Genomic DNA, 72,089 nt, shown 5'->3' with positions numbered 1-72,089 from the left:
TAGAAGCAGTTCAAAGAATCAGTCTCTCTATCCCCCTCCTTTCCATGAGCCTACACTTCTCTGATTGGTCAGATGGCCCAATCCTTTTATGATTGGTCTACTGCATGCACCGCACGCCCATTGCCATACCTGAATGACAGCTATCGATTCGCAAGACATTGTGAAATGATAATATAACACATCGAATTAAAACATTGAAATAGCACGGCCAGGAACGCAGTACTCGTTCCGTATCTAAGGGAACCAAGGTTGCGTTAGTAACCGAGTAGCTAGAATCTGTGGGGAACCAGTACAATCACGCCATGCTATGGTAGAGGAATGACTGATAAGAAACCTTAAACACTTAAGGGCCAAGTACAGAAGTAAGGCCAAGCCAGCGACCAGACCTTCATCGGGAGTCTTATAGATGGCTGAACAATCAATCGTTCTATAACTTTGCACAGCCTAGGTACTCCGAGGACAGAGAGCATACAGGAGATATGGCAATGCCTATAATCGACGACCCGGACATAATCGGAGGCATGCAAAATTCGAGAGAGCTCAAACTATGGTCGAACTCAACTAAGAACAAGTCGGTTCCCAGCAGACCGAGCACTGAGGGGTAATTAAGCAGAAAGAACCTGAGCAGGAATGTGGTGAAAGTGGACGGAGAGGCTCACAGGTTTCGGTGCACAGGTTTCTGCAATAGACTTTTGTTACAAGATCTCAATGATTGCCCGCTTTGTTTTGTTATGAGATTTCAATGACAGTCGATTTTGTTCCTTTAGGCTCGCCACACACTTGAAAAGATTTTAAACCCAATTTGTACCCCCAGGGGTGATTATGGGAGGGCATTCAAGGCTTTTCACAAACGATTTTTTACACAAAAATCCTCTATTGTGTGGTGTCATTATGATTATTTAATGTTCCCGATCTCAAATCATAAATATCAAACATGTATGATATTTGCGACTCTTGATTGGGCTGCTTCGGACGTTATACCCCGCTAGAAATTTGATGTTCCTAGAACATTCTCAGAAAGTCAACACTGGTGTTAAGGACATGCCTAGTAACATTCCCAGTACATTCAGAGATGGTCACGATGTGGAGTTCTTTTAAGGTTTGGGGGACGTTATTTGGCGGACCTTAACAGAACATTCAAAACGTTCTCTGAATGTTTAAGGAACCATATTTTATTTGGAAATGTTCTCAGAATGTCCCTGCTGCTGCCCTTGTCAAAAAATGGAATTGAAAATTAGAGCTAAATTGAATAACAAAAGTGGCTGTTCAAACAAAAACTCATTTTTCTTAAATGTTTTACAAAAAAAAAAGCTCTTTACAGGTATTTCCAGTATTATTATTATGAAGCCCTTTCTATTAATATGAAATGTATAATTATAGAAACTGACTGAAGCACAGGCTCTACTCTCCAGCACAATGGTAACCTCAAACTCAGATACCACTAACAGGGGCCCGTTTCAATAAGGAGGTTCAACAATCTCTGAGTTAAAACTTGAAGTTGACTGAGTTGACTTACTCTGAGATGAGAAACTCTTGAGTTTTCTGTTTCAGTCGACTCTGAGCGCGTGCACCACGACTATGAAAAGCCATCTTCAATGGAGCTCCGATATTACGATTCACTATGGCAACAGCACATGACAAAATTTTTAAATAAGTTTAATTCTTATCACTGTTATACAATCAAAGGTGAAAACTGGTAGAGTGTTATTGTCGTAAATTATTGAACTAATATTCATTTTGGTATCCCACATGCAAAAAAAGAAGAAAAAAATAATAATTTAACTGGATGCAATAATAAGAGTGTAAATGATTTTATCATTATTAAACACTCGTTAGGCAATTTTCTTCCACTTTTAGAACATTTTCTTCATTTTTCTTGAAAATAAATGCCTTTCTTATGTGATAGGAAAAGGGAGAAATAGCAAGCTCAGCAGAAGGGGGGTTCGAACCACATCAACCGCATCACAAGTTAATTTTCCGCACTCAACGCACTACTGCCTACACCACTGCAGCCACGAAAAAACAAGATAATTTTAACCTGTTCTAACATTGGGGGGTAGAGTTACTGTAAATTTGCACTTAGTAATAGACACTCCGAATAATCTTGTTTTCCGTTTTGCATTAAGATTATTTTTATTAGCACACTGGCAGATATTGATAATTTTACTTAAGTAAAATGCACTTAATTTAGATCCCCCCAGGAAACAAGACTATATCTTATATAATTTTCTTATATGCAAAATCCATCTTGATTTAAGAATTTTTAGATATTTGTACTTGAAATAGGACAAAAAATACTCAGTAAGAAAAGCATTTTTGCAGTGTGAATGAATGAGTGAACTATTTAAACATCACTCGCACTTAAAAAAGGGGAGGAGACCAAAGGAAACTCTGGATTTACAGAAGAAAACCTGCTCCAGACCAGGTTAGGTTCACAGAGTAAGTTATGGTACCTGACTCTGAGTAGAAGTTACTTCTCTTTCAGAAACGGGCTTGACTTAACCTGCTGTCTCAGGTTTGACATACCTCCCATTCTGAAACAGAAAAGTTTCCCTCATGTTCATGTAAAAGTAGCAGTTCTTTGCAATAAGGATAAATAGTAATTAGATCCTATTTTATACTAGATACATAGGTACTATTTGCACCTCAGTATTGTACATTAGCCTAACATAATTCAATAATAACTTAGAGTGTAAATGATTGTAGGCTATTTATTACAATTATAAATAATTTTATCATTATTAAACAATCGTTTGGCACTTCGACTTCTTAATTTTTGTAGAAAAGAAATGCCTTTCTGATGTGATATGTGATGGGAAAATGAAGAAGAGTGAGATCGGCAAAAGGCAGGCGCGAACCCGTGTCAATCGCGTCATAAGCCGTCATAATGAGCTGGAGCACCCACGGAAATAGTCGAGCACCCACGGAAAAATACGAGATATTATCCACTGATTTTAACCAATATAAAAAATAGACTGGATCTTTTAGACACGATCCCTGTTTTATAGTTTATATAAGGCCGTTTCTACGGCGATATTTTAATGGCAAACATCGAGAGAGCATCCAAGTGATGCGCGAGCACAATCAGATACTCTCGATCAGATACATGCGCGCGCTCAAAACTCAAACTCTTTTTGCAACAGATATCAGCGAGAGCATGACTCGCGACAACACTCGTAAAAAGAATGTGCTTTTGGGTCGAAATTGTCATCTTGCTGCACGGATATAATGCAAATAAAACATCCAGTTTATGTTGATTTGAGTTAAATAAGAAAGCGAACTGGCGCTGAAAAATAGTTGTTTTTGGAATCATGCCGAGGAATGTTATGGCTCGTATAATAGGGTTAGGGTTATGGTATGTCTTCAGACATCGCTTGACTCTTCTTTCTAGAGAAATCACTAGCAAAATGCACACAAACATTTTGATATAAAAACATTAATGAACTTCTTTTAACTTAAAGAGGAAAAAAAACTAAAGAGAGCAGATTCGAACCACTGATAATTAAAACACGACTGGATGTTTGACCCTAGTGACAAGAATTCTACCACGAGACCATTAAGAAGTACAAAATATAAGCGCGGATTTACCTGGAATATAATATAGATGTAATGGAGGGGGGTGGGGGGGTACTGGGCACCCACCGGCAGAAACATAAATCGGCACCTATGGTTATAAGAACTAAATAAAGTATAGGCTATAATTTTTGATGATGTGAAACTAACTAACTACCTACAGGGATTTTTTTTTGCCCCAGGGTTACACCCCTTATTTCTGAGGTTTATTTTAACCCTTTATTCAGTACAGCTTATTGCGACTGTACTGGGGCGTTGGGCGGTATGTGAATGTGCTGTAGGGACTAGATTTCACCAGGGTTACACCCCTTATATTCTGGGGTTTATGTTAACCCTTTATACAGTACAGCTTATTGCGACTGTACTGGGGCATTAGGACCCACGTAGGCCACAGGCTGATCAGACCTGGCCTCTCTAACACCTCTTCCTGCAGCTACCCAGTCTCCCAGGAGGTCTCCCATCCAGATGGAAACCGGGTTCAACCCTGCTTAGCTTCAGTGGGTGTGCAGGTGAAAGCTTCAGGTTGACTGCTGCAGGCCAGAGCTTTCTTAAGCATCTTTCCAACTATATAGACCCTCTTACTTAGCAAGAATATATGGGAATATACCGCAAAATATAATGTAATATATTACATAATACATTTGCATATATAGGAAACTAGTGCATATATGTTGTGTCCCCTTAGAATTAAAAGGTTCTATCTGACAGATTGAGTTATTCACATATTCTTATTCTGTGACAATTATTTACATTATGTGATGTTTCTTTTTTAAGTTGTGTAAATTTTGGGACTTTTTTTTTTTTTTTTTTTTTAGAAAAAAAAAAGATTTGACCTCTAACTTGGTTCTATAAGGTTCTATCTGTGAGCCAATCAGCACTTTGAATGCACACATGAGGACCAATCAGCTTTCTTTGTCATGTCACCGGACTGCTCTGTGACAGCAGAAATAAGCACAGAAAATGCTAAATCAGTGAAGACTAAACAATTTCACGCAACAAAATATTTGTTAGAAAACTCATGAACGACTATTTTATTTATGATCCTGTCTATGGCAGTTATTTCATGTGTTTTGCTCAATATTAATATAGGGGGAGATCTGTTAGTGTTTAATGTTCTATTATTAAGGAATTTAAAATGGTTTCTGGTACATCTGCGTTTTTGGGGTTACCATTGTGCTGAAGAGTAGAGCCTGTGGTTAGGCTGAAGTACTTACAATTTGCTGCATGCACATGCTGTTATTAACTAGATATGTAAAAAATAATGTTAAAATTCACATGTTAAACAATAGTGCCTTATAAACTGTTATGTGTTTTTTATATCACTCAGCCCAGTTTTGTTACAATCCTAATCAAACACACCTGAGTTCATCTAGGTTTTCAGGATTATTAGAAACTTCCAAAAAGGTGTGAGTTGGAGCTAAACTCTGCAGGGATTTGGTCCTCCAGGAACTGAGTTTGGGACCACTGGCTTATATGAAGTAAGTCTTTAAAGATCTCAGCAGAGGAGGATTAAACAACTCCACAAACGTTACCACTTTTGACTTCACTTTTGACTCAACAGATTGACTTAATTTCAGTTACCATTATGGTGGTCAGTATTTGCTTTAGTTGTGTAGTTTGACACTTTTAATTTGGTTGTTGTGGAAAAGAAAAAGCTGATGGTGTTGTCTACATCAGTGGTTTTCAAACCTGTACTGGAGACACCCCAGCCCTGCACATTTTGTATGTCTCTCTTATCAGACACACCCAATTTAGTTTAGTGCAGTTTTTACTGATGAGTTGAATCAGGTGTGATAAATGAGGGAGTCACACAAAATGCGTACATGAAGTTTTCAGGCCACCAAAACACTGTCGTCATGTAAATCAAAGGTGGGGAATGTTGATCCTGGAGGACTGTTGTCCTGAGGAGTTTAACCCCAAAAGTTCTCTGTTTTTAGCAGAGGTGGGTAGTCCAGGGGTCAGAAAGTAAAAGTCCTGTCATATTTTTATTCCACCCACTGAAGCATTAATGAGATAAATAAGTGATTAATTGAGAGATGACTGAGCATTATTGAAGACACCTGATGATAACAAGCAGAATCACCAATGGAGAAAATCACAATTTTTAAGTTATCATCATCGAGGTCAGGGTTTGTTTTAGTTGAGCTCTTGATCCATGACTTTTTAATATTAGATTTTGTTTGGGCAGATTAAACTGCATTAAAACCAACCAGACAAACGAAGTTAAAAGATGATCAGGTGGTGTTGGTTATGTTTTCACATAATCATTATTTGATCTGAATCACTGAACTCATTTAGAGCCCAATCTCTGAGTTAGATTGACGTTATTGATTACAGTAGCACTGTGATTCTACAACACAAGATCAACTTTATCAATACAAAAAAAAAACAAATTAAAGTTGTGTTTATATATATATTTAAACACACAGACATCAAGAATCAGTCTGTGAATCTCGACAATGGTGAGAATAATAAAGCATGTTGCAGTGCATTCTGGGTGCCATCAATCAAAATTCATCCATGCTTCCCATCGTGCATTGCTGCATGAATAAATTATGAGCTGAATTGTCTTATTTTTTTTTTATTTTAACTTTTAAAGTAATTTTCTTTATTCTCACTATTTAAATTTTGCTGTTTTTCTGTGACTTTTTAGTAGCTTGCTTTCTAATGTTCAGAGTTGATTTGTTGATCAGAATATGTTGCATGTCACCATTGTTGAGAATCATACTTTGATTCTTGATGTCTGTGTGTGCCTGAAATAAGTTTTTTTTTTTTTTGTGAGAACAACTTTTAAGAAAAAATTTTGTATTGATAAAGTTGATCTTGTGCTGTAGAATCACAGTGCTGCTGTAATCAATAATGTCAATCTAACTCAGAGATTGGGCTCTAAATGAGTTCAGACAAATAATGATTATGTGAAAACATAACCAACACCACCTGATCATCTTTTAACTTTGCTTGTCTGGTTAGTTTAAATGCAGTATTAAAAAGTCAAGGGTCAAGAGCTCAACTAAAACAAACCCTGACCTTGATGATGGTAACTTAAAGGGTCATGAAACCCCCCTCTTTCAGCTCAAGTCTAGCTCACAATCTTTTTGAAAAATGCAACTTAAATGGGCGTGGTGGCTGTGAGAAGAGGGGAGAGGAGAGGGGGGAAACTCTCATCGCCAGTAGCCCATGCATATCGACTGTCACTAAAAATCAGTGGTAAAACGTGAGGAAATACTACATTTTTTAAAAAAAAAAACTGGAAAAGTTAAAATCTAATGAAATACACTGACACTTTATTTTTGTCTTTTCAAGAGTTACTGAATGCCCTGCTACATATATCCAGTAATCGTAATTCTATTTAAAACATATTAATGTACATGTGTAATTACAGTCATTATAAAATAGTTGTTTATATACACACTATACATGCATATATTTGAAAAAAAAAAAAACGCTTAAAAAAAAACCTTGCGTAACGTTACATAGCATAGATCTACGCACCGAACCTGCAACACGCTCAGTCAGTCAGGCTGCGTGTCGAAGCGACCAGAGCATTTTTAGATTCATTCCTATGGAAGTTGAGCGTCACATTTAACTTACGCGCGGCTCAACTTCCATAGAAATGAACCGAAAACACTCGCGCTTACCCGCTCGCTCCGCGCCAACGGACACGCACCGTCATTCAGTCAGTCTCTCTCGCTGTTTAGTGCCGTTAACCGTCCTCGTCACTGGAAAGATCCACGTGGTGTCATGAATAATTAAGAGAGTGTCTTCTCATTGGATAAAAAACTCAGTCTCGTTAATAATTATGAAACACCGATGAGTCATCAAAGTACTATCGTGCTCTGCCACGTCACAGCCTGTGACGTGGACAGGATGAAGATTTTAAACCCGGAAGACGAAAATAGCGTATAAAAACTAAAATTTAACCATTTTCCCCCTACTATTAAATCTAACAGATGCTAACATTGTCTTCAATGGTGTTCAACACACATTCCTCTGTTAAAATCTCAGAAATTTTGGTTTAGGGTTTCATGACCCTTTAAAGGTGCTCTAAGCGATGTCACACTTTTTAGGCCAAAACATTTTTTGTCACATACATCAAACATCTCCTCAATATCCGCTAGGTGCCTGTCCCCTGAACACACTGTAAAAAAAAAAAAACGTGGTCTCTGTAGTCGCCACAAGCTCCAAAAACGGCAACAAAAACTACCTGGTGCAGCCTGGACCACGAATCATAATAAACATGCTCCAGCCAATAACCGACAAGAATGATTTTAAATGCGCGTTCATGACGGGAGGGGGAGGAGGAGGGAGGGTCTAGCTAGCCTCTGTTTTGTTTGACAACACTTCGAACGTCAACAGGAAGTTACATCCACCTAGGATCGCTTAGAGAACCTTTAAAAATTGTGATTTTCTCCATTGGTGATTCTGCTTGTTATCATCAGGTGTCTTCAATAATGATCAATCATCGCTCAGTTAATCACTCATTTATTGGTTTATTCCAACCAAAATTCAACTTCTGCCCAATGTTGGACCTTAAAATCAAACAAACGTTGAGTTTTTTTTTAAAAAAATGTTTCAACCAAAATCCAATGTCTAATCGATGTTGGAGTCTATATCCTGTGCCTGCTGGGTAAAGGAGGAGATGGAGTGATGCTGGAGAAATATTCTCACTGCAGTGACTTAAGCAGTTATGATTGACAGGTGATGAACATGCACAGCCCAACTTCTGTTTACAGCTAAATTTTAACAAATTTATATATTTTTTATTTATTTATATCTAAAATATATTTATTATCTTAAGAAAGCTTTCAGAGAATCTCTTTATATTTGTTGTATGAGTGTCTGTTGTTGAGTGTATGTTATATAGTAATTTTTGAGCAGCTGCAGTATCTGTCAGTGTATCCCCAGAAATCAACTTTCAACTGACAAACAGAAACACAAGAGCTAAAACTGACTTCTGGCCACAGCCTTAGATGAAATGAACTGAAGATAGAAGACATTAAATCTCTCAAGATCTGATTAAACAACTCCACAACGAGCATTAGCAGCTTAACTTATCACTAACCAATGACTTCATTTCTATAAGAAATCAACAGAAGTTCTTATTGAGAATGAACAGTTTAAATTTTTAAGTCACCATAATAGTGATTGGTGTTTCCATTAGTTGGGCTCTTAACTCTTATTATAAGTTTGTCTCTTTTGCAAGTGTTTTTCTCAAACACATTTGCAATAGCAAAATAAAAGCATGTGATAATAGTTATTGGCTATTGTATAACCATTGTGAACTGATGCCATTTAATACATTTACTAACAAAAGAACACTCAAATTTTTTTTTTAAGATAACACAAAAAGACATCAAGAATCAGCACATGAATCTCAACAATGGTGCCAATCAAAAGTGTCATGCCACAATGCATGCTGGGAACAATAGTACAAAACTCCCAGCATGCATCCCCACATGAATAAATGATGTGGCTGGATTGTCCTATTATTTTCTTTAATTCTAACTTTTTGCTTTTATTTTTTTGCTGTGGTTTTTGTTCTCTTCTAGTAGCTTTTTGTGATGTCCAGAGTTGATCTGATTGTCTGAATAATTTGTTACCATTGTTGAGATTCCTACGCTGATTGCTCATATCTGTGTTTGTCATTGCAGTTCATGGTTTGTTTAATCTTCAATTTTCAAACTGGTTTCTGCAATGCGGTGTGATCTTAAATTGCAGTAATACAGGATTTGCAATTTAATGTGTTAATTACACAATGCAATTATTGCATTAAATTGATATTAATGATACAAGTGATTTTGCAATGAGTATAAAACCGTCAATCGTTAAGGTCTGGTACCTACTAGATGGTTTTCAAATCATAACCATTTTTAAAACTCTGGAAAACCACAGATATAATGACAGTTTCAACCGATTTTTGCAATAAAATCCTCCGAACGCACACACTACATGAGTCGATCGGACTGCGAGACCAAATACCAGAGTAGTAAATATCAAACATTTGATATTTACGATTTGAGATCGGGGACACGTCGTCTCAATAGGGAGCAGTTAAATAATCGTAATGACCCCACACAATAGAGGATTTTTTGGAGAAAGATTTGTTGTGACAAGCCTCGAATCCACTTCGAGATTTCAATGATGGTCGGTTTTGTTCCTTTATGAGACTTCGACGATGGTCGGTTTTGTTCGGTTACGGGATCTCAGTTGGTTTTGTTCGATCTCGCAAAGGAACAAAACCGACCATCACTGAAATCTCGTAATGAAACAAAACTGACAGTCATTGAGATCTCGTAAAGGAATAAAACTGACTTTACGAGATTTCAGTGACGGTCTGTTTTGTTCCATTACGACATAATGGTGGTTTTGTTTCACTACGAGAATTCAGTGACATTCGGTTTTGTTTAGTTTTTTTCTGATTGCAGGAATGATTTCACAGTGAGACGAAATGTCATGGAGACCCGCGAGATCAAACATGACAAAACAAATGGAGGACAGTCGATGTTGTCAGCAGGTTCTCCTTCCACGCGTTCTGCTTTACAGTGAAAAACAAAACAGAAAAAAAAAGAATATGGGTGATCGCTCTCAATACTCATTTTATTGGCATGCTTGTGGTTGTTTCAGCTAAAGAAACACACAACATCCAGTAGGTGACAAATCATAAATATCACACAAACTTGTAATTTGAGAAGCAATTAAATAATCAATGACGCCACACAATAAATGAAAAAAGCATTTGCCACACTGTCACAACAGCTAGAAAAAAACAAACTTATTAAGAGCCCAAGTCACCATTATGGTGACTTTGAAAATGAAACCTTCATCACACCGCGTGGCAGATGTGGGCTGGATCTGGGCTGTCTGGGAAACTTCTGCTGAAGAACGAAGTAAGCCTTGATTTGGTAATTCCATAACCCTTCATTTCTTCATTTTGAACTGTTCATTTGTGGCTTTTCTTGAGTGTTTCAGGTCATTGTCTTGTTATTGCAATGTCCACTTGTGGTTCAGCCCCAGCTTTTAGACAGATGGTCTCACTTTCCCTTCAAGTACTCTCTGGTTCAGTGTGGAATTCATGGTTGACTGTGATGCAAGCCCGCCAGACCCTGAGGCACAACAGCAGCTCAAAACCATAATGCTTCCATCACCAAACATTACAGATGGTCTGAGGAGCTTTTAGCCAAAGGCAATCATTGTTTTTTGCCAAACATGTCAGGTTTTGCTGCCACTCAGCTCTAACTTTGTCTCATCTGTACACACTGATCCAACATTCTTTACATGTTGCCTGGAAAACATGCCTGATGAATCTGCAGTATGTTTATGAAAACATAAATTCTAAAATCTCATAGGTCACTTCTAGCTGCTGTTATAAATCAGCTCTTGTGGTGGAATCACCTGGCCTGGACAGATAACTTTGGGGTCAGTAAGATTATTATTTTTTTAAATAAATTATTACTTTTATTTAGCAAGCACACATCAAATCGATCAAAATGACAAAAATGTTACCAAATGGTTTTGTTTCAAATAAATGCTGTTCTTTTGAACTTTATATTAATCAAAGAATTCAGAAAAAAAATGTATCTGTTTCCACAAAAAATATAAGAATGATTATAAAAATAAATGTTTCTTGAGCAAATCCGCTTATTAGAATGATTTGTGAAGGATCTGAAGACTTTAATACTGGCTGCTGAAAATTCAAATTGAAAATAGTTATTTTAAATTGTAATAATATTTAACAGTTTTACTGTTTTGACAGTATTAATGACTTTTGAACACTAGTGGATAAAATTTTCAGTGTTGTGGTTTGAATAATAAAATGCAAAGTTTTATTATCTTGTACATAATTTCCCCACACCCCTGTAGTTTGTCCTTAAGTGAGCAATTTTCATCACTTGTAGAGAATATTCCGTGACTGGTAGTGAGGAAGGGTCAGGTGTTCCCTGCATATCATATCCTGCTGTCAAGAACATGACGAGATGAGAATCCACCCTGTGCTTGCGTTTCCTAGGACATACGGTACATGATGCAACAAACAGGAAGCCATCACTCACGTAGACGGCCCTGTTAATGCAGATCTGCGGAAAACATTATGTGCTGTCTCCATCGGGAGTTCCTGTGTTTAGCATGATTACTAATATTCCTTCAGTTTTCCCAAAATATTTCAAGTCTGTCTCTGTCTTTTTAGTGTAATTTTGTTTAGTGAATTAACACTGTGAATTCATAATAAAATAAAAATATATATAAAACAGACTGTTTTTGCCATTGATTTTGTTTAAAAGTGCCCCTCGAATATTACCTTTCATGTTTGTGAAAGTAAAATGTCTGCAAAGTTATTGTCTCAGTTCCTGTTACATACATAAAAATGTAACAGGTTTGCATAATGCAAGCTTACGGTTTTCATTGGCTGCTCGCAAACAATGTCTACTTAGACCTGCCCTCAAACACTGTTGTATCTGGGGCCTGGAAGACTTAGCTTCTTCTTGACATGCCGACAACAAGAACCAATTTTCAGCGCTGAAATCCAGATATGGTAATGTGTTTTGTTTCCAAAACAAGCTGTAAGCGGTAGACCAATCACAACAGGCTGGGCCATCTGGCCAATCAGAGCAGAGCAGGCTCATAGAAAGGCGGGGTTTACAGAGACTGAATTTTTGAACGAACCGTTTTCAGACTGTTTAAGAAATTAGGTGATGTGCAATGTATGTTATGAGAAAATTGTTTTTTGACCTTAGATGCATATAAACCTATTGTAGGAGACCTCCAAAACAAAATTAGGAAACATTAAAATAGTATAATAGGGGCACTTTAAAATCACCAATGAAGCCAGATGCCAAAAATACATTCATTTTTTCCATATGAATCAGACAAGGATGTAAAGAGTAAGTTAATTGTTTTAATCTGGAATAAGTTATGTTGACAAACAAAAAAACTGAACACAAAAGACCTTTAAATTAGTTATATCTTTATTTAGTTGAATAATGTCCACCTCCCTGAACAGTAGTGTCTCACATAGTTTGTCCGCACTGGTTAAAACACAATGAGCAACAGAGCATCTGTGCTTCGCGTAAGCACACGTACACAAACTACTTCACAATACATCTGCAAACCATATTGCACCCATATACATGTACATACTTGGTCAAACACACAAATACACAACCCTACATTATGGCCCAAAAAAATCTGATGTGCAAAACTTCTGGAATTTTTTCATTTGAGACTCACATCAAACTGTAAATGGAGCATTAATGAAAGTCTTTGAAGAATGTCAGTTTATTTTATTAGCGTGTAATGGTATTGTAGAATATGACAATGTGCTTTATACATCTCTAGTGTCACAAATCTGATTGAGGCGGGTGTGTCTCAAGGCACCGAGGCAGATTATAGGTTTAATTCATCAAAATAAATGGGCTTTAGAGGTTTAGTTTGGATCAGTGGAAATATTTCAAATAAGCAAATCAAATCAGATCAGATTTAAAGGAATAGTACACAACATAAAAATCCTATCATTATTGAGTCATGTACATCAAAATGTGTATGATTTTTGTCTTCAATTAAAAAGGTATAGCCCACCAAAAAAAGTGAAAATTCTGTAATTTACAACTTTTATGCATTTCTTTCTTCTGCTGAACCCAAAAAACGATATTTTGAAGAACGTTGATAACCAAACAGTTTTAGTTCCCATTGACTTGCATTGTATTTTCATCCATATACAATGGAAGACAACAAAGCATCTTTTGGTTAATAAACCAAAACTGTTTATTTACCAACATCCTTCAAAATATCTTCTTCTATGTTCCACAGAAGAAAGTAAGTCATAGAGGTGTGAAACGACATGAGGGTGAGTAAATAATGACAGAATTTCTGGGAGGACTATCCCTTTAATGTCAGTATTGCCAAACATCAGTGTGTCTCATAACTGATCATGACATGCCAAATTACATTACGTACATAATATGGCAATTTTCAGTAAATAATCACTTCAATTTGCCTCAAATTGTGGCTTAAGAAGACATGGAATATAGTGTATAAGTTTTATCAAACTACTTTCATGACTCTTTATGGTGCTTTTTTTGAGCAGTGTGACTATTCTGCAAAACATCGCCTTTTGTTGTCATCCGCAGTATTTAAATTACACAAGTAAATGATGACACAATTGTCCTTTTCTGGGTGAACTATCCCTTTGAAGACCATTTAGTTCAGTGCACAAAACCTTATTAATTCATCTTCAGATCCTAAATTCTGCATGAGAAAATGTGACAGCTCAAGATAAACTGCTTCCAAGGGGTGGATAGAGAGGTAAAGAGTTCATTAAATCATTAAATGCTGATATAATTAAGTAATAAGACTTGATACATATTTAGATCCAAAGCCGCTGCTCTTTCCATGAGCATATGAACGTAGAAACGCTCAGCAAGAGAAGTTTCACATCATTTGAATAAAGTGTAACAGCTGTTTTGCAGCGTCATTTTTTTTCCCTTTGGAAATCAGACCGGAATTATATAAACACTCCTATAACCCAAGTTAGTTTAGATATGTTAAGCATTAACATATACAGTACACTATTGACAAGGATACTAGCTCTACGGGTCCATCAAAACACTAAACATTGAGTCTTCTGACATGACGACTATACAGTTTTAACAGTCTCTTGGTCAGGCTAGAAAGGACTCGCATTCATTAAGATGCCGCCTTAACAAGAAGAGAATAACAAATACACCTAGTTATAAAAGGAATTTTGCTTTTCTCATTAGATTTCACCAGTTGTGCACGCAAAACAACAACTGATACAAAGATTCAGAATAAAATTCACATTTGTCTGCAGTAATTGATGTCTCACACCCCACTTGAGACACAGATCAGTCTAATCTACACCAAAAGTTCACAAATTTGAGGTCAGTTTTTAAAGAAATTACTTTTATTCAGCAAGGACGTTTTAAATCGATTAAAAGTGACAGTAAGTACATTTATAATGTCACAAAAGGTTTCAATTTTAAATAAATGCTGTTCTTCTGAACTTTGTTTTTCAAAGAATCCTGAAATATGTATTTTGCTTTCCCCCAAAATATTATGCAGTTCAGCTGTTTTCAAGCTTTGATAATAATAAGAAATGTTTCTTGAGCAGCAAATCAGCATATTAGAATGATTTCTGAAGGATCATGTGACACTAAAGACTGGAGTAATGATGCTGAAAATTCAGCTTTGCCATCACGGAAATCAATTATATTTCACAGTATTTTTTTTTACTATATTTATGGTGAGCATAATACACTTTCAAAAACAAATGACTGACCCCAAACTTTTGAACAAAAGTGTAAATTGAATGTGAAAGTGAAATATACTGATAAAGCATCTTAGCACATCCTAACCAGGTGCAATGCGACTGAATGCAAAACAGCTATGCAACATGACACAATGACAACCAATCAGAAGAATGTAGTTACGTCAAGTGTGACCAATGAGATTTCACTGTGAGCGAAGCTAGCAAGCACTGTAGCAGAAATGGAACCAAGTGATCGGCAAAATGTGCTGTTTTACATATAATATCTTTTATCGCAACACATCTGGTTAGGACACAGTGTTAGAGTGTGTATGACTATAAAATCTGAAAGCACACATAAAATGATTTTAAACACTGCAGACAGTATGACTTGTTGACTTGTTCATAAAAAAACAAAACTAAACTAAAAAAAAAAAAAAAAAAAACATACACAGGTCAAAAAAAGGTGGATCATTTTCGAATCCATTCTTGCTAGTGAAGCATAAACCACACATTTCAAAGGAGTCTGTTTTTTTCCTATAATAATAGTTGTCCAGCCATCAATAATTCAACTGCAACCTAAATTTGCACTATTCGCTTTTCCAAAATCCATTCCGATTCCATCAATCTTACTCTGTAACTTTTCTCTTGGATGGCGGCAAAAGATGAGCAGGCAGTTCGCTTGGAAGCTCGTGACCTTCTAGTTTGACCTTGATCAAATGGTTGGCCAAAGCAAACTCCTCATCATCGAGCATCCCATCTTTATCAATGTCAGCCAGCTTCCAGATCTTACCCAGCACAGTGTTTGGCAGCTTGGACTTCACCATCTCCCTCTTGGCATTGGCCCCAGTCACTTTGCCATTGACGGGCGAGAGAGTGTAGAAGATTTCATCATACATGGGTTTGTCACGTGCTACCACCCATTCGACTTCATCGATGCCCTCGCCGGCTCCCTCGCCATATCCATGTCCGAACGGTCCGTTCATGGTGCCCTCGAAGGCACCGCCCTTCACCACCTGATTGGGCCGCTGCGTCTCCTCTTGGCGCACCAGAACCATAAGCTGGGCGATGTCGTGGGCCAGCATGTCATCCACGGTGTCCAATAGCTTCATTTTCAGAGGCTGGAACTTGTTCAGATCATGTGCCTGAAGCTGTTCCTATTCAGCGGGAAAGAAAGCAAGAAGAAACACTTGCAGGATGTAACAAAAGATCCTGTCAACATCTGTTGATATTTCTAGGGTAAAACAGCTCCACTCCCCTCACATACTCATTGTCAAGCAGCAACAGCCTGTCTGGAATAATAAAAATCTTGATGCTTTGGCTTCTTTTAGAAATAGTTTTGTGTTGGCAGAGAAAAACATACAAACCAACTGGCCAAATTTTGTCTGAAACATGCATTACTCAATATTCATTTGTTTGTAGAGCTGTTCCATAAAGGCAACAATTATATAAACAGCATTCTTACTCAAGTGATCATTTTTTTTAAACTATAATAGAGACTAATAATCAGGTATGCGGTCCACCCAAAGATGAAGTATTTCTACAGCTTTTGTTGATTAAAAAAGGTCATATGGACCTGAATGAAATAATGAGGAAAAATAAATGCTGCTTTTCAATGTGCAATAAATAGTGCCCACTAATACTAGAGAGTAACCTTTTAAAGGTTCCAGTGAAGCATTCTTGAATCATTCTGTGTTGTTTAAATTGACCTTACCTGCATTTTCTTAAGATTAGGGAAGTCTCCCGGGGAAATCTGGTGTTCCCTCTCAATGCGGCTGTAGATCTCGCCCAAGCTGTTAATCAGCTCCTTCTTTTTGTTGTCCTTCCCAAAGACCGAAGGCATTTCTTTCTTCAAGGAGCTAATTATGTATGCATGGACCTGTGAAAGCACAAAAACAAAGCTCCTTCTAAATTTATAAAGCAAGCATCAGTAGACTACAGTTACAAAGAGCATGTCTGGTTTGTATTTCACACTAATAATAAAAAAAAAAAAATCTGACAAACTTTTGAGTCACTCAAAATAACCTACTGTATAATAAAACAAATCCTTATTTCATAAATAAATAAATAGCAGTATGAAACTGAAACCTGTTTTAAAACTATTAAGGTTTTTTATTGTGACATTTTCATGGTAATTAACATTTTTACACAATACTTGTTCCCTGGAATACAATTTAATTGGATTTGCATTCTGTAATTATTTTGTATGTGTATGTGGTTAATTATCATGGAAAAATCTTAATATTAAAACATTAATTATTCTGAATACATTTTTTTTTCTTCTTTATTTTTTATAGTAACAAAAACAGACCTTAAATACAGCTGAATCAAGCTCGGATTCAAAATGAATGTAAATTTTCAATCCAATTTGCATTCTGTAACTTATTATTTTTGTATGGGCATTGGGGGATAAGGTTAATTATCATGAGAAAAAAAATGGACTAAAACAGGCTTAAAATTTCTTGATTTGGGTCTAAAATATGATCTGAACATGTTCTTAACATGCTTTATTAGATTGTATAGCCTTTATAGTTTAACAAAAGATGTTGCTTTTCCCCATTATATTCAGAGCAAACAGGTGTTAAAACTTTCATTATGAAGCTGAATAGTAGCAAGAACACACAAGCTACTAAATAACTCGTCATGTGCGGCAGAGAGGGGCCTGGCCCCCGAGTGGAAGGAAGGTGACTGTATAAATGATGACAGGAGGGGAAGCACATCTGTATGATCTGGGTGAGGGATGGGGAGAGAACTTAAATGTTCTTTTTTAATGCATCCAGCTGGACATGGTCTAAAGTGAGTTTAATAAGTGACCAGTGCCGAGAGTCCCCAACATTTCCTCTTCCAGTGTGGGTCTCTTTGGCCAAGCCCTTGTGTTTTGAGCAACATTTGTACAGATGGGGATAATAAAGGATTTCAGACGTAAATGAACCGACATATGAGAGTTTTAGTGTCCTTTTAAATGACAGCTTTATGTTTGACTGCCTGAGCTGCAGTTCTTTTATATACAGTGGGTATGGAAAGTATTCAGACCCCTTCAATTTTTCACTCTTTGTTATATTGCAGCCATTTGCATAAAATTATTTAAGTTAATTTTTTTCCTCATTAATGTACACACAGCACCCCATATTGACAGAAAAACACAGAATTGCTGACATTTTTGCAGATTTCTTAAAAAAGAAAAACTGAAATATCACATGGTCCTAAGTATTCAGACCCTTTGCTGTGACACTCATATATTTAACTGTGACACTGTGACACTCTCCATTTCTTCTGATCATCCTTGAGATGGTTTTACCTTCATTTGAGTCGAGCTGTGTTTGATTATACTGATTGGACTTGATTAGGAAAGCCACACACCTGTCTATATAAGACCTTACAGCTCACAGTGCATGTCAGAGCAAATGAGAATCATGAGGTCAAATGAACTGCCTGAAGAGCTCAGAGACAGAATTGTGGTAAGGCACAGATCTGGCCAAGGTTACAAAAAAAAAATTCTGCTGCACTTAAGGTTCCTAAGAGCACAGTGGCCTCCATAATCCTTAAATGGAAGACGTTTGGGACAACCAGAACCCTTCCTAGAGCTTTTTTTCGGCTGCACGACTGGTTGCATTCGAGGGAAAGATGAATGCAGCCAAGTACAGGGATATCCTGGATGAAAACCTTCTCCAGAGTGCTCAGGACCTCAGACTGGGCAGAAGGTTTACCTTCCTGAATACTTAGGACCATGTGATATTTTATTTTATTTTTTTTAATAAATCTGCAAAAATGTCAACAATTCTGTGTTTTTCTGTCAATATGGGGTGCTGTGTGTACATTAATGAGGAAAAAAATGAACTTAAATGATTTTAGCAAATGGCTGCAATATAACAAAGAGTGAATTTTTCAGGGTCTGAATACTTTCCGTACCCACTGTATCTAGGAGGTGGATTGCTGTTGAAAAACATTAGCGTGGAATCTGGCCATTACAGCAGGATACTTTTTTATTGTTTTTTTTCTCTATCAAATATTTTAGTAATCAGCATAAATTATCATTCAAAAGCTTAAACACTGAAAATTCATCATGTGAAAGACATTGCTTTACCATGAAATTGGTACTCAAACCATTTAGCAGGCTACATTTTTGTGATATCAACATCAAAGATGGATCAACAACCATTTTGATACCATTTTAGAACCGGTTCCAAATTTCTGGTGATTCAGTAAGAAATGTGCATGTACCTGTGTGCACATTTTAATGTCATTTTAAACCGTTCAGGTGCAAGAGGACTCGCATGCTGTTTTCTGTGCTCTGCACACATCTAAAGCGCGTTCACAGAAAAAGTGATTTTAATGTGATATTAAACCATTCAAGCACAAATCCAAAACGAGCACACAGAAAGAAGCCTCTCATACTGAATAGTGCACAATGCTGAACTGAGTTCCCATTCAGTCGGTCACGTTCGACGTACGTCGGACAGACCGACGAATAGGAATCTCGCTAGAGAGGCCAATCTACTTCGAGTGTAACTAAACGAGCCAATGCACATTGGCATGCAATCATATGCATCAGCTGCTCGCCTCGCAGCGCGGGTATATAATGAGCAGCAGGTGCGTTGCATCTTCAGCTTTTCGCTTCGGAGCCAAACCTTCTATGAAGACAGCTACTGAAAGCGAGTGTGGTGAACGAGTCTCTCTTCAAGACGTCTCTTTGTTGCGAGGTGCAGGCGGACAGCGCAGCAGCGGGGCCGATTCTCCTTTTGTTTTTGTTTTTGCCTTTAATTTGATTGAGCAAAGCTGTAATCAGCGTGAAGGCCGTTCTCACGGCTGGTGAAACGGTGCGCCTAGAGCGCTAAAAAGCTGTTGTTACAGCTGGTAAGAGGAGCGCCTTCAAGGAGAGTGCACACGACAGGCTGCACATTCCCTGTCTGTGCTGCAGCGGCTATTCCCCCTGCGTGCTTCAGCACCTAAAAGAGTCAGTCCTTGAAAGAGCTAACACGAGTAGTTCGCGTCTTTTTAAAGATGTCGTTCTACTTGTGTGTTTCTGGATGCGGTCGTTACCTGGCGCCTCGGGATGGTCACCAGCGCTGTATCGCGTGCTTGGGCTTAAGGCACGCTGAGGCAGCGTTTGTGGATGAGTCATGTACCCATTGTGGGAAGATGACCATCGCGGAGTTGCGGTCGAGACTCCACTTTCTGCAAAGGGGTGGAGTCCCGGTCCCGACGCCTCGCTCCAATCCTCCTCAGAGGGTTGCTGCGAGCGGCGGGGCTGGTGACTTGAGGATAACGGTGAGCGCGCTTCCTTCGGGGAACCAACCCCCTAGGAACCCTCCCCCTCGTGCGCTCCGCAGCCAGTAGAGCTGCCCTCGGAACGTGGTGGACCACCCCAGAGGTGTGTACCATCCGTTTCCTTCGGAGCTCCCCCAGACGACCGGATGTCGATCGCTGCATCGGAGGGTGAGCCTGATACTTCTGGGGAGGATGAGTCGGCGCAGTTGCCTCCTTCGGGGGTGACAACTGTGCCCGACACGGACCCGGAAATGATGGCTATGCTTTCCCGGGCCGCCAACAGGGTCGGGCTCGTGTGGAATCCTCCACCGTGTCCCGAACCCTCGAGGTTGGATGACTGGTATCTCGGGGTGGCCAGGGCTGGTTCTCAGCCCCCCACCCCAGTGCCCTTCTTCCCGGAGGTGCATGAAGAGCTCACGGGCACGTGGACGGCACCTTTTACTGCCCGAAACCGTGTCGGTGGGTCCTCCTCCCTCACCACCCTTGATGGCGGGGCAGCGAAGGGTTACACGCGCATACCCCTGTGGAACGGGCCGTTGCTATGCAACTGTGCCCTAACTCCACCTGGCGGGGGGAGCCGTCTCTCCCTTCCCGGGCCTGTAAGTACTCGTCGGATCTTACCGGCAAGGCTTATCAGGCCTGTGGGGAAGCTGCCTCTGCCTTACACGCTATGGCGTTGTTGCAGGTCCATCAGGCCAAGGCACTGAGGGACCTGCACGAGGGTGGTCATGATCCACAAGTTCTCCAGGAACTTCGTGCCGCGACGGACCTCGCGCTTCGAGCGACGAAGGTTACGGCGCGGTCAGTGGGTCGTGCGATGTCCACTATGGTGGTCCAGGAACGCCATCTCTGGCTGTGTCTTGCGGACATGAGGGATACCGACAAGGTCAGGTTTCTTAATTCCCCCGTGTCCCAGACCGGCCTTTTCGACGCGGTCGAGAACTTTGCCCAACAGTTCTCGGCTGTACAAAGGCAGTCTGAGGCCATCAGTCACATCCTGCCGAGGCGGTCAGCTGCTGCACCTCCACCGCCGGCGGCACCTCAGACTACCCGTCGCCGAGGGCGCCCCCCTGCAGCCGCCCCCGCTCCCGCGCCCCAGCAGCAGCAGCCTCCATCCAAGCGGCGCCGTGGAGCCGGTCGCGGGCGGGGCGCCCAGCCCGTCCAGCCACCCCCCAAGAAGAAGGGTGGCAAGGCCAAGTCCAAGCGGCCCTAGGACGGGCGACTCGGAGATGGAGGGGACTGCTCTTCAGGAGGTGGTGAATGCACCACTCCTTCCCCCGAAGGAGGGCCGGGTGGAGAATCTTTTGTTGTTTCCTTTTGTTCCGCCGCTGGCTCAACGGCCAGCGGTACCCAAATTTTCAAGAAAAGAGCAGTTTCCTTTATCTCCGGGTCCGGAGAGGGCTCGGAGAGCAGTGGGAGGGCTAGAACCTCACCACTCTCATCCACCTCTTCTGTCGCCAGCGGACAGCAGCGAGCAGCAGGTAAGCAAATCCTCGACTGCTCCCTCTGTCCACCCGTGGAGGCAGGTAAGTGTTGCACAGCACACTGTGACCCCGCTTCGGGCCGCCTCACACAGAGAGCCTCCCGGGCCGCGTCCCTGCGTTCCACCTCGCTGCCCCGCGGCGGGTACGCCGGTGGTCCCCTTGGTGCCGCTGGTGCGGTCTCTGGGAGCCTGGCTAGCGCTCCCCAGTCCGTCTCGCTGGCTCCTCCGGACCATCAGGCTCGGCTATGCGATTCAGTTCGCCCGGCGTCCCCAAGTTCAGGGGCGTCCTCTTCACTTCAGTGAAAGATGTCGATGCCCCTGTTCTGCGTGCGGAGATTGCAGTCCTACTGGCGAAGGACGCGATAGAGCCGGTCCCTCCAGCCGATTTGAGGTCAGGGTTCTACAGCCCCTACTTCATTGTACCCAAGAAAAGCGGCGGGTTACGACCGATCTTGGACCTGCAAGTTTTGAATCGGAGCCTTCACAAGCTACCGTTCAAAATGCTTACGCAGAAACGCATTTTCGAGTGCATCCGTCCCCGAGATTGGTTTGCAGCGATCGACCTGAAGGACGCGTACTTTCATGTTTCGATTCTTCCGCGACACAGGCCATTCCTGAGATTCGCGTTCGAAGGTCGAGCATATCAGTACAGAGTCTTACCCTTCGGGCTGGCCCTGTCTCCCCGCGTCTTCACGAAAGTCGTGGAGGGAGCCCTTGTTCCCATGAGAGAACAGGGTGTTCGCATTCTCAACTACCTGGACGACTGGCTCATTCTAGCACAGTCTCGGGATCAGTTGTGCGAACACAGGGACTTAGTGCTCAGGCACCTCAGCCAGTTGGGGCTTCAGGTCAACTGGGAGAAGAGCAAACTCGCCCCAGTGCAGAGGATCTCTTTTCTCGGTATGGAGTTGGATTCGGTCGAACGAGTAGCACGCCTCACAGAGGAACGTGCTCGGTCGGTGTTGAACTGCCTGAATACGTTCAATGGCAGGACAGCGGTCCCACTGAAGTTTTTTCAGAGGCTCCTGGGGCATATGGCGGCTGCAGCGGCTGTAACACCGCTCGGGCTGCTTCATATGAGACCGCTTCAGCACTGGCTTCACGGCCGAGTCCCGAGATGGGCGTGGCAACGCGGCACGTTCCGGGTGCCAATCACTCAGGAGTGCCGCCGAACCTTCAGTCCGTGGTCGGACCCTTTGTTTCTCCGGGCAGGAGTGCCCCTAGAACAGGTGTCCCGGCATGCTGTGGTTTTCACAGATGCTTCTGCCACCGGCTGGGGTGCCACGTACAACGGGCATGCAGTCTCAGGGGTTTGGACGGGACCCCATCTGCATTGGCACATCAATTGCCTCGAGTTGCTGGCAGTACGCCTTGCGCTGAGCCGCCTCAAAGGCCTGCTTCGCGACAAGCATGTACTGGTCCGTACGGACAACACTGCGACCGTTGCGTACATCAACCGCCAAGGTGGTCTACGCTCCCGTCGCATGTCGCAACTCGCCCCCATCTCCTCCTGTGGAGTCGGAAGCATCTGAGGTCGCTTCGCGCCATTCATGTCCCCGGTGTGCTCAACCGTGTGGCCGACGAGCTATCACGAGCTGCGCTGCCCGGAGAGTGGCGACTCCACCCCCAGGTGGTTCAGCTGATCTGGAGAGAGTTCGGAGAGGCTCAGGTAGACCTGTTTGCCTCACCAGAAACCTCCCACTGCCAGTTGTTTTACTCTCTGACCGAGGGAACACTCGGGACAGACGCACTGGCTCACAGCTGGCCCCGGGGCCTGCGCAAATATGCGTTTCCCCCAGTGAGCCTACTTGCACAGACCCTGTGCAAAGTCAGGGAGGACGAGGAGCAGGTCTTGTTAGTTGCGCCTTACTGGCCCAACCGGACCTGGTTCCCAGAACTCTCACTCCTCGCGACAGCCCCTCCCTGGCCCATCCCTCTGAGGAAGGACCTCCTCTCTCAGAGACGGGGCACTCTTTGGCACCCGCGTCCAGACCTCTGGAAACTCCATGTCTGGTCCCTGGACGGGACGCGGAGGTTCTAGGTGACTTACCCCCGAGGTACTTAACACCATCACTTCGGCACGTGCACTGTCTACGAGACGTGCTTACGCCTCGAAGTGGAACCTGTTCGTCGAGTGGTGCTCTTCTAGCCGAGAAGACCCCCGAAGATGCTCGATCGGTGTCGTGCTTTCCTTCTTGCAGCAAGGGTTGGAGCGTAGGCTGTCCCCCTCCACCCTCAAAGTCCATTCTGCTGCTATCTCCGCTTACCACGACCACATAGATGGCAAATCTGTTGGTCAGCACGACCTGGTCGTCAGGTTCCTTAGGGGCGAGACGGTTAAATCCTCCTCGTCCCCCCCTCCATACCCTCTTGGGACCTTACTCTGGTGCTCAGAGCACTCCAGATTGCTCCCTTTGAGCCTTTGCTGTCAGCAGACTTAAAGATTCTCTCTATGAAAACTTTGCTGCTGGTGGCATTGGCCTCCATCAAGAGGGTAGGGGACCTGCAGTCATTTTCGGTCGACGAATCGTGCCTAGAGTTCGGGCCGGGTGACAGCCACGTGGTACTGAGACCCCGGCCTGGCTATGTGCCCAAGGTTCCTACCACTCCCTTCAGGGATCAGGTGGTGAGCCTGCAAGCGCTGCCCTCGGAGGAGGCAGACCCAGCCCTGGCTTTGCTCTGTCCAGTTCGCGCCTTGCGACTGTACATAGACAGAACTCAAAGCTTCAGGACCTCAGACCAGCTCTTCGTCTGTTACGGAGGCCAGCAGAAGGGAAAGGCTGTCTCCAAGCAGAGGATGGCCCACTGGATAGTGGATGCCATCGCCCTGGCTTACCAAGCTCAGGGCGTGCCCTGCCCGCTCAGGTTGCATGCCCACTCCACGAGAGGTGTGGCATCCTCCTGGGCGCTGGCTCGTGGCGCCTCGCTAACAGACATTTGTAGAGCTGCGGGCTGGGCGACACCTAACACGTTCGCTAGATACTATAGCCTTCGTGTCGAGCCGGTCTCCTCCCGTGTTCTCGCCTCAGGTCAGAGGCACGGAGAGGCCCCGGCTTAGTGTCGGCTTGCTGCGCTACATGCGCATTCTATTTCTCCAGAGAGTCCCTACAAGGCAGACCCTGTTGAGTCCTCCGGTTACCCTTCGGCAGCCGACGTGGCGGAGCGTCTGGCGCTAGGCCTATACTCCGTTGTATCCTTGAGAACCGGATTTAGGCTGGGTTCCATATGTGTGACCCTACGGGGATCCCATATGGCTTTTTCCACGGCTGCTCCTAAACGAAGCCCGTGTCTTTCCCTCTGGGAGAACCCATCTCTCACCGAGTGGAGTCACCCCAGTTCTTCCATATGTTGTACAACCTACAAGGTTAGTCCATATGTACTTATCCATATAACTCCTTCGGGGAAGGATATGGCTTCCGCAGCGTTCCTTATCGCATGTAAGGCTACGCTTTCCCAGCGTTATCCAATTGTCGCACTGAGTGGGTTTTGGGAACAACAGTGATCGACCCTCTCTGCGTGAGCCTGGTCCCACCGTCCTCAGGCAAGGGGGTTCAGGTGGCTCACGACAGAGCGCTGGAAGAGGGCAGCCCCTGTGGCGCTTTGGTAGGGATTCCTATTCGTCGGTCTGTCCGACGTACGTCGAACGTGACCGACTGAATGGGAACGTCTCGGTTACATAGGTAACCCTCGTTCCCTGAAGGAGGGAACGGAGACGTACGTCCCGTCGCCACAGGCGTTGTCCTGCTGATGCTGCCGCCTGCTGGGTTCGGCTCCTCAGCGAAAACCTGAAGATGCAACGCACCTGCTGCTCATTATATACCCGCGCTGCGAGGCGAGCAGCTGATGCATATGATTGCATGCCAATGTGCATTGGCTCGTTTAGTTACACTCGAAGTAGATTGGCCTCTCTAGCGAGATTCCTATTCGTCGGTCTGTCCGACGTACGTCTCCGTTCCCTCCTTCAGGGAACGAGGGTTACCTATGTAACCGAGACGTTCTCTTCTGTGTCTTCTTGCACTTGAATGGAACAATACATAAAAATGTGTCAAAATTCACGTAAACACAGTTGGTTATGTCTTAAGTGAATGTAAACAGTTGGCAAAGAAAATGCATAACAGTATATTGGATCCAATTATCAAAGACAAAAGACAGAAAATTCACTCGCTGTTCTTGACTGAATAACTTTTGTAACTATATTTGTAATGTAGCCATTTTATTCATAAAGTGCAGTGTTATTTTACATTTGATTAGTTTCTGTAACAAAATACCTGAAAATCTATTTCAATCATATTTTTTATCAGTTGTATTTATTTGTGCAATTACTAATTTATTTATTTGTTCTTTTTTAATTACTGAGTGTTTACTTGACTTTAATAATGCTTGAAATTTAGGCTAGTTTTTGCTGTGGTATTTTTAAACCATAGGCAAAAGTTCCTTGTTTAAGTGTTCTTTAGTGTGTTGATTTTTTTTAATCTTTTTTTTACCTTATTGGAATCTAAATTAGGAATTGATAAGAATTGGAATCGTTAAAATTCAAATGATACCCAACCAAACATATGATGTTGATTTTCTAGCAATTTTACAGTCCAAATTATTTTGTAAAATCTATATTTTGTATGACGTTTACTTTACAGCGAACTTAAAACTTTTATAACTTGCTTTCACTTTAATTTTTTTGAAGTGCTTTCAAAAACTGCTAAGTGTCTTCTTTCACCAAAAATACACCAACCTTAAGTCTGTGTTCCAAAGCATTCATTTAAGTTCAGATCTATGCTCAAAAAGGGGGTGACAGTTAACAGGTTAAGTCTATCTTTTGTGTTCCAAAGAGAGAAAAAGTCACACAGGTTTGGAACAACATGACGGCGAATACAGAATTGTCATTTTTGAGTGAACTTCCTTTAAATTAATGTGCTACTTTATAATTTGTGATTAAAGCAAGGAAGACTATAGCTCACTCAAGGGCATTTTTAATTATGTCTTTATGGGGAATGACATTTTAACTCATGATCCCATCTTTCAGCACATCTAACAATCCCCACTAATCACTGACCCCTGAGTCAAAGTCAAGGACTTTCTTTGCACGTTCTGGTCTAGTTTTTCAGATGTAGCTTATTTCCTGCACGACCAGTATCTTCTATGACTCTGAGTTCAGTCTTGACAAAAAATGTAGCCAAACATCAAGGAGACACATCAGCAGACTGTACCGTTTGGAAAATGGCCTCATTACTCAGCAAAGTCTGCAAGATCAGACAGACAAAATACCCGTAAACACACAAAGTGCATGCATACACTGCTATTACTTTTACACTAGAGCTATATGCTTGACCACATCAAAAACATGTTGGAACGGCAACAACATGTCAACTCAATAAATGGAGAAACAGAGACCTTTTATTCTGAATCACACACACCAAATATTTTCCCTTTGAACATCAACATATAAAAGCATAAACGCTGAGACTCTGTTTTTGTTCAGACAAAATTTGCTTGCCAGACTTTGAGCATTATGTTAGCCATATCCAGTGTTTGGTTTCAGTAGTGGTTTGGTTCAGAACTTGTCCAGACTTTGGAACTTAAAGGATTAGTTCACCCAAAAAAGAACATTCTGACATAATTATTATCTAACATTCCAAATGCTGATTTTTTGAACACAAAAGGAGAATCTTCCCACATACAAGAAGAGTTCATAATGCTGACTGCTGTTTTTTTCATAGCCATGGTTATTGGAACTATTGCATGAAAAAGAGCTGCATAAATCCAAAATTCTTTTGAGCTTCAAGGAAAAAAACAACAGCTAACGCGTCTGGAGTGAAATGAGGATGAGTAAATAATATATATATATATATTTTTTTTTTTTCAGTAAACAATAATTTCCAGGAAAACCTAATGGTCATATTATAATGCTTTATCAATGTTTGGTAGGTGGGTCATTTGTTTTCTGGATTACGTGTCAAACTTAACAGGTCAAAGTAATAGAAGTTTACCTTAGCGAGACGAGCTCTCTTGATCAGATCGTTGAGCTTGCGAAGAGCAGCGTTGCGGGGCAGCGACTGGATATCCTTGAACAGGTCTTGCTCTTCAGCTTCAAACAGCTTGCGATTGTCTGGAATCAGCAATGGATGTGACCAAAAGGAGCCTATGTAGACACGAATCACCTCAGGTGTGTTGACTATCTTCCCCAGCGACCACATGAGGGCGCCGTAGACGCGCATCAACTGCTGCGTCTCGATCTGGTCGGCCTTGTTGAGCACCACACGGATCTTATCCTCGTGGTTCTTGAGGGCCTTGATCACCTCCGAGAACTCGTCCGAGATGTCCAGCTTGTGGGCGTCAAACAGCAGGATGATGCGGTCCACGCGCTCGGCGAACCACTCCAACACCGCAGCGAAGTCATAGCCTGAAGGAGAGATTGGAAAAGAGATTGATATCCTGTCCAGTATTTACGGTTCACAAAGCTTTCGCACCGGATGAATGCTCGCACAAGAGCGGAGCGGCAGCCTGCCAATCAGAATGGGCAAAATGACCTTGTTAGACCTTGCGCTCAATAGCACTGAAGCTGCTGACTCTTTTCCGAGTATCGTTAAAATGTTCAGGCCTGTTGTGGTTTTTATGATCTAATGTCTGCCAGTTAATGGCTTCTGCAGCTCAACTTCACCCCCCTCTCCAGGGATGCAGCGAGTCAAACAGCAAGTCCACCATTCAAGATGACAGCAAGATAATTCATTTTAAACCAAAGCTGTATTATGTAGAATATTTTGGAAATATTTTAAGTAAATTATGTATTTAGATGCATTAAGCAATATTAGCAAATGCCTTTCATATTAAAAGTCAGTTTAAATAATAATAATGACAGTATTATCCACATTACAGTATTTTTTTTCTTCAAGATAATATAAAATACTGTTTTACTTTTAAAACTCACTACAGTTTATGCATTTTCAGGCATTTCCAAATACTTCTAAGTCAAGTCTGCATCAAGTACTGTAAATTTCTGTATGATTCAGAGTGATTTTTTTTTAAATCCGGTTCTCATTTTAAGGAGCTGCAGACTCTTATGGAAGAGCGTAAAACTAGCTTTTACATTATCTGGGTGACTGCACGTTCAACTTTTTGAAAGGGGTCAGAATCCTTCAAACGAAACCTAATGCTACAGTCTAATTAGTCTTGTACTGCACGGTATGTTATCTCCAAATCAATTTGCATTGCTGCAATGCAACCGTGGATAAAAAAAGACTTAATTTTAGGATGATTTGATTACTAAAAAAGAGGTTATGCCAATGCAATACAGTTAGAATGAATCAGAAACCATGCCATTGTTTCCTAATCAGCCTCAACAGGAGACTGTTATTGTGCAGTATTTGCTTTTAGTGGTGACAGACAAATTACTATCCCACTGGAACCAGTTAAGACACTGTGTGCTAGTGACAGGAATATCATTGCTAAAGAAAACAAAGTTTGCACTGACCTTGAAAAAAAACTTTGAAAAGATAGTACTCATAAACTGGAAAACATTCTATTTTGGTCCCCTCACTCCACCTCTATGTTACATGCTTACGTTTGCTCTATTCATTGCTGTTATTTTTTACTAAAACTAAAACTATTAAAATTGATTTCAGAAACTGAAATAAATAAAATATAAATATTAGATGAAAAACTATGTTGCCTTAGCAACTAACTGAATTAAGTTGAAGCTAAAGTACTAAAATTACTAAAACTGAAATAAAAAAAAATATTACTTAAAGCTATGTAGAAATAATTTAAAAAAAATAAAAAAGATGAAAACATTAAAAAATGAAATATAAAATAAAAGCTTATTCAAAATATTAATACATATTAATAACATTTAAATTATTTATATAATATTATAGTAATAGTATATAAATAATATTTATATTAATATACTATTATAGTATTTATAATTGATATTTTGCGTTAGCTTTTATTTTTATATTTTAAGTTTTTGGCTTTACTGTATCACCAGTTAGGACACACCTGCTGGAAAAAAATATATAAATATTTATGAATAACAGTAATATATTCCACCTTGGAACGTTAAGTTGAAAGGCGTCTGAAAGAAAAGATGATTATTCTGACCAAGCTCTGTTGTTGTGCCATGTCAGCCTGTCATTGTTTTTGTTCTAACATATATCTTCTGTAATCATCCAGCACCGTCAGTGCACTACATTTATACCCAAAGGGTTTTAGCATGACTTTGACAGAAAAGGAGTATATTTCCAAAGTTCTGTTCTGTTGGGAGGAATTAGTGTGTTAATATTTCAAATCAGTGACATGGAATATGGCCGACATAGCCATTTCTTCCACAGGAAGATCCCATGCCTACAGGAATGGGGTGGACCATCCCTTCCGATTTGGCAGTTTCACATGGAGAAGCTTTATTGTCACCTGCAATAGTGTGGTTTGTCTTTTCAACAACTTATAGATCTCTATCCAGTATTGTTGAAACTTCAGACTGAGACTAGCAAACTCTAAGAAAGACAACATCTAAAGTAACAGATACACGAGACAATGTCATTGAGAGCAGGACAATAACAGCGGTGAAACTGGGCTTTGCATTACAGCTGTGATTATGTTGTTGAAGAGGGACAGATCTGAGTGTTAATTTCAGGAGGCGCTGTGATTTCACAGCATGTCTGGAGTCAAGCAGTGCTGGAACTTCATTGGAGTAATAAGCTGCAGGTGTTAACAGTAGTTTGGCAATATCTACAATACCTCCATACGGACATTTACGCAGGCAGCTATAACCAAAGCCATCTTCTGTAGCAACTGTTCATGGAAAGAAAAAGATACAAAGATATCAAATTACAGTAATAGGGAAATTATTATAGAATTTAAATTAGAAATGTCTCATATTCTTCCTTGAGTGACGAAAGTGAGGTTAGGTAGTTCATGGCACTAGAAAGAGAAATAAGGTCTTAAACGAACAGATAAAATAAAAACCAAATACAGATACAGATAAAATAAAAATAAAAAACATGGGAAAAAAGGAAATAATAGAAAATGGTTTTGGTTGATGCTGTGCTGCATTTCTACACTGCAACATCCTGAACTGATGAAGATGCTAAAAAATATGTTAATAATACAACACTAATTCCGGAAATGTTGGGATGTTTTTTAAATTTGAATAAAATGAAAATTAAAAGACTTTCAAATCACATGAACCAATATTTTAGGTAGGCCAATTCAGCAACCGGACTCTTCTACAACGAAGCTATGCTGTTGTAATAGCTGCAGTATGTGTTTTTTCATTGTCCTGCTGAAATAAACAAGGCCTTCCCTGAAATAGATGTTGTCTGGAGGGGAGCATATGTTGCTCTAAAACCTTTATATACCATTCAGCATTCATAGTGCCTTCCAAAACATGCAAGCTGCCCATACCGTATGCACTTATGTGCCCCCATACCATCAGAGATGCTGGCTTTTGAACTGAATGCTGATAACGGCTTCCCTCCTCTTTAGACCGGAGGACAAGGCACCCGTGATTTCCAACAACAATGTCAAATTTGAACTCATCTGACCATTGAGCACTTTTCCACTTTGAAACAGTCCATTTTAACTGAGCCTTGGCCCACAGGACATGACGGCGCTTCTGGACCATGTTCACAAATGGCTTCCTTTTTGCATGATAGAGCTTTAGTTGGCATCTGCAGATGGCACGGAAGATTGTGTTTACCGACAGTGGTTTCTGGAAGTATTCCTGGGTCCATTTAGTAATGTCATTGACACTGACAATCATCGGCATGATTGTGTCAGTGTCTTCGGGCCCTCATCAGTGTCGTCTGAGGGCCCGAAGACCACAGGCATCCAATACAGGTCTTCAGCCTTGTCCCTTACGCAGAGATTTCTCCAGTTTCTCTGAATCTTTTGATGATGTTATGCACTGTAGATGAGATTTGCAAAGCCTTTGCAATTTGATGTTGAGGAACATTGTCAAACAATCTTTTTACACACTCTTTCACAGATTGCCCATCTTTACTTCTGAGAAACTCTGCCTCTCTAAGACATCCATTTTATAGCTAATCATGTTACAGACCTGATATCAATTAACTTAATTTGTAGCTAGAAGTTCTCCCAGCTTCTCCCATTTTTAGTTGAAAATGGTGTTGTGTAAACAGCCCCTAAGTCAAAAGGATTTAAAGCTGCAAGGTGTTTCACATATTGTTGCAATCTGAGCCCCTAACCTTTTTCTAATTAAAGACAAACAGCATCAGGTGTGTGGTTTTGAGCTCTGTGTTGTTCAGAGCCAAGGCATTGACACAGCATTCTACTACAACACTAATGACATTAAATAAACCTTAACCACAAACAGAGCAAGTGATCACTGCGTATCTACAAACCTACACCGGAGCCACTCTCATCTCTTACACAGTCAGCTGAACATATAATACAACAGAACCAGTCCAGTGAATGGATTTGGCAGGAAGTATTTCCTGAAGGAAATAAGGTCTATTTCACAGCACCTGACTGTGGTGGAGGTAGAGGAGAGCTGGGAATGATAAAGCTGCTCTTGGGAGCAGCGCTGGCATGCAGTCAATAGAGCCTTGCAGCTGCAAGCTCAGAAACACGCTGTACTGCCAAACACTTGAAAATTGAGTAGAGGAGAGGGAGAAAGGTATAAGGGGTCCTACGGTATTACAGCGATGATAAGATGAATGATGAAGCTAGTGGCCATTCTCTAGTAATGACTCTCATATTCATCATATGGGCCCAAAACAACAACAACAACAAAACCTGAAAGATATAAGCCTAAAAGTTTAATGTATATAAAATATGTACAATATTTAATAAAATATAAATTTAAAGAATATTAAATACTTTAACACTAGTATGCAAAAAAGCAATAAAGCTCTCAAGGCTAGGCAATATAGCAAATATATGCTGTGTCGATGTTTGTCAGACAAAGTTTATAATGCTTTCTGTGAGATGCCATTCTTGTAATGGATGCATGAAAAAGTGCTGATGGGTGTCAGAACTGTACGGACGTTATTAATGGATTGATCTGGTTGAGGAAGCATCTTTTAGTGCTTGTGCTCTACAGCTTTAGATCGGACAGGTTACTCTTGACAGTGATACCGCAGGTACTGTCAGGAAAAGGAGTTAATCTCACCTAGCCAAATTATGATTATATATTGGGGTCATTAAGATTTTTTATTCAGCAAGGATGCATTAAAATGATCAAAAGTGGCAGCAGACTAACATTGTTACAACAAATTCTCTTTAAAAGAAATGCTGTTCTTTTGAACTTTCTCTTCATCAAAGAATCCTGAAAAAATGCATCACTGTTTTCAACACTGATAATAGTAATAAATGTTTCTTGAGCAGCAAATCAGAATATTAGAATGATTTCTGGAGGATCATGTGACACTGAAGACTGGAGTAATGATGCTGAAAATTCAGCTTTCTTAATTAGTGTTGAATCTTTCTTATTTCATTTTTATATCAACATTTTGTTTATGTCATCATGTTTGAAATATTTCAAAATCCTACAACTTTATTACCAGGTTTCAATTTGACTTTGAATCCCAGATTTTAAATGTGATCTCAGACTTTTGGAACCCACTGCATGTCTTCTGTAAAGCTCTTTACAAACACTACAGTTTTTATGATGTGTATGTTTGAAATAAGCATCAAATGATGACCATGAAAGGCTTGTGGGTGTGCCGTCTGGGACGAAGGCTGAGTAGAAAGACAATAAGAGCAGCTAATTACAGACACAAACAGTGAGTATAAACATAAACACATGCACCTGGATGAACACACCTGGATGAATCCTCCTTACAAACAGATCTCACGGAGCACAGTGGTGTGCACTGGTCTGTGCATGCCACTGAAATTAACCACTGGCTACATGAAGAAGTGAAATGAGCTGCCTGTAGTCATGAATATGAGAGAAAACGTTCCTCCCTGTCATCTCATGTGACTGCTGGAGAAATTCCACAGTCATGCTTGACATAATGAAAGAACAGAGGGCACATGTCAGACATTTTCTCATTACGTCCTGCTAAATACAACCATCACACTGATGTGTAAATGAGACTTAAAGGTGCCCTAGAATTAAAAGTTGAATTTATCTTGGCATAGTTAAATAACAAGAGTTCAGTACATGTAAATGACATACAGTGAGTCTCAAACTCCATTGTTTCCTCCTTCTTATGTAAATCTCATTTGTTTAAAAGACCTCCGAAGAACAGGCGAATCTCAACATAACACCGACTGTTACGTAACAGTACTGTACGCCCCAATATTTGCATATGCCAGCCCAGGATCGAGGCATTAGACAAGGGCAGCCAGTATTAACGTCTGGATCTGCACAGGTGAATCATCAGACTAGGTAAGCAAGCAAGAACAATAGCGAAAAATGGCAGATGGAGCAATAATAACTGACATGATCCATGATATTATGATATTTTTAGTGATATTTGTAAACTGTCTTTCTAAATGTTTTGTTAGCATGTTGCTAATGTACTGTTAAATGTGGTTAAAGTTACCATCGTTTCTTACTGTATTCACGGAGACAAGAGCGGTCACTATTTTCATTTTTAAACACTTGCAGTCTGTATAATTCATAAACACAACTTCATTCTTTATAAATCTCTCCAACAGTGTAGCATTAGCCATTAGCCACGGATCACAGCCTCAAACTCATTCAGAAGCAAATGTAAACATCCAAATAAATACAATACTCGCATAATCCGACGCATGCATGCAGCATGCATGATGAACACTTTGTAAAGATCCATTTTGAAGGTTATATTAGCTGTGTAAACTTTGTTTATGCACTGTTTAAGGCAAGCGCGAGCTCCGTGGGCGGAGAGCGTGAGCATTTAAAGGGGCCGCAACCTGAATAGGCACATATATAATTATGCTCCAAAATAGGCAGTTAAAAAAATTAATTAAAAAAAATCTATGGGGTATTTTGAGCTGAAGCTTCACAGACACATTCAGGTGACACCTTAGACTTATATTACATTTTGTAAAAAAACTAAAAAATAAAAAAATAAAATAGGGATGCTAATTTAACAAATCTGGTTTTGACTCTGATTCTTTACAGGATTAGTTCCAATAATGAAAAAAATGTCATCAGTTACTCACCCTCACTTTCATTCGTCTTCGAAACACAAATGAAGATATTTTAATGAAATCTGAGAGATTTCTGTCCCTCCACTGACAGTCCATGCAACTACCACTTTAATGCTTCAAAAAGTTCCTAAAGAGATTGTAAAACGAATCCATATGGATTAGGCCAATCTACATTTTAACTGATTTAAAAAGAAAATAAATATAACTTGTAAGACTAATCTTAAGGCCCGTTCACACCAAAAACTATAAAGATAAAGATATAATTCTAAACATAAAAGAATAGCACTGTCCACATCACAACTATAACGGCACCGAGAAACAATATCACTTTCAGAATGATTTTTTTTTCCAGCTGATAAACATTAAAAACACTGACAGCCAATCAGAATCCATCCTACTTTAAAGAGCTTGAACATTTAAAGCAGCAGACGACACGTTTAGAATAAACAGAACAATACCATCCTGATGTATGGATGCTAATATAGTTATCATTACAGTTATCATTCTTTGAGAGATAGCCATTTTAGCAACACATGCTTAGATCCAGTGTTCAAGCAGGAAGAAAGATGGCTAAACACTGCTATGAATGTAGCAGATTGCAATTCGGTGTGAAGGTGCCATTAGATGTCAAGAAACTGCTTGCTCTTATCACATGCGCTCATGTGTGAGAACCCTCCAAAAAACTCAATCCACAATTTAATGGCAACTTTAAAAGCTCACAAACAACGTGTTCACTGCAATCAATAGCTCTTTAAAGCCAGAGCTACACAGCCACAGACTAGTGCACGCCAAAATCATTATCAGTCAATTTAAAACCCTTTTAGAACCAAGTGTCTACTCTAGTGCTGTTATTTTTTTAAACAACAACAAAAATATAATTATTTCGATGTTAAAATACTTTTCCTTTTTTCCCTGAAAAACACTGCAATTACAGCATTTGTCAACTGAGTGTAAACACTGTGGATTCACTAAGAATAAAATACTACGCTATCGTTCCAAAGTTTCGGTAGTGTTCAGAGTTCGGTACGAGAGTTCAGTAACATTTTGTAAATATTTTTCAAAGAAGTCTGCATGCTCATCACTGCTGTACACAGTAAAACAGTGATATTGTAAACTATTATTAATTTAAAATAACTGTTTTCTATTTGAATACATTTTAAAATTGCAATCTATTCTGGTGATAGCAAATCTGAATGTTCAGCATTACTCCAGTCTTCAGTGTCACATGATCCTTCAGAAATCATTCTAATATGCTGATTTGATGCTTAAGAAATATTACTTATTACTATCAATGTTGAAAACAGTGGAAACCATGATACATTTTTGTTTTGTTCTTAGGATTCTTTGATGAATAAAAAGTTCAAAATGGCATTTATATGAAATAGAAATATTTATAAAAGTATAAATGTCTTTACTGTCACTTTTGATCAATTCAAAGCATTTTTATTGAATAAAATGATTAAATTCTTCTTCTTCAAAAAAAAAAAATGTTACTGACCCCAAACTTTTGAATGGTAGTGTATACTCTGTATGTACAGAATGAAAATGTATGTGTATAGATGAGATATCTGGAGTATATTTGCTGAAATGTACAGTATTCAACCAAAGCACACTACATGGGACTTTGTTTTGTTTTTTTGTTTTTTACGCAAACACAGATACAAAGTAATGTTTTAATTTTTAATGTCACATGTAACATGACAACATTGTAGCATACTACTGTTTGAAATGATTATCATTGCATAATGCATAAAACTTAACATAATATTTTGGAAAAAATAGTAGTTACTCTAGTGTGCATCTATTTGGTGCCTCTAAAGGCACAGAAATGACACACTTCTGCTTGAACTTCTGTTTTGCTGTAGTACAGCAGGGCAGGCTCAAGTATCAGATGATGACTAATTTCACTGTCAAATTAAAGTGCCTACCTTTAAACCTACAACTACTACTTTCTGCGCAAATGTGAGCTTCTAAATATTTGTTCTATGAAATCACATCTGAAATGACCATGGGGAGCCCGGCTCTTGGCTCTGACCTCAGAAACATGAGTGTATGTAATCCTCTGGCTGTAGTTGGGTCTGTGAGGCTCAGTGTGGTGGAAGGGGAGTGACTGGGTAAAATGAAAAGTGCTGATGCCAGGAAGCCCAGCGGTAATACTATGGCCACTATGGCTGCAATAGAGTTTTCTGAATGAGCGATGAAGTAACCATGTGTTAAACGCTGTTGTTACAAGGCCATCTGTACAGTAATTCACCTACCTACAAGTTACTGAACTTTCATATCACTGAAATGTCACAACATTTATATATGAAAGTAGAGATGCACCGAAATTAAAATGGGCCGAAACTGAAAAATTCAGGATGCACTTAGATAAAAACCAAAATAAAAAAAAAAGCATTAATAATTAATCAAATTAATTAATCAAAGTTATTTAATAAATCAACACTCATATAGATAAACTGAGTTCTACAAACACTGCACACAAGGCAGTTTTTATATCAACTTTAACAGAATTGTTTCTACTTCAGATTGTTGGTGAAATATAAACACTTAAATGACAATAAACTGCAATAACTTGTTTTCATGACTAATTTATTCAAACATACATTAAATAATGAAGACATCGCTAACAGGTTGAGTAAAAATCGAATGAATATATAATACAGTGCATATCTTACGCTTCTCTAGAGTTACTTTTTTCTAGCTAACTAATGAGTTTATATGGATACTGAACAGCTTGCTTGAGGTAAACGTTAAGTGACATTGTATAGCCTACAAGCTGTTTTATTGACCTCTTTCCCTGGTTGAAGAACTGATGGAGTGATTATATGAGACAGGATTCATTTCTGTAATTTGTAATATATCTTTCAACATTCCTTATGCTGTTCACCCGTGTTTATTTCTATCTGTAACTAGAAGTATAGAGGAAGATATGATTGTTTAATGTGCGCTTTATCCACTGAGGTGGCTACAGTGATCTGTCACACCGTATTAATGAGTTCCAAAATGTCTGGAGAATTTTATAATAAAATCGACAGAATTTTAAAGTGGAGACTTTGCTTCATATTAAAAGTGACAAAGCACAAATCTTTTTGCGATTATTGGATGGCTACAAATGTTTAGCGAAGCTTTGTTCACGCATACAGACTAAAAGATTTTAGAACCACATCATTACTGATGAAAATCAAGTGATATTGTCAATCCAGAGCTAGTGTACACAAAGCTAAGTTTAACTGTTGCAGCTTATCCACATTGTGTGCATGAAATAGACGATGAACACAGTTAAAACGTTAGGAGCGCTAATTAAATGTCTGCTTCGGTCACTGATTTCAGCCCTCCAAAACCATTCAGCCTGGAACTGAATAGCTGTTTTAGCTGAAGATTTTCAGTAGCCGTAATTTCAGAGCATCCCAATATGAATGTTTAGAATGCTCGACAATGCATAAAATGGAATGGAGGTTTGAAAAAAAAATGTTATATAGCCTACTCTAGGTTTAAGAGTCAAAGATTATTAAAAAAATGTTTTAGTATTATAAAACCAAATCAGTAACAAAATATCTGCCAAACTTGATATCCATCACTAGTAGCAAACCAGAGAGCAAAAAAGCACAACCATTTCTTGATACAAATACAGCTGTGGTATAAAAAAAAAAAAAAATGCTTATTTTGGTGCCAACTCAAACTATTATTTGTTTGTCTTTTATGTTTTATGCATTATTTTTTACTCTATAAGGCCTGTTATGAGGACATTGACTTTTCCATCTAGTTCACAAGCCAAAACAACACCCTTCATCTTGATAAAGCCTCGCCTCATCATATTCTAAGACTTTCAACACATCACAATTAAAAACAGACTGAAACTTCAGTTACACAATACACCATCACATGCTGGTGCTTTTCATGAGAAAATCACAAAGACAAATACTGAAAAAATTATAATCACTTATTTTCAAGATCAAGTCTTGTGGTTCGAATTTCCTAAGGAAAATCTTTTTCAGTTGACGCCACAGGGAACAAGAACTAGCATTCAAATTTGAAATCACATGATCTTGATATGCTGTTGTACTTTGAAAACATTCTAGGACTGGTCTAACCAACCAAAACTATACTAAACCACTAAACTTACTAATGTATAAAATAAGAAACTTGAAACATCTAACCCTTAATATTTCATTATTTCCTGCAAAATATTACACATTTAAATGCAAAAACCAAAACAGAACAAACGTATAATGAAATAAAGGTTTGGCAAATCCCACATAATTACATTTGAGACGTTTTGGGGAAGTCAAGGAGAAACTGCATGTAGATCTTATATCACGTACACTGTGGTTCAAAGGTTTGGAGTCAGTACGATTTTTTTTAAATACTTTCATTCAGCAATGACACATTAAAAAAAAAAAATCAATTAGCTTTCAACATTGATAATAATAAGAAATGTTTCTTGAGCACCAAATCAGCATATTAGAATGATTTCTGAAGGATCATGTGACACTGAAGACTAGAGTAAAGATGCTGAAAATTCAGCTTTGCCATCACAGTATTTTTGCTATACTGTATTTTTGATCAATTAAATGTAGCCTTGGTGACTATAAGAGAATTCTTTTGAAAACATTTAAAAATAGTACCAACCCCAAACGTATATATAATAGCTCCTGGTTGAGTCAAAAATTTTCCTCTGTGCACATGCATGTTTATGCATTTTGGCAGTCGGTTACCTCTGCTGATCCTTTGTTTCTCTCCGCTCAGGATTCCTGGAGTGTCAATCACACTGATGCTCTCCAGAACAGGATTGGGCAGCTGGGCACACACAAACCTGAAGGCCAACCCAAACAAACAGGAATCACACTCAAGGACACCGCAATCTTACTTTATCCCACTTTCTACACTTTTACACTTCATTCTTGATTTCAGCTTGTGCTTGTTCTCTCTTTAAAGTGAAAACATACATGTGTTACTGGAGCAAAACAAGCTCTCTATAAAAAGTCCTAAATATCCAAAAACTGTGAGTGTGAAGTTGCAGTCATGGAGCAGAGTGCCATAAATCATTATTTTGTTACCATCTAAGCCTGTAGTTTGACCAAGTTGGGCATGGTGAAGCATAAAAAGCAAGTAAGACTTAACATTTTTATAGCCTGGAAAAAAATGTCTGCCCTGAGATGCTTTAACAGCAAGCCAGAAAGTTGTGTGCATGGCTTTTGCGGCTTAGTGTGTGAACTAGGCCCAGAAAAAGTGTGTCATGTTTTGAAATGAATCGCTAGGGACCTCAGGCTGTGGAAACTTTTTCCTAACATTATTTACTTTTCTTCTGACAGTTCCTATTAGAACATGTTGGACACAAACAACTTGAAAGAAGAGAAGCATGTACATTTACTGAAGATATGGCACCAGACCACACGCTAGTACAAAATATCTAGCGGTTTAGGCCAAATATGAACGTTTTAAGCAGGAGAATTATTTAATATTAGAAACTACTCAAAATCAAACATTAATCCAATGATAAAATAACCATGTATCGTCAAATAATTTGATGTGTAATTATATGCAGTAGTTTACACCACGTACACTGAGCTGCTGCTATTTGTGCATTCATAAATGATATACATATCTAAAAATATATCTGAAAACCAGGGCAGTTGTCTCAAGCATTTCAAATTACATAAACCCACAGCCAAACAGAGTGCATGACAAGTAATATCCCATGAGCATGTTTACTACCTCCTTGTATAAAACCGTGAAGAGAAAACAGCATTTCTTTGCAGAAAGACCTCAGATGTTAAAGAGGAATTTCACACAAAAATGAAAATTCTGTAACAATTTACTCAACCTCACGTCATTTCTTTCTTCTGTGGAACACAAAAGAAGATATTTTTTATCCATACAATGGAGGTCCCAATATATTTTCATATGGACATTCTTCAAAATATCCTTTTACTGATGAAAGTCAGTCACACAGGTTTGGACTGACATGAGGGTGAGTAAATGATTACAGTACTTTCATTTATGGGTGAACTATAATGCTGGTCTTCTGACAAAATTGCAAAAAAAAAGAAAAATTTCAAAAACATGCAAGCTTTGCGATTGCAAAAGGCAAAGCGGCAATTTTCTCAAGAGTTTTACTGCTGATTTGCACAACAAGCAGAGCAGCCTGCCAAACCCTCAGAGTACTGTGTGCAGCACAGACCACCTGCACAAATAATCACATGCATGCGATTGCATCCTTAGGGATGTTTCATAAAGAACTGTCGCTCTATCATGCACACTTTTACTGTTGAGTAATTTTCAGACTGTGAATGACAGCCTGTTTAATATGCTTGGTGAGCTTGATGGTATGATGTTCTCTTATCTGTCAGTGGCTTAATCATGTGACGGGAGGTCAGCGGATCGGACAGCAGGAGGAAACTCAATCATGAGAAGGAATGTTGCTTAGTGCCTGCCCCCCTCTGTGATGTCATCATGATTTAGGAAGACCATGTTACTTCTGCCAATCTCAGCCCAGGCTAAAGCTCTAAAGGCCCTGATATAGAGTACTTCAAGCGAAATAGAAGAACGAACTGAATCATGCCAAAACGAAGTTCGTTAAGGAAACATCCCGACATTAGCCTAAGCAGCGTAGGTGGCATTGGGATGTTCACTAACAGTATATCGCTGCTCACGTGTTTCGAACTTCTTCGAAAAAAACTTCAGGGCCTTAAATGTTTGACTCTAAAGTTTGGCTGAACCACGTTCATTTCAATAAACATGAGAACTGAAGTAAAACATTTTTGTTTTAATTCCACCTGTTAAGGAAGGCATTTCCAAAGGCGTTGAGCTTCCGAAAGGGTTTTTTGGGATCCACAACCAGTGCGTTTCCTGGTATTAGTCCCTCCATGTTGCCATGCATCACTGCTATGAAGGAGTCAGTTGTGGGTTCTGGACCAATCCGCATACCAGGGAAGTCCTGCTCCAGGAGATATCTATAAAAAGAGATTCATTTAGATTAAAGCACTTCAACATTTTATGTCCTAACTTTTCTTTCTTTTAAAATTTGTCACAATTCTAAAACTTAGATTCCAATATGTTCCCAGACTTTGGGATCTATTCCGGTAATGGACACCTCATGTAAGACCATGTTCGCATGATTTCTGCTGCTGTTAAAGGAACACTGCTAAGATCACAGTCTAATAGAGAATGCGAGTTTGCTAAGATAATGTTTACTCTTCTCAGCCCAGAGCCATTCAAACAAACCCTGCTGTGGACATGTGACGGCACTGAGACTGTTTGGAATACAGCGCAGGTCAAAAAGAGCTTGAGTAACTACAGGACACTTGGCCTCAGCTGAGAACTTATTAGCTGCAGTTTATACCAGTAACACAAGAGTGTAAACGGAACACTGGCGTCATTTGGATGTTTTGCCAAGGCCAGTGTATCTAATACAGAGGAAGCTATCTATCGCTTTTCTGTAACCCTGAAACAAAATTAAAACAAATCTGTCCCCGACTCATAATATACACTACAAAATCGATAAAAAAAAAATTAAGGTGCACAACTGATCCTAATAAATGTTTCTTGAGTACCAAATTAGCATATTAGTATAATTTCTGAATTTGATCATGTGACACAATGAGAGTATGACTGCTCCCTCATATCACTGTGTAACGAGTTAAATGTGTAATTTTATGTTGTAACATAACTATATGCTAGTGAAATGGATGTTTAAATGTTTTTTTAAAACAAAGTGACGAAGATGAATTAGAGCACCACTTTTGCATTATGCGAGCATGTTAAAAATATTCAATGTTAAGCATGAAACTTCAGTGTTTCATGGGCTCTCTCACATTCAGGAAACATACAGAGAAAGTTGAGCATATTTTCTTTCATAGTTATGTGTTCAGTCAGCAGAACAGACACTGTGTCCACTGAGGCTCTCACGACCCTTATGAATAATGCACAGGAGGAAAGAGAGCCAGAGCGAAAATGAGAAGGCACATTTGTTACTGCTAGTGCAGGATAATACCGAACTCTCACATTTAAGACTCACCCGAGTACAAACATGTACTCGATATTCAAAAAATCCCAGATAATGAGATTAACTACAGCCAATGACATTGCATTTTATGATGGTTATGAATCAGAAAATAACATTCAGAAGGTTTTTTTATGTTTTTGAAAGAAGTTTATGGTTAACATAACAAGGCTGCATTTATTTAATAAAAATTACAATAAAAACGGATAATATTTTAGATATTATTACAATTTAAAATAATTCTATTTTAATACATGTAATTTATTCTGTGATGCAAAGCTGCACTTTCAGCAGTTTTCAATGTCACATGATCCTTCATAAATCATTCTAATAAGCTGATTTGCTACATGAAACATTGAAACATTTATTTTTATTAATATTGTCAGTTGTGCAGCTGAATATATATAATATATATTATTATAGCTCTACATTATATTATAAATAATGTTGAAACCATATTTTTTAGAATTCTTTTTTATAATTTATTTGAAAATTAAAAAAGATTTTTTGTAACCTTGAAAAAAGTCTATACTGTCTCTTTGAACAAATTGAATAAGTTTGAATAAATAAATGACATTTTTCTGAATAAAAGTATGAATTTCTTTCAAAAAATATTTTTACTGACCTAAGAATTTTGAACAGTTGTGTAATTTATGGTTAAAAAGGTTGACTCAAATAAAATTTTAGCATTATAAAATTGTTTTTAAAAAAATCTACAACTTGTTAATGAATTCAGAACTTTTGCATATAGACCTACCCAAACATTCAAATAACTAGCTTATAAAGTACTAACTTTAAGCTATTTTTTAACTTCTCAGTCTGAATAATCTTCAGGTTATTCTTAACAATGTTGGAATGACCACATGATTTCTTTTAAAATGGATAACCCGTACATCTCCATCCACATTTTCTACATTCTGGGACCTATTAGTGAGAAGTTACTATGGCAATGCTGGAGTCAATGTTAGTGTCTCTTGTTGCCTGGGGATCTTTAGTAGTTTGTTGCCTTTCATTTTGGACCCAAAAGCCTTAAATAACCCTGTAGACAAGCATCACAGCACAGCAGCGACATTGTGTCATACAGATACATCTTAGAGCTGGAGCCAGGCCTGTTCTGTTTACAAATTAACCATCTCTGTCTCAGCTAAAATTATGGTACTATGTTAAACTTTCTTTAGCATGTACCATCAAGGTCTATATTCAATGAACACAGAAATTCTCATGTAAACAGATAAAAGATAAATCTGTACCACTGAAGTCATCAAATATAGTGGTTTATAGGATTGTGAGGAATCTTGTATGGAACTTGAAAAACTGGTTTTATGGATATTACAAATAAAACTGTGACAGTTATTCAAATTTATACAAAATATGGAAGAGGTGGTGTTTCAGATGACTATTTCAATTAAATCTAATGGCAGAATATGGAAAGATTCTCACAGTATGTATGTTTGTTTCACAAAAACTAGGCGTGTGACGCACAAAATATTATTACATGCATCTTGTTAAATATTATATTTTTCAAATTATTAGAATATATTCTCATGAATAACATTAATAAAATTAAATACTACTTAAAACTGCATTATTCACTGCACATGAAAATAGAAACGACAAAACTTAGGTTATATAAAAATATATTCATACACATTCATTACATCTTACTCATGTACTCACAGTATAATGCTTATGCATGTATGACTTATTCTTCATTAAATATTTTATGAAGTGCTTGATTTTAAAGTTTCCTGACTGATGTCCTTATAGTGCTCAGGACAACAGTACCTGTTTAACAGGAGCCAAAACACACATCATACCTTATAAAGCTGGTTTTGCCAGTGGAATACTGTCCCACCAGGAGAACCATGGGTTTATTGTCAAAATCTGCATCCTCCAAAGCGGGTGAGTGAAACTCATGGAATTTGTAGTGCTCCTCCAGTGGAAGCAGTTTGGTTTTGTAGAGCTTCTTCAGTCCTTCACTGACAGTCTGGAAGACTTCTGGATCTTTCTTTCTCCTGTCATCGGTTCCCAACCAGCTGAACATGATGCAACTCGAGAATAGGCAACCTTACACGATTATTTCTGTTTTTCTTGGATAATTATTTATGCACCAACGAGTCGTATTCAAATGAATGGATTTTTTTTTCTGACGTACATGTATTTAATAGTCCATTGAAAAGGTTCCCTTGTCTCTAGGCCACTCACGACACAAAATGCTCACAAGACTAGACCATAATTACAAAATATAATGCATTACATAATATTCTGCGTATATGTCATGGTCAAAAACATGGCTAAACAGGCAGATTTTCATTCAGGCTTTGTTGGAATAAAAGCGCGCGCCGCTAAACGCAACAATGTATCATTCAGCGAACGCAAGAGATACACTGTTGGAAATTTGAAAGAGAAAAGAAAACGAGCGCGAAATTCTCCAGCAGAGCAGATTCACTCACGATGACAGACGTCCAAAGGCTTCCCACTGCAGCAGATTTAAATGCCAGTGCGCTGGAGAAACCCGACACTGGAGGAAATGCCCCACTGCTGGCAAAGCCCCACCCAGAGCACAAGAGCTCAGACAGGGATGCAGCGCCATGGTTGCGGATGGTGATGGTTGGTACTGCTGCTTTCCTCTAGAGAGATTTTTATTTACATCATGCTTGGTGAATAAAAACACCCTTTAAGGATGAATATAATATAATATAATATAATATAATATAATATAATATAATATAATATAATATAATATAATATAATATAATATAATATAATAAACAATGGCTTGTATCTCTAGTAACAAAAAAAAAAAAAAAAAACACAATATAAGAAAAAAATGCATTATTTATCAGCATTTAAATTTAATCACAACATCCCATATACATATACTGTACTATATTATCATATCCAATGTATAAACCTAAACCAAGTGTGGTTGGAAATGTCCATCTAGTGGTAAGTCTTTGTGGAGCAACAAACTTAATGAAGCATGATAATGAAGCATGTAAAATTTCAAGAAGGTTATAGAAGAAACTGTGTGCTCCAAATAGGTAAACAACCTTTTGCTTCAGACATAGAGCCAAAAAAGTCAATGCAGACATACAAAGAAATTGCTAACCACACTCTGAATTAGATCCAGACTGGAGAAAGTCTGGCAAAAACATTTTATTTTATACACTGCAAAGTGGAAAAAGTGAACATGAAATAAAAGCTAGACAAGCATGAGCAAAAGTTTCAGTACATTGCTTTCTTCAGTGCTCACCTATAACCAAACAGGTTATTATATTATATACTGTATTATATATATAGTCTATATTATAATATTGTCAGGGTTATGTTAGATTTCATTGTTTTCACTGATGTGTTTCCTTGCAGTTTAGCCTTGATTACACCCTTGTTAGTTTTGCTCTATTTTGCTTATTTTATGGTCGCTCGCGTTAATGTTACCAAGAGGACATTTTAGAGTTAATATTAGAGTTTTTCTGGCTGTGTTTCCAATACATGCTTGTGGCAGCAAGAGAAATTGTGATCAGATGAATTTGGTTGTTTAATGATGGTGTTTCGATCATTATGGAGCATCCTTACATGGAGATCTACAATGAGGCACGCTGGGATGATGAAACCCTTAAACAGCTTTTCTGGAGCAGAATGGATGACATTCTAGGACAGAAGCTGCTGGTGAGTGAGAATCAACTTGCCCTCATTGAGTTTGTGGAGTATGTCTTGTAGGTTTGTGGATACTCTCTCATAGTGGGAGTCATGGAAGACAATACCATCAGCTTTGACTCCCCAGGACCTACCTTCAGTAGCCATCTCTCTACCTGCTCTAGATAAGTCACATCGCCTCAGCCCGGAGAGCCCCAGATGACCAGAGAGTTTCTTCGCCATGGACCAAATGACAACGCCCATGTCCTCCACAGATCCCAAGCCAGCACCCACCGTGGACCACGGATCCAAAGCCGGTCACCGCATCCATCCTGAGGCCGGAGCCTACTGTCAGGTCCAGGTTAGAGCACTCCACCCTAGAACCAGAATGGGAGCACTGGCTCATTGACCTGGGGACCATGGAGCCAGTCCGCACAGCAGTGGGCAGCCGTTTTTGCTGCAGCGCCCGGGGAGCGATTGGGGAAGAGAGCGCTGTTCATTCACTCCCCCCACGTACATTTCCTGCCAGTACTGAGACTCGAACCCACAACCTTCAGGTTACAAGTGTGACTTTCTAATCATCAGGCCCTTCTGCTCCACCGTGGTCTGCCATCACTCAGGTTCCCTCCAGCTCCACCTTGGTCCGTCGTCACACTGGTTTCACCATGGACTTAATTAATTACACCGGTCTCATCTGCTTCTGTGTATAAATACTTCCTGTTTTGTTCAGCTCACTGTTGATTATTGTCTTTACTTTGAGTGTGTTCATGCTATTTTGTATTCTTGTATTCTCCTGATCTTCTGCGTTCTGGTTTGATTATTAAAGACTTTTGAATTATTACTTCTTGCACACCAAGAATGTGACAATTATATACGCCTAATGCCTATAGATATATAATGGTGTGTTCAGGTTAGTGCTGATTGTAATAACTTCAAGAAAGGCCATGAGGTGGGCTCAAAGACTGTAGTGAAGCATGACAGAACAAATAAAATATGCTAAAAGAAGATAAGCCTGCAGGCAATATTCAGCATAGTGAGGGTATACCACGAATTTCAGAGGAATGAGAGGAAATATTTTATACTAATGATATTTCCACAATGAAGAAAGCCTACGGAAATTTATTTTGGTCACTATAAAAAAAACAAAACAAAAAAAACAAACTCGTTAAATCAGCAGGAAAGAGAAAACAATACATTTCATCGAATCATGTTTTTAAATGCTAGTATGCATATTTTGAACGAGTACAAAGAGTGTAAACAGAACATACCACCACTAGATGGTGCAATAAGACAACGAAACACTAACCTGGGAATCCCAAATAAAGGTGACTGATGCTAATAAACAGTTTTCTAATTCTTTCCTTCTTGTGTATTTATTCTAAAATGTTCAAAAATAAACATTGTAATAATTGTAAAACAACAACACTCATGGACACTCACTGTCCAGTTCATAAAGCTGTGGATGAATATGCTGATATAAAGTAACAGCAAAGGTAAGCGAAAATATATTACTTGCCTCAAACCTCATAGACTGGAAATTTTAATACGCAAACACTTACGAAGTACATAAAAGGGTGGAAACTGTGACTATGCTTTTACCACTAGATGTCTCTCTCAGTCACACAAACGGTTTTGATCTTTCCTTTCAAAGTTTAATTCAAGTCGAGAACTAAAACAGGATTACTGGAGAAACAAATGAAAACAAACTGCTGCTGTAATTAGATTATACTATTATTACATTCTTGTGAGGTAAAAGACAGAGTCTGATAATAGATGTAATATGCTGTGAAGCAGTTTTGTTATGTAATAGAGAGCAGAAACAAGTTCCTATTTTTGATGAAAGGAACATGGAAGCAAACAAGCATGACACGTTTTCCTAGATGAGAGGCTGAATTTTTATAATTGAAAAAGGAAGATAATTGAAACTGGGCTATTTAATATTCAGGACCTGTATTGTACCCCACTGTTGTCCTTGTTAGTGGCTGATGAAGCACAACAGATACGAAGACGCACTTCTGCTGAGCTCTGTTTCATGTGCATGAAGGCCTGAGGCTGTTCATATTGCTCTCTGAATCCCCATTACAACAGCCAACTGTTGTTCAGTAGTACTGTGACACAACAGTAGTTTTCCTAATGGATGATCAAAGCAAAATAAGTAACTTGTTACATATGATAAGAAGACTTTTGTCCCTTTAGCACTGTGAATGTGTCTTCATTCAGCAAGAATGTGCACTGTAGCCTATCAAAGACTATTAAAGGGTAGTTCACATTAAAATTAAAAATTTGTCTTTATTTACTCAGCTGTAACCTGTATGATTTTCTTTCTTCCGAGAAACACAAAAGAAAGTATTTTGAAGAAAGTTGACTTTCATTATACGGCCAAATTACCCCCCACATTTTTCAAAATATTTTTTTTTTTTATGTTCCAAAGAAGAAAGAAAGTCATACAGTTTTGAAATGAGATGAGAGTAAATATATGAAAATAGAATTTTTATTTTTAGGTAAACTTTGACTTTAATATAAAAAACATCCACAGTGTGCTTTTATCTTTTTTTTTTTTTTTTTTCTTGGGTAGTTATTATCTAAGTTTTTCTACAGGAATTCTTCTAGAAGTTTTATTAAAGGGATAGTTCACCAAAAAAATTTAAAATAAAATGTCATTATTTACTCAATCTCAAATTTTTCCGAACCTTTAAGACATGGTTTCTTCTGTGAAACATTTCAAACATTTTCAAAAATGTACATATCATACATTTATTTTACAACAATGACCAGATTTATTCATTATTCATCATATTATATGACACACAATAAATAAATAAATAAATACATAGACATAAAATATTAATTTAAGAGGAAATTATTTTATTTACCTAGGCATATTTTCTTAAAACCTCCACAAAGAAAAAAAAAAAACATTACAATGTATAAAACAATCGGCTTAGCAACAGGATGAATGCTGCAGCAATATTACCGTAATATTCTTGCTGAAAACTGATTGTTGTGAAAATTATGCTAGATGGAGCTCATTTGTATGAAACAAGAAAGTGCGAGTTTGCGGTGTCATCTGAGGAAAAGTAGTACCGGTTTACATTACCCAGTCTAATGTTGCCATGGACTACATAAAAAATTAGGAAATTGTGGAATGCCGCAATTGAATGCCACAAGAATTCTAGAGCGCTGTATAATAATGAGGATGAGATAACAATTTTTGTGTGAACTATTCGTTTAAGCCATTGGAATGCAATCTCAACTGAAACCGCAGAAGGTGTTCGAGTAAATTCTGAGGGAACAATGAAAGGAGACAGTCTCATAAAGTGGCAGAGAGAGGTGGATACCTAGGGAGAGCAAAGCTCCATCTGTCTTATCATATTTAAGGACTAAATCTCAGGGGCACCTCGTGCAGACTTGATTTATAATGTGTCATACATCTTGATGAGTTTGCCAGGCATAGAATCTAGCGTGTGTTTGTGTGATTCTGTAATTTTGGTGGAGCTCACAAGGCTATCCAGACCTGCTACCTGTTTGTGCCAATCCACTCTTGAATTATCTGGCCAGATCTGTATATAGTGGTATCAAAAATTCAAGAATCTGCCACCCATTTATCTTCTTGTAATTTTGTCACACGTCCAATTTCCAACACGTCCAACAGTTCATGGTTGTGTGGCATTAGGAAGAAAAAAACATCTTTTTCTCTCACTCTCTCCTCTTGAGCTGAAATGTGGGCTGGCAGCTTTTAACAGTTTGAGTGGCTCCACAAGGATCCAATTATATACACATATTAAGCCATACAGCAGAGTGTTTAATAGCATAAACGGTAAGGCATATTTTTCAGTCCTGTGAAAATTATGTCTTATTTACCACATTGGATGTTGGGGGGTTTTGCGCCTAGCTCTGGATAATCCAGTTTGAAAATAATTATCACAAATGAGATCTCTTTACAGTACTATCTCAATTGTTGCTTCCAGACAGCATTCATAGACAGCAGATGACAGTAACTAAAAGACCCCAGTCATTGTTTCAAATGAGACCTCGTCAGTGTCTCAAACTGCACAGATTTGCAAGATATTGCAGTGTGCAATGAAAAATCAGCAAGCTCAAAATGAACTCAAATGTTTTGTAATCAAATTATTTTTAATAATTTGATTAAAAATATCAAGTAAACCAAATTATCAAGTACTTTTAGCAAGTATGGACTTGCTACTGCTCTTAGATACACAGAGCATATATGATATGCTGCTGCCGCATAGATAGATATACATAAATCCCGTAGCAGATCTAGGCAGGTGGAGCTGGGGTAGGAGGAGGGTTTCAGAGGAACTCTGGACTAGCTTACAGCAAACAAGCAGACCATTTAAATGTTGAGCAAGAAATCTCATTGGCTGCAGGATCAACAGAGGCCAATCAGATTGTGCCATGTGGTAATGATGTGATTTAGGGCTGCAACAACGAATCGATAAAATTCGATTATTAAAAGAGTTGGCAACGAATTTCATTATCGATTCGTTGTGTCGCGCGACTATTACGCCTCTCAATGAGACGCGGAGATGTTTGAGTATAAAAACGCGCGGTTGAGCGAGAAGCAAAGCGGAGCAAAAATAAATAAATAAATAAATAAATAGCAGAGCGGAGGTAGAGGAAAGACCATCGGACAGACCCGTAACGTTGTTCTGAACAGGCGTGCCGTTGTCAGGACCCCCGCGCAGTTTTGAAAAGACAGAAATCGACCCCCGCACTTTTGATACGGGCTGCTTCAATCAGTCACACTATATCATCTTTTAGCTTTGGATATTTTCTTTCAAATGAGACCATTTTCACGTTTTTTCACGCTTTCGTTCATAAATAATGAACTGTTTTGTCGTGAATGTAAAGAACAGGAAATGCGCTTCGAACGGAGAAACACGCGATCTCTAAACAATCGATCAAAGCGTGCTAACGTTTTAGGACAGGTCGATGGTATATAAATCATGCCCGAATGTCAATCAAGCCAAACCGTCCATTCATAAACCGAGAATTTGACCACTTGACAAGGTAAGGAGGCTGATCTCTCAGGTTGACGCGCGAGCTGGCTTGACCGAAGTTTTCGTGAGGATTTTATGGACTGCTTTGATTTTGGTAATTACATCTAGAAAGATAAAAGCATTGATGGCATCTATAAAATAGATATCTGAAAGCGAAACAAAAGTGATATTGCCTCGTCCAGTGAGGAGGACGCACGAGAGGAGACCTGCGTGTTTAATTGGTATGTGTACTGTAATACTACATTTACAGTGCTTATCAGTGGCATACATTTCGATTGCGAACGTGAAAATCCAAAAGACCATGACTAAAACTAAATCAAAATTTGCTGTCAAAATTAACACTGATCTGTTGTCATGTATTTATTCTGTGCTTTGTCCTATATCGGTTATTGTTGACAAATATATTTGTGTTTGTTGTACTTTTTAAATTTCATTTTAAAGTTTTTTATAGCACTTGGTCATCTTAAGCTAAACAAAATTATACATATTTTTGGGCAATTTATTTAAAAAAAAAAAGCCCTATATATTTGGCAGATGTAAAGCATAGGCTACATGTGTATGTTTTTTGTGTTAGTCCATTTGTTTATTACTTTAACAGCTCAGGGATGTTAAAAGAGCAACCTGTTTTTGCACGTTCTGAGGATTTTTTTGCACTGTGAATTTGCACTGTCATTTCTGTTTTTGAATAAAAGGTTGGAAATTAATTGTCCCCCCCCCCCCTCTGATTCATCGATTAATCGTAAAAATAATCGACAGATTAATCGATTATTGAAATAATCGTTAGTTGCAGCCCTAATGTGATTGCTTGCAGATTGCATGTCAGGGACCTATCAGCCTGCGCCCTCTAGAGTTTCATGATTGAACTAGATATATCAACAACTGTCCAGTTTTTTTCTTCTAAAGGGATTTTAGAAGAAATATCAGAGAAAACTAAAATAATTCACTTTGATTAATTGTTTTCTTTGATATACTGTATGTTCCTGACCTTTTTGTGAAAATGAACCATCTGTAAAATTCCAAAAGGAAAAATGTTTAATCAAAATAACTAATTAACTCTGCCTCTGACACAACTCTCTTATTATTTTCATTATTCAATCAATTTCTGGTGGATAAAATCAAGTCCCACCCTACATTTTATATCATTTAAAAAGACAGAAATATATCACATTATGGAATTAAAATGGTTGCGAATGCTGTTACATGTTGATTTTTTATAAAACATCTTTTAAGCAATACAAACAACATTTAAGCACTAACATTTCCTCTGGGAGGATTGCTAGTTTTTCATTCACACTCATTATCAAAAGTTAGACAAAATCAAAATGAATGTGTTCAAAGGGATACAATAAGATTAAAAAAGGCATACGCATGCAAATGTATGGTGGTGGGAGTGATGGAGGATTTCAAAGGAGGACAGAGTGAGATGTGAAAATCACCCAGCATGATCACTAATGGTGAGGAAGCTAATGGACTGATGGACTAAACTGCAGGTGGGTCAGAACCACGGGCAGATTAGTGGGTCAATCATAGCACTGCCGTCCACTGCGCAGCAGGATTGAACAGCACTGTAAATGTGTGGCCTGTATCAAATATTACTGCCCTACGCTAATAGCTGAACATTATTATGGCCATTAAGGCAATTCAGTGTTCCCACAATGTCCAGAATCACTTCCCGCTGCTGCATGATGTGTGGCTCCGATTTTCCTTGACTTTCAGCAAAAGATCAATGTTAGAAATAACACTGATTTTATTACGCTAAATTCTCTAGTGCCTTTTAGATGGTTATATTATGATCTTATTGTGCTTCTTTAGTGGTTGATGAGATTACAGTTTTTATGAAGGCATTTTCACTCTGCCATCAGTCTAATAACTGCAGAAATGATTTATTCTGGTGGTAGATTCTCATCCTAATGCATGAAGACACGAATCATTTTTAAATGCATTCAAGTCTTTCCGAGTCTAACCATACTGTTATGTTGCCATTAAAGGCCCTAGAATTAAAAATTGAATTTACCTCGGCATAGTTGAATAACAAGAGTTCAGTACATGGAAAAGACATACACTGAGTTTCAAACTCCATTGTTTTCTCCTTCTTATAGAAATCTCATTTGTTTAAAATACTTCCGAAGAACAGGTGAATCTCAACATAACACAGACTGTTACGTAACGGGATCATTAATATTTACCCCCCCAAAATTTGCATATGGCAGCCCATGTTCCCAACATTATGAAAGGCATTACACAAGGGCAGAACGTCTGGATCTGTGCACAGCTGAATCATCAGACTAGGTAAGCAAGCAATAACAACAGCGAAAAATGGCAGATGGAGCAATAATAACTGACATGATCCATGATAACATGATATTTTTAGTGATATTTGTGAATTGTCTTTCTAAATGTTTCGTTAGCATGTTGCTAATGTACTGTTAAATGTGGTTAAAGTTACTATCGTTTCTTACTGTATTCACGGAGACAATAGCCATCGCTATTTTCATTTTTAAACACTTGCAGTCAGTATAATTCATAAACACAACTTCATTCTTTATAAATCTCTCCAACAGTGTGTAATGTTAGCTTTAGCCACAGAGCACTATCAAACTCATTCAAATCAAATGTAAACATCCAAATAAATACCATAGTCACATGACCTGAAGCATGCATGCAACATACATGATGAACATCTTGTAAAGATCCATTTGAGGGTTATATTAGCTGTGTGAACTTTGTAAATGCACTGTATTATAGAGTCGCGAGCTCGATGGGCAGGGAGCATGAGATTTAAAGGGCCAGCAGCATGAATCGGTGAATAGTTAATGATGCCCCAAAATAGGCAGTTAAAAAAATTTATTTAAAAAAATCTATGGTGTATTTTGAGCTGAAACTTCACAGACACATTCAGGAGACACCTTAGACTTATATTACATCTTGTGAAAAAAACGTTCGATGGCACCTTTAATGTTATCTCTTCATGTTCTTGTTCAAAATGTTTTAAAATGCTTTAAAAATGTTTTTTCTTGGTTATGCGAATGTTAAGAGAACATTCCATTTTATTGTTTTGCAAACATTATGTTTCAGAATGTTCAGAGAACATTCAAAAGTAACAGGTATGACATTTAAAAAAAAAAAAAAAAAAAAAAAAAAAAAAACAGATGATAAATGTCCAACTAAAATGTTTCAAGAAAAAATGTTCCATGAATGATGTATAAATAATGTTTTTGTGGTAATGTTTTGAGAACGTTATTTAATACCAAATATTCCCTGATTTTTTAATTACTTACTCACCCTCAAGTTGTTCCAAACCTATATGAGTTTCTTTCAGCTGAACACAAAAGAAGATATTTTAAAGAATGTTGGTAACCATACAGTCGACGGCACCCATTAGTATTTTTTTTCCTACTATTGAAGTCAGAAGTTTAGTTACCAACATTGTTTAAAATATCTTCTTTTGTGTTTAACAGAAGAAAGAAACTCATACAGGTTTGGAACAACATGAGGGTGAATAAATGATTTTTCATTTTTGTCAACTATCCCTTTAAGGCTGTAGGGGTGAACTTTCATGGCTATTTAAAAGTGTGATGTTTTTGGTCGTTGTTACTAATGTCTGCAATATTGCTGCTTTCAAGAACATGTGAAATGTGAGTAAATGATGCTTGAATGACACATTAATTCATCTGAAACAGAACAAGACAGCTTCAACTGAGAGAGATGAAACACTTGTTGTAAATAATTAAGGACCTACATCAATGCAAGCAATCTCACAGAAGAATACACAGTTTTTATATAAACAATTTTATCTCTTAATATCAACACATCTGTTTTAAAAAACCCACACGCATTCTGTATGTGATGTAGTATGATGCAAATGAGCTGTTGTTCAAGAGCTCAAGGAGTTGTGTCAGTAAAGAGATTGAGGGTGACGTCCTGCCAGTCAGGTGCACTCATGTGGAGTGATTCCCTCTGTCAGACACTCGCAGGCACTCTTCCCACAGTTCAGCTCTTTGTCACCTCTCTGACTGGAGTGGGAATCTGGTGCTACAGCCATGATGGATGACATTCTAATTGAGGATAGAGAAGGTGATGTTCTGAATGATCAGTGGGCCACATGAGGTGACCAGAAATGTGGGTAGTGTGCAGTGAAATAATGAAATGATATGCTGGCGACCTAAGTTTGATTCTGGCTTGGTGTGTTTGAGTGAATGATTTTGTTAAAAGCGTAACCAAAGCATAACTGAATTTGCGATAGCCTTTTTTTCTCCAATAGTGACATATATCAGAGTGAAACGGCTAACTAGCTACTTTTTACTGAATATCGTGTTTCTAACTCACCTTTGCATGCTCATGAGAACAAGTCGTACAGGTTTGGAACAACTTGAGGATGAGTATATTTTCATTTTTGGGTGAAGTATAAATTTAACATATGTTAACTATCTCACGACCAATTCGTACGTATTTTTATGAGGTTGCTAATTCATACGAATTCGTACGACCTCACTCGTATGGATTCATACAATTTGTCTAAAATTGGGCAACTTGTGTAATAAGTACAATTTAGCAAAAAACTTACAAATTCATACGAGTGAGGTTGTACGAATTATCCACCTCGTAAAATATGTACAAACTGCCGTGAGATACTCTCTCCACTTTTAATGCGTCTACAATAAAAGAGAGAGTTTCTTCCAATTCAGTATTGAGAGCATGAATGACACTCCTTGCTGTTATAGCCAGCAGTAAATTCTTTTCCGCCATGATAAGCTTGCAAATCTGAATTTAAAACTGCAGTAGTGCTATAGGATGTAAAATAGGCCTACACACATCCTAATAACTCACTTTGACAGAGTTGCTATACAGTAGCTTTCTTTAAAAGTTTCTCAGCATGGGATTCGTAGGATAATGATTCAGAATTCATGCATAGATTTATCGAAGTACAGCTTGATAATGTCTTTAGCTGTGAATCGGTCCATTGTGAGCTTAGGAGAACGCATGAATGTGTTTGAGGCTATACTTCTAGAGGTATAATAAGGCAATCAAAGCCAGTAATTTGGCCTGCATTAGGAGAATAATAAACATCTATGTACATCCAAAAAGGACAAATCCATTTGCACACTATACTGCATCAGTCCCAAAACACATTAAAAAGTCAGATGAAGTGTATGGCTTCATACTGATGCATTAAAGCACAGTCAAAATGTAAAAATAGGTACAATGCACCAGTTTCACACAATAATGTTTCTGCTGCAGTCAGCAGCTAAGAAGCTCAGCAGATCAATGAAGCTCTATTGACACCACATCTTTTTCATGTCATGAGCTATAGCTGCATGAATAATTAAACTGATCAATCTAAGCTAGGCAGGAGCTATTATCCCTATTGACTCTGACATTTCTTCATGGGCACTGTTTGAGCTTAATAGATGGTGAGATTGTCTCTTTCAGACGGTATGAAGTACAGGATTTTTGAGACATGCGATTGTATTAATTGTGCCAGACTGCTCCACAACAAGATATTGGAGAAGAAAGTAGCTGATCTAATTGTACATTTTTATGTGTTTTATTACTTTGTTGTATATTTTTGTTTATATTATACTTTTTTTTAAATTTATATAAATAAAAAAATAAATGCTAATATTGCAAGTTAGTTTATAAAATGCTGGGTTAAAAACAACCCAAGTTGGGTTGAAAATGGAAAAATCCAGCGATTGGGTTGTTTTAACCCAGCGGTTGGGTTAAATGTTTGCCCAACCTGCTGGGTAGTTTTATTTAAACCAACTATTGTTTAAAAATTGCTATATGGCTAGCTTAAAATGAACCCAAAATAATTGGTTGTTTTAACCCTACCGCTGGGTTAAAACAACCCAATTGCTGGGTTTGTCCATTTTCAACCCAACTTGGGTTGTTTTTAACCCAGCATTTTTTAGAGTGTACTGTTACACTGTAAACCCATGAAGTTAATAAAAAAATACAACCAAATGGTCTTAATTAAGCATTTCCTTTGGAATCAAAACTCAAATGCATTCCTTGCATTTTTGGGCTTCAGAATAATTAAAATTTGAATTATTAATAATTTAATGTAGGATATACCCATAAGTCCATGCACCTGAATAATTTAATTAAGTGTGGGAACTTATGGGGACATGTAATAGTTGTTATGAAAAATTAATATATGCTTGAACTGTTTTAACTGGTGTTGTAGCTATTTCAAGTAATTTATCTCCACACAAAATGTAAAATAATGTAACAAAAACACAGTTCCTTCATTTCTCCTTGATAAGAAAGTAGCCTACAAACAGTATTGCGTTTTTCTAAGCTCAACTTTGTGTAGTACAACACAAGCACTTAAGATTGTTGCTGTATTTAATTGCACCTAATTGAGAAGAAACGATATGGGTCATTGCATCAAATCCTTCTCACATGACCTTGCAATGACTCTGAACTCAGACTGTAACCTTGGTTATTATGGGCTGGTCAGACTGCCACAGGTCTGTTTAGCTTGATTTCACAACTAAAGAGTAGAAAATCAATGAGCGCTAGGATGATCCGCATGGGTCAACAAGACGAGCATGAGCCTGTGTACTTTATAGATCTCATTCATTGTTTTTGATGTCTCTCTCTCTATATCCCTTATGTCTCTCACATTAACATACCAATTCAAATGAATACACAAACATGTGCTTAATATAGTCCAGTCTAAAATTATAAAGTGGGAAATTTACTTAGGCTACTTTTTACTTTCCTTTGCATATTGCATATAGCCAGTCAATAGACTGCAGTGTGGATTGGTGGTGGGGACTTTTCAGTGACTTGTACTGCTGGTTACAGTAAGTGGCAACGAGAGACCATCTTCATGAGTTAATCTTTGGTTAATTCATTCATTCGATGCATTCAAAACACTGAATCATACAGGAATGAAACAAGCAATTGTCTTTATGAGTGAGTCGTTGAATCATTCATTCAACCGATTTGTTCAAAAACACTGATTCATTCAGGAGCCAAACAGATGACTGTCTTTATGAGTGAGTTATTGAATCATTTACTCAATCGATTTGTTCAAAACACTGATTCATTCATGGAGACATGTAAGTGGTTAATGCCCGATGGCTTCGTTTAAAATTATTTTCATTGGCGGAGCAAAAATACAAACTAGCTAGAATTTTAAAAATTTAAGTCACTTGAAATTATCTTATTGTTTATTTAACTGGTGAATTAAAGCACAACAGTTGTATAACATTCCCAATCGCGCTGTCCGATATCACTTGCTCATTTGATGTCGCTTCAGCAGCGGGTAGTTTAATCACTAAAATATTGTCAGTGGAGATTACCATAAAATCATTTTGCATTGCAATATTTCATAAACCATATCTTGTGTTTTTCTATCAGCTGTTAAGATTCGGACAATGCCAGATTTGCGAATTAATCACTATTTGTTCACTCGCTCACTGAATCGTTTCCAGCGGTTTTTCACATTGGACTTTATGAGACAGAAAACATAAAGAGCGCTGGATGAGGTGGATATTTTCCTACAATCCGTTTTAGGAAACAAAACTTGGAAATATCTTCTATCGTTTGTCAGCAATGAAGCAGATATTTTTCACGCAGCTTGTGAATGAGTCAAGTCAAGTTGCCTTTATTTATATAGCCTAGCGCTTTATACAATAGATTGTTTCAAATCAGCTTTACAGGGATAAACAGCAAAATAATGATTCAATAGAGTTCAGTTCTGATGTAAAGCAGCAGCTTTAAAAAGAAAATAGTGTCATTGTACAGCTGAGGTTCTGCTAGTACCACTGGTACAGACAATATATTTGTCAATTTAGGCAGATTATCCTTATAGCTACTGTATGTCACTGTGCTTGAAAGTGTTGGCAAAATCACAAATTAGTAATTAGTGAAAATTGACCTTTCAGTTCATATATGGGGAGTGGCCTCTTGATATCTGCAATATAAAGGTATTTTACCCTATTAAAGCCTTTAATGGCTGAAGGACGTACGTTTGGGCTGAGCAGTCACATCAACAGGGCTTGACTGAGGACGCAGTGTCATTGTGAAAGTGCACAACCATTGTTAAAGTTCCACATGGCACTTTTGACTCCAGCTAATTAAAATTCCCATTTCACCCTCAATAACACTTTATTATTTGGTTGGATGACTTCCCCTTCCCCTGCACACTCTGACTTTGTGTAGCAGTACATGCTGTGCTGTATCAGATGTGGTTTAAGAGGTCTAATCTGGCCAGACAGAGCCGGTAGCAGACTGATCCTCCTACTATGAGGTAACACAACAAAATAGCACAAATTACTGTGTTACGTGCCCACTAACTGCCACTCATCACAACCGCTAATTTGCTTAGCAGTGCCAGACACACTTTGAAGTATCCAGCATTTTTCTTTTCAGAGTGAAGTTGTTGAAGCCAAGTTGAACACAAGACATGTTGTGTGGACAAAATATAAAACAAGTGAATTTATTTCCCATGATTAAATCCCAAAATTTTTAATAAATTATTATCCAGATCTCAGAGGCCTGGAATTTATTGACTGAACAGCAATCCAAACTATACAGCATCATATGTTTTTAACTAATATTTAATTTTTGTAAAATCTATTTTTAGTTATTGTTAACATATTAATTGCAAATAAAATGTAAAATTACATTTACACAGTTACATTTTTTACCCTTAAATGCATAATTTTTTTTCCAGTCATTATAACATATTCCGGGTCTTTAGCGACCCGAAAATATCTAACACAGTTGGAGCTCTAACTGCCACAATAGTATAAAACTCTCTTGATATTTTAAGAACAATTACAAAAGAATAAAATAACGCATATTTCATTACCTTTTGGATCTTGGAAGTGTTCAGTTTGTGCAGATACTTTTTACCATCATCACTGTCATCGTCAGAGCTCATTTTCCCAGTTCAGCATCTGCTTCATATTCACAATCTCAACCATATTCTCATTTTCAGCATCTTCAAAATCAATACTTTGATCGCTGACGGCATCACATCATCATTGTGTATCAGACATTGCCGACTTAAAGAGGGTGAACTGCAATTAATGAGTCAGAGGTTCAATTATTGTTGTGAAGAAAAAAATATACTCACACAATGACATACCTCAGGTCGCTTGCAACCTTATACACTTTTTACAAAAGAATTAGAAAAGAGACTTTTTTTGTTTTTCTTGTTACATTGTTTATAATGAATAGATTAGGAATACTACGAAGGTTGAACTTTAAAAAATGAATGAGGGAGAGAATAATAAATTATGTCCTGGGTCAATAAAGACCTGAGGTTCGTTTAAGGGTTAAAAGAAACAATATCAACAAGTTATTGTCTTTATTTTTAGGGAAATATAAGTATATAAATAACTACAAAGCAACATTTTTGTTTATTCAATTTTGTTTCATTTCTTATTTTGTTATATAATGATAAAAATTGCAGCTAGAAAATCACAAAAAAACAGTTTTAAGGCCTGTTTACACCAAGAATGATAACTATAAAGACAACGAAAATATATAGTTCTAAAAATTGTTCTAAATATAAAAGAATAGCACTATCCACGCCACAGCTATAATGATAATGATATAGAGAAATAATATCGTTGAGATCACTTTTCAGAATGATTTTTTCCAGCTGCTGAACGATGAAACACTGACAGCCAATCAGAATCCATTTTAATTTAAGGGCTAACGCATTTAAAATGGTAGACCACATTGTGGATAAGTTAATCGTCGAGGTCCAGAAAAAGCCTGTTTGACAAGTCACACACCCTTTTCAAGGATACTTTAAAGATAATGGATATATGGAAAACAATCGATCATACCTTAAGAATAAATGGTGATTAGTATTAACGATGAGATCTTTATGCCAGGCTAGCAAACAGTGAAGTGTCCAACATTCCACACTTCTGCTGCGTCCCAATTCGCATACTATTCATATGTCCCAAATCGTAATATGTTGAAACGAGTATTCCAAAGATTTATTGCATCATCTGGGTATTTAAATTGCACTTTTTCTTTTTTGGAATTTTCAGTGTTAATGCACTACTTGAACTATTTGTACTTAAAAACGTCATAAAATAGTGCATAAGTACGCAAACTGGGACGCACCTTATGTGTTGCTTTTATTCCACTATATTGACTTCCTCAAGTAAATTCTGTTAGATTAGATCGATTACACTAGCTATTCATTTCGAAACATGGCATGCTGAGGACATCTGCTGGTTAAAGCCGTGTAACTGCAACAAGAACAGCAAAAACATGTTTTACACACTTTGAAACCACAGTGCATGAGCTTACAACAGACTGTTTTGTTCCTTATTTTGGTAGAATCACTGTGATGCTCAGAGTGTATCTATTCAGAACGATTCATATTTTCAAATAAATAATTATTTATGATCACTATAACTGATACATATTTTGAATACCTCTAATAGCTTGAAGAAGAACATCATGAATACATTCATAACGAACTAATAAAATTAGTCATAGGAATTTCCCCAAACTCTGATGAAAGTATGTACTGCCTAAACTGTTAGGGCACAATGCAATGTTCCGCTCTGTTTCCTTTCTCAGCAATGCAGAAGGTTGTGTGAAGTTCATCTGATTAATTCTGCTGGTGAGCTCTCTGCAGGAAACTTCAAAGACTTTTTATGGACACCTCTACATACAGCAATCTACATACTCATTAAAACCTAATTCTGCTGGATTGCACAGGAGGCAGACACTATCACCAGAGACAGCTGGCTCTACTTCTAATGAGATCTTCTGATTCTTTTACTGACCATTTAATAAAAACTAGTTTTTATGAAGGTTTTCTGAGCGATACTGGATAAATATTTGTTGCAGACAGACAAAAGCCATCACAACACAAGAGTAAACAGCCATTTCTACACAGCAAATTAAACAAAGTCCATCCTCTGAAACATTACACTGTTCTTCTGTCTTCTGACTTGTTGTGAGTGCACTGGACTGACCGCATCTACTGCCAACACACCACAGTCATCACCACAGACTGTTGTTATCTATCCAAAACAAAATCCAACCTGCTGTTAGATCACTTCACAAGCTAGCAGCTGCTTGGGAGAACCATAACAAAATTACAACAAGGCGTACTGCCAGGTTGGAAATGCTAGAAGCCACAGATTGCATATTTCATTTGAGCTACATGGTCATGGATAAGAATATTCTTTCTCGAGAATGTAAGGGTATTATTAGATTATTTTTATGTCCTGGAAGCCATTAATCTTTTCAAGCTGTGACCACAGACCATGCAGATTGCATTTTCTTTCCTCTCTGTTGTAGATTTAATTAAATTAATGGAAAAATCTCAGTGGTCCTCCAGTACAGCAGAATAACCATGTTTGAAATTGACAATGACTCAGTGTTTTTTAAATATTAAAGATGGAGTGAGGTAAAACAAAGCAAGCAATGCATGGGTCATTCCTGTCATATATCTTGACAAAACACATATCGTCGAAAAGGTCTGAGACTCAAGGTTTTGATATTGTGACAGAAATATATTAATTTGTTAAAGGAGAGAACATAAAAAAAAAGAAAAAAGAAATCCAACGGAATGTTGTGTTCAGTGTTTTTGGTATAGCGCCTAAACAATCTCATAGGAACTTCAATTTTTGTGATATCAACTTCAAATTTGGAACACATCTTGGTTAAAGATATGGCTTTGATTTAATAGCAATTTTAGAGTAAAAGTTATTTTGTAATATAAATATATTGTGTAAAATATAAAATGTTTAGGACAGTACATTTGTTTTACAGTAAAAATAACTTCTATAACTTTTTACACTTTCACTTTTTGACATTTCACAACTATTTAAGTTTGGATAGTGCATTTTCACTTAAGGTGACAGTTAAGGTGTTAAAAATTAAAAATAAATGAATAGAACTTAAAAAAAGAGAGAAAAAAGAATATTTTATATGTATTAAAAAAAAAACCTATATATATGTTATTTATGATATAGAACATAGAACGTTGCCATGGTGGGTGACGATGAGTATTACAAAATATCAGGCTGCTGGCACAACTGACCAATCAGAATCCAGTATTCCAGAGAGCTGCGTAATAAGCCTAATAGTCAGACAGCTTGCAGCACAATTAGAGTGGGTGGAAACATAATGTCTCCAAACCCCTCTGAAGCACTCAACTGAAGAATTTCATTTTTTTTTGCAGCTCACTTTGCCAACTGGATGTCATTTTAGCCCATTTTTTTTAGTTTTCACACACAACAGAAAACAAGAAAAATGACCCTAGCCTTAAAGACGATAAAGATAGCAACAGATAAAAACAATTAGTCTTTTTGCTTTCTTTAAAATGTGGGTGTAAACAGTTTGACTCATAGCACTTTTTACATATTCATTAAACAGGGAAAGATGAGAACAGAATTTGATGATTAAAGTCATCATGAAATCAAACTTGACAATTCTTGTTTGTTTTTGTTTTTGTTCTTTTATGGAATATTGCAGTATTTGTTATAAAAGATTTATCTGTGCACATCGTTATTATTATTATTATTATTATTTAAAATTCATGTGCCCTCATAATCTTTAAAGGTGCCGTAGAACGTCTTTTCAAAAGATGTAATATAAGTCTAAGGTGTCCCCTGAATGTGTCTGTGAAGTTTCAGCTCAAAATACACCATAGATTTTTTTTTATTCATTTTTTTAACTGCCTATTTTGGGGCATCATTAACTATGCACCGATTCAGATTGCGCAGCCCCTTTAAATCTCTCGCTCTGTGCCCCCCGAGCTCTCGATTATAAGTGCAGTTATACAGTGCATAAACAAAGTTTACACAGCTAATATAACCCTCAAATGGATCTTTAGAAGATGTTCGTCATTCATGCTGCATGCATGCATCGATTCCTCTGAGTATAGTATTTATTTGGATGTTTACATTTGATTCAGAATGAGTTTGAGGCTGTGCTCCGTGGCTAACGGCTAATGCTACACTGTTGGAGAGATTTATAAAGAATGAAGTTGTGTTTATGAATTATACAGACTGCAAGTGTTTAAAAATGAAAATAGCGACGGCTCTTGTCTCCGTGAATACAGTAATAAACGATAGTAACCTTAACCACATTTAACAGTACATTAGCAACATGCTAATGAAACATTTAGAAAGACAATTTACAAATATCACTAAAAATATCATGATATCATGGATCAGTTATTATCGCTCCATCTGCCATTTTTTGCTATTGTTCTTGCTTGCTTACCTAGTCTGATGATTCAGCTGTGCACAGATCCAGACGTTAATACTGGCTGCCCTTGTGTAATGCCTTGAACATGGGCTGGCATATGCAAATATTGGGGTCATACATATTAATGATCCCGACTGTTACGTAACAGTCAGTGTTATGTTGAGATTCGCCTGTTTTCCGGAGGTCTTTTAAACAAATGAGATTTATATAAGAAGGAGGAAACAATGGAGTTTGTAACTCAACGTATGTCTTTTCCATGTACTGAACACATGTTATTCAACTATGCCGAGGTAAATTAAATTTTTGATTCTAGGGCACCTTTAATCGGAATAACTTTGCCTCCCTCTTGCAACACCATCTCTTCTCTGATGACGTTTACTGGTGTGAGGGCGGGACAACCTGTCACTCATATGACATCACAGCAATAGTCCCGCCATACTTTTTTTTTCTTGTTCAAAAAGCCGTCACAATAGGGAAGAAAACACTATAAAAACTTCTGTTTCATGCCGATTTTAAGGAACCAAAGTCAAACCGCAATATAGGCTCACCTGTGCAAATGAATATTAAGCTAGTGTTCTCTTTATTAGCATGCAAAAGCCATTTTTCATGTTGAGCCCATTTTTTTCTGGCTGAATAGATTTGAATGGCCCAAGATTATGATGCTGATCAAAACCCAGACACAACTGTTTATTGTATTCACCAGCTTTGTTCTTCAAACCAGGAATAGAATTGCCTTTCAATTTCCACTTTCAGTTAATCTCACCTTCCCACCCCTCTCCTTTTCCTCTGCCTTGATATGTAGCCAACAGCAGTTTGAAGCCGACAGAAAGTATGTACTGACACTCTAGGAATGTTCCCTTGCACCTCTTAGCTGTGGTATAATAGCTACTGTCAAGACTTACACCTATCAAACAGCCTTCTCTTCAAATCCATTCTCTGTCCAATTTAAGGTGCACTGTTTTTGAATGTGTTCACAGTTACTGGAGAACTCAGGTTGCGATATGCTGTCATGGTGGGAAAACTATGGACACTCAATGTTGAGATGGTGGCCATGACAGCTAGACAACCTTATTAATGTTCCAGTCCTCTGCAAGCTGCTGTCAACGTGTTTTAGATGTTGTGTACGCTCATATTCTCAAAAACAACAGCTCCACTGGCAGTTGAGTTGAGGCAGTTTTTAATTAAAATCCAGTTGCATGCAGGCAGTCATGAATCACCTGCCAAAAGGTGCAAAACAGACGGAAATTTGTTACACAGACATATGTTGAAAAAAGATTATTTATTTTATTTTTGGCAAGGAATGGAACTAGTACAAAATGTCAGTCATTTGAATAGACGGCACAGAGGAGATGATGTTCAATATCTAAGAAAAAGTCTTTAGTTGTGTCCCAAATGACACACTATACACTATATGCACATACTGTATGTACTTACAGTATGCACTTTGGTGTATACATTTTATGAGGCTATTTTGTCATTCAGCACTGGAGTATGATAAGAGCCCCTAAGCTATGTAATTAAAGCTATGACAGTTGAGTGCCTAAAGTGTCCAGCATCCTACCCTTTTCAATGTGAACACACTCTAGACTATTTATACTACAAAATGGCATAGAATAGTGGGATGAATTGGGATGCACAATTTGACTAATCTCTAATATGTTGGGGAGGTAAATAGCTCACTACAATGTGGAAAGTAAAACACCAAATCCCTCATGTAACCTGCAGTACCCTGTTCTATTTAGTGGATGCCTCCAATGTGCTTATAAGAAGCAATCTTCAGCATGCATGTGCTGCCACTATGAGCTGTATTATTAGGAAGGAGCTTTCTACACAATTTCAGTAGCGATAACACTTCAGAGACTATATGGAATATTTGTACTTTAAAAATGAATTCGTCACACTGTAGGACATTTTCACATTAATTAGTGAAGGCAAAAATAGTACAGTTACTGGACACTTTCCCTTGTTCATGCCAGAATTTCATTTCCATTCAAATTAGCTATATGTTCTTCCAGTATGTACTGCATTATATATATATATATATATATATATATATATATATATATATATATATATATATATATATATATATATATATAAAACATTAGGCTGACCATACTCTTTTAGCATCAACTAGCATCAACTAGCATCAAAAGATCACGTTTCAAATGTGAACCATCACCTGAGATGCAATTAGTGTCAAAACAAAGGTCTATTGCTCTCATTCCCTCAACATATGTTGCATAAATGATCATAATCTCATGAATAATGAAGACCTATATTTATTTTTATTCACAATCTGAATGTACCTCTACATGATGATATTCTTTTTTTCCCCCCTTTTAAATGTTGACATTTTTGACAACTTCACAATTACCATAATTTTCTCATCAGAGGCACATTTAAAAAAAATCTCCTAACTATATTTTCCTGATGAAGAGAATCCGATTTTTATGAAAGACTATGAGGTCATCTGAATGCATTAGATATGATAAATACAATGCATGGATGCATTGAGATAAAATTATTGTAGATTTTTCAACATGGTAATATTATTTACACATTATATATACAACCCGAATTCCAGAAATGTTGGGACGTTTTTTTTTTTTTTTATTTGAATAAAATTAAAACTAAAAAAACTTTCAAAACACATGAGCCAATATTTTATTCACAATAGAACATAGATAACATAACAAATGTTTAAACTTTACAATTTTATGCACAAAATGAGCTCATTTCAAATTTGATGCCTGCTACAGGTCTCAAAATAGTTGGGACGGGGGCATGTTTACAATGGTGTAGCATCCCTCTTCTTTTAAAAAACAGTGTAAAGACATCTGGGCATCGAGGTTATGAGTTTCTGGAGTTTTGGTGTTGAAATTTGGTCCCATTCTTGTCTGATATAGGTTTCCAGCTGCTGAAGAGTTTGTGGTCATCTTTGACGTATTTTTCTCTATAGGTGAAAGATCTGGACTGCAGGTAGGCCAATTCAGCACCCGGACTCTTCTACAACGTAGCCATGCTGTTGTAATAGCTGCAGTATGTATTTTTTCATTGTCCTGCTGAAATACACAAGGCCTTCCCTGAAATAGATGTTGTCTGGAGGGGAGCATATGTTGCTCTAAAACCTTTATATACCTTTCAGCATTTATAGTGCCTTCCAAAACACTTATGCACCCCCATACCACCTGGCTTTTGAACTGAACGTTGATAAGATGCTGGAAGGTCTCTCTCCGCTTTAGCACGTAGGTACGGTGTCCATGATTTCCTTTTTCCTTGTTGCATTATAGAGCTTTAGTTGGCATCTGCAGATGGCACAGAGGATTATGTTTACTGACAGTGGTTTCTGGAAGTATTCCTGGGTCCATTTAGTAATGTCATTGACACAATCATGCCGATGAGTGATGCAGTGTCGTCTGAGGGCCAGAAGACCACGGGATCCAATAAAGGTCTTCAGCCTTGTCCCTTATGCAGAGATTTCTCCAGTTTCTCTGAATCTTTTGATGATGTTATGCACTGTAGATGAAGAGATTTGCAAAGTCTTTGCAATTTGACATTGAGGAACATTGTTTTTAAAGTATTACACAATCTTTTTACGCACTCTTTCACAGCTCTGCCCATCTTTACTTCTGAGAGACTCTGCCTCTCTAAGACATCCCTTTTTATAGCTAATCGTGTTACAGACCTGATATCAATTAACTTAATGTGTTCTTTGAGTTTTGTTTTGATACGTGGACTTTAATTTTGAAGTGTATTTTTCTGTCCCCCTTGTTCCAGTGTTTCACTTCCTGTGTGTAGTTCCTACTTGCTTTTGTTTCAATAGCTGCCTTGTCTGTTACCCTCATTTACCATCACCACACAGTTTCCATAGTGATTCATTGTTCTCACCTGCTCCCCGTTAGCTCCTTGGGCCACTGTTCTGCGGAGTTTAGCTCCAACTTGCCTCCACACCTGCCTGAAAGTTTCTAGTATAGTAAGACCTTGATTAGCTGGTTCAAGTGTGTTTAATTGGGGTTTGAGCTGAACTCTGCAGGACAGTGGCACTGCAGGAGCAGGACTGGACACCACTGGTTTAAGTAAATCTTTTTTTATATACTAAAGTTTGCATCCAATGTGGGCAGGAAGCCTATAAACATTTAGAAGAAGCAAAAGGGACAGTAACAGCAGCTGTCTTGCACATCAATCCAGCAGATTTACTGAAGGCAAGCAGCAAAGTGCATCAAGATGATGTCAGATCCTGGCATATAAGAGAGAAAACCCTGGAGACACTACAGACAACAGTGTAGTGGTGCCACTGGTGGGCTCTTTTGAGAAACATGCGTCCTAGTTTCCAAATGGGTAGAATGAAAGAACACATCCTCTGTTCTACTGATCTGACAGCACGCTCTTTCCACACACACAGCTGGGGGTCGCTTGAGATTTCCCACAAACCCATGGGAGCGACATCAGATGAGGTGCGCCACACCGAGAATGGCTCTCAAATCTTTTCGGATTCCGTACTTGGCTCACATCCTTTCATGCATTACTTTAAGCTCAAGCTATTAAAAGATCACAGGTGAGTACTGACTTAGAAATTCAGGTCACAAAATCTCAGTGGAGATGCTTAAAGCTAAAAGTATTCATAATGGAATCATGACATCTCATTAAAATCTGAAGCTCTGAATACCATATTGAGGTGAAATAAACAAGTAGCAAGTAATGAAAAATAGAGACTATAGTACATTTACTACACACACGGTCCTTAAAGACTGTCATTCATACATATACATATATATATATATATATATATATATATATATATATATATATATATATATATATATATATATATATACATACTGTGAGTGTGTGTGTGTAAATATATACCAAGCATTACCAAGTGCGGCCCCTTCTGGATTGGAGTGTGAATCGCCTGTGACTCGAATCGTACAGTTTGGGATGAATACATGTACCATTACACCCCTAACCAATTCAGTCATATCCGACTCTCAGTGATTCTATGGGCCATCTTTTACTATCTCTATCCATGAACTTTCTTGGCGATGATTTTTCCAGGGTAGTTCAGCAGGTCTTTCCCGATTTAGGACTCACACACATCTATGGACAATTTAGTATCTCCAGTTCACCTATACTGGATGTTTTTAGATTTTGGGAGAAACTGGAGCACCCGGAGGAAACCCACACAGACACAGGGAGAACATGCAAACTCCACACAGAAATTGCCACTATATATATATATATATATATATATATATGTATTAATAATATAATATATGTAGAAACCAAATCGTCAGTCAGCACTCATGGAGCAGATCTAAATAATGCAGGAGTGGAGCAGCGGCTGATGTGATGGACCTGACAGACTAGGGTAAATGACAGTACAGTCCTCAATGTCAAGCAGACGGTGGTTAGGCAGACGGTATTTATTCACTCATTGTGCCTCTGCCCATTGTGCGCTGTGAGAGGTGACAAATGTTATTAAGATTGCCTACTTTAATTTGAACCCAACTCAGGTTTTATTGTTAGTGGGATCTTAAAGGAAGAGGCAGTGTATAGATTTCAAATTCAAGACTTTAAAAGAGCCGTAAAGGACATTTGGATGTCATTAAATGGATGAGTTATAATTTATAGCCTAATTAAATCTGAGAACATTTTTACCAATATCAGCGAACAGAATCAGCATTCATGAAAAAGGTGACGACCTGCAGTTAATGATGCTTACCATTTAAAATAACTTGCATAACAATAGAAAGACTGTTTTACTAGTGTGTGTATATATATATATATATATATATATATATATATACACACACACACACATATTGTATGTATGTTTCATTATAATATGCTTATATAGAGAGAGAGATTTCATAACTGCTGTTTTTTAAAATCTATATTCTTCTATTTTTTTTCCTCGACAGCTCTTGCTCATCAGGTCCTGTGAGATGTGCAGCAGCCGCCACACAGAACAGAAGGTGGACGTGTAGTTTGACACATAGTGCTGAATAGCAATTGTGATCTGTAGGTGCTTGTACTCGTTGCATGTTTGTTCTGAAGACAGAGCGGCAAAGAAGAAAAAAGCTTTTATGTCTGACAGGTCAGTGTCTTGTTTTCTGACAAGCATACAGAGGTTCATGCTGTACATGCTCATATTGTCTACTGGTGGTATTAGGAAAGAACAGTTCCTGTTACAGAACATTCTTCTGCAGATTATTCTGGAGTCTCTTTTGTCGGAATTGTCCACTTTTTCAATGCTGAAAAAAAGGTTCATGCAACCAGTTGGCAGAGGCTTCGGCTAGATCCTTAAGGGGATAGTTCACTCAAAAAAGAAAATTCTGTCGTAATTTACTCACTCTCTTGTCGTTCCAATGATTTTCTTTTCTTTTGCAGAATAAAAAAGAGGATATTTGGAAGATTTATAGTAACTAAAGATGATCTAAAAATATCTACTTTTAAGCCCGGAACACACCAAGCCGACGGTCGGCCGTTGGGCAGTTTTTGTTCGTTGGCCGACTAAGTTTTCTTAGGGCCAGAACACACCAAGCCGACGAACTAGTGGCGATGAAAGCAGACTGCGGGGTTGGCTCACGTCGGCAGCGTCTGTGTCCAAAGTTGCCCTGACACACCAAACCGATGCTAAACAGCCGTCAGTTCTGCGCCTGCGTGAGATGAAATGCCTTTCCGAAACAGCAGGCGGCAGTAGCTGAACAGCCAATCAGAATGATCCACCGACGAGCTCCAACGCCGATTTCGCATAATTTCGAATCGGCCAAAAAAGGCAGACGAGGACCAACTTCAGCCGACGGTGCAGAACACACTGAGAAAACTTAGTCGACCGACGTAGAAAAACTGCCCGACGGCTGACTGTCAGCTTGGTGTGTTCCTGCCTTTAGTGTGTTCTGCACCATTAGCTGAAGTTGGTCCTCGTTGGCTTTTTTTCGGCCGATTCGACATGTTGAATAGGTGTCGGAGCTCGTCGGTCAGTTGGGCCATCTCACCATACTGATTGGTTGTTCAGCTACTGCCACCTGCTGGTACGGAAAGCCATTTCTTCTTACGCAGGCGCAGAACGAATGTGCTACTTGGCCGTCGGGTGTCGAGCGTCGGTGTGTCAGGGCAACTTTGGACCCAGACGCTGCCAGCATGAACCAACCCCACAGTCTGCTTTCGTCGGCACTAGTTTGTCGGCGTCGGCTTGGTGTGTTCCAGGTTTTATGTTCCACAGAAGAAAGTCAAACAAGAACAATCTTTAAAAATAAGCTCTTAAAATATTATTATTGCCCCAAAACTTGTCTTGTAATATTATGAGACAGTAAAAAGTCTGTTTCATCAAAAAAAAAGAAGAAAAAAAGCCACACTCTTTGAATGTGTGTTCCTCTACTGGGCAATGTGTAGGTGGATGATAAATTAACTTATCATATAATACAATTATGAAATGATTTCTTTGTTTGACTTGGTTCCTAAGCAGTTAAACATCAGGCCGCATGAAAACCGCATTAGTCGGAGGGACCCAGGAGGCATCAAAGCGCA

At 38.3% G+C, this 72,089-nt stretch overlaps 1 protein-coding gene across 1 annotated transcript; it reads right to left on the bottom strand.

Moving 5' to 3' along the window:
* Positions 1 to 12,520: 12,520 nt before the first annotated feature.
* ehd3 (EH-domain containing 3) lies at positions 12,521 to 45,187 on the bottom strand. Its single transcript, XM_067383154.1, has 6 exons — positions 44,502 to 45,187; positions 41,459 to 41,635; positions 39,398 to 39,495; positions 27,566 to 27,978; positions 16,545 to 16,709; positions 12,521 to 15,987 (listed from the first exon to the last, which is right to left on the bottom strand). Exons 1-6 carry the CDS (start codon positions 44,726 to 44,728, stop codon positions 15,460 to 15,462), a joined length of 1,608 nt encoding a protein of 535 aa, XP_067239255.1. The 5' UTR covers positions 44,729 to 45,187; the 3' UTR covers positions 12,521 to 15,459.
* Between the last annotated feature and the right edge of the window lie 26,902 nt (positions 45,188 to 72,089).

This window comes from Chanodichthys erythropterus, chromosome 4, assembly GCF_024489055.1.
Source record: "Chanodichthys erythropterus isolate Z2021 chromosome 4, ASM2448905v1, whole genome shotgun sequence".
Taxonomy (NCBI): Eukaryota; Metazoa; Chordata; class Actinopteri; order Cypriniformes; family Xenocyprididae; genus Chanodichthys; species Chanodichthys erythropterus.
Note: the sequence above shows the minus strand (reverse complement) of the source record. Positions and strands in the feature narration are given on the sequence as shown.

Excerpts from the sequence above, each read along its gene's own strand:
- ehd3 (XM_067383154.1), bottom strand. The coding sequence starts at position 44,728 with ATGTTCAGCTGGTTGGGAACCGATGACAGGAGAAAGAAAGATCCAGAA. Across the intron at positions 39,496-41,458 it reads GGAAATGCCTTCCTTAACAG|GTTTGTGTGTGCCCAGCTGC; the intron begins GTGGAATTAAAA and ends GTTGGCCTTCAG. Across the intron at positions 16,710-27,565 it reads AGAGAGCTCGTCTCGCTAAG|GTCCATGCATACATAATTAG; the intron begins GTAAACTTCTAT and ends GTGCTTTCACAG.